Source organism: Gallinula chloropus, assembly GCF_964237585.1.
Source record: "Gallinula chloropus genome assembly, chromosome: 3".
In the NCBI taxonomy this organism is placed as follows: Eukaryota; Metazoa; Chordata; class Aves; order Gruiformes; family Rallidae; genus Gallinula; species Gallinula chloropus.
The window spans coordinates 796,158-852,565 of NC_140087.1; the positions used below are offsets into that span (position 1 = coordinate 796,158).

General features: G+C 41.9%; 1 protein-coding gene across 1 annotated transcript; it reads right to left on the bottom strand.

Moving 5' to 3' along the window:
• Positions 1–11,427: 11,427 nt before the first annotated feature.
• On the bottom strand, positions 11,428–51,244 carry ENPP3 (ectonucleotide pyrophosphatase/phosphodiesterase 3; the record flags this gene model as incomplete). The annotated part of the gene is made up of 25 exons (XM_084262336.1): positions 11,428–11,601; positions 13,121–13,277; positions 14,376–14,508; positions 15,897–15,974; positions 16,471–16,606; positions 21,599–21,753; positions 22,499–22,550; positions 22,658–22,827; positions 23,987–24,074; positions 25,277–25,343; positions 27,163–27,290; positions 29,593–29,624; positions 30,975–31,103; positions 31,250–31,358; positions 32,729–32,801; positions 33,610–33,675; positions 34,535–34,644; positions 35,872–35,991; positions 36,613–36,692; positions 39,242–39,339; positions 41,582–41,642; positions 43,011–43,136; positions 44,062–44,184; positions 47,101–47,179; positions 51,131–51,244. 25 exons carry the CDS (start codon positions 51,242–51,244, stop codon positions 11,428–11,430), a joined length of 2,658 nt encoding a protein of 885 aa, XP_084118462.1.
• Positions 51,245–56,408: the final 5,164 nt, after the last annotated feature.

A 56,408-nucleotide genomic window follows, 5' to 3' on the forward strand; every position in this document is an offset into this window, starting at 1 on the left:
ATACCAGGTTTAGCTCATGCATTGGCTCAAGCCAATTTCCCTCTGCTCTTCTTCCTGAAAGCCACTGGTGTTTATCTTAGACATTGTGTGTCCCTTAGGTAGTTGAACGGTGGCCAGAAAGGTAGAATATTTTTTTAAACTACTCTGGAAGTCAACACACAATAGAACAGGCAGTTCTTTCCCCTGCCCAGGTCCCCAGGATAATGGCTGAGCAGTCTTTTGTCACTAACAAAAGTGATACTGATGAATAATGATCAACAGCTGCATCCTGTGTCCAAAACAATAAGGAGGCAGGGATCCAGCTGTTACTATAATCACATAAAAGTCACTCAGTCAATCAGCCCTTACATCTAGATAATTTAGTATATTTAATTGCCTCTATTCTCCTGCATTTCTCCACCATCTTCTGACTGACTGCTCTCAGTGGATATAACTGGGAGTGCCCTGCAAGGCAGCTTCTCTGCAGTGAAAGTTTCTGAGCAGATCCAGCAGCTGTGACGTTCCCCGTTACGTGTCTGGGCTCCTTCAGCCAGGCTGCCTCACCCCCTTCCAACTAAAATTCACATATCTTTTTCTTAGGAGGAACTGGAATAGGATTTTGGCAAAGAAAACATGGACAACAGCATGAGTTGGACAACAGCATGAGTTTTGGATGTGCTAAAGACAAGAGTCATGGCTGAAGCACTGCTGGAAAAAATTCCCTGTTCCCGGGAAATTGTCAGGGCTTCAGTAACTCCTGCATTCTGCACCAGGGCACAGCCATCTTTTAGGGAGGGAGTCGAAAGAATGGCAGGCAGAGTGGCAACAAAAGAAGCAGCAGTTGGTTGTTAAGACATTCTCTCAAGCTGCACAAAACCCAGCGTCAAGCATGTGCCTGCAAGCTGCCCTGTGGGCTTTGTCAGCTCATCTGGCCGTGGAGCAATGCAGCTGTCAGAAGGGACTCGCTGAGCTCAGGTTGTCAGCTCAAGAGAAGCCTGGAAAAAAAAGTCATGGAGATGCTATGTTGGCATCTAACCCTGTTCTGGAAATGGTTTGGCTGTCAAGGTTGTGTTGGGACACCAGTGAAAGCAAATTCAGACTCTGCGAAACTATTTCATTTCAGTGAGCTGAGTAATTCATACCAGACTCTGCCCCCACCCCCCAAAAAAACCCAAAAAACCCCTAAATTTAATTTTTTTCTGACCAACTCAACCCATGCCCTTTATTCCTGAACCAGCCAGAGGCACTTTGTGCAGACATTTTCTGACTGAGCATGACACCTCCTGTCCTGGCATTCCAGAGAGGCTTTCTCTCGCACATCCTTGCAGATGCTGTGCAAAGCAGACAGTGAAGTCAATGCAGGAAGGAGGGATGGATGAGTTGCACTACAACTCCACCCTCAGAATAAAAGTTCCCTCCATCCCCACCCCTCCCCTTGCCTCCCACCTTTTCCTTCAGCCCTCCACACACATGCCTCCCAACACCTCAAATGCAGCTGGAAGTAAAGCAAGTAGGGAACAGTTTTCCTATTTAAGTGTTCAGGAAGATGATTCACAAGCAGTGAAAGCAAAGCAAGGAGCTTAGGACTGCTGAAAGGGCAGCAGGAGCAGTGCTCAAACACATCCTGGCAGCACAGGTGCTTTTTATTTAAGTTGCCGTAGGCCTGGGTATGTTTCTCAAGGTCCTGGCCATGAAGACTTTCTGTGCCAATCTCAATCAAACAGATCCTGCATTACCTTTCTGTGGTAAAAATGTCTTTTTGAAATAATTTGATTGTTATTCACTGAGGCAAAACCCACAAATCCATCTGAGTCACTGAGGCAGTTCCCTGTTATCGTGGACACTGTGTCATTCAGGCTGATTCACAAATTGACCCAGCTTTTTTTCAAAGTATTTTTGTTTATTCCTTTCAATCTCTCTTGACGAGTTGTTCCAGGAGCTTGCTGGTGAGAATCTGTCTTCCCGTTTCCAGCTGCTACAAATTTGTATATAGTGATAGTGATTTGATGCCAACACAGTCTGTACTACAGATAGCTGTGTTGGGGTTTTTTCTCTGCCGTTCATCACTACTATCGGTCCAGTTTATCTCCTCTCAGATTCTGGGTTCACTCTGGTAAACAAGACAAGTTTTTAAATCTCTTGTTTGAGAATTGATTAACATACACAAGAACATAGGGACTTTGTTTTTCATCATAGAACTATCCTGCTTTTACTCCTCCAAACTGAAACCACCTCTTCAGTGACTGGGATGACAATGTTCCCTTAAAGTTTGAAGTTCCCTTCACTTACTTAACAGCAACAAAAATGCATCATCAATATGAATTAGCCAGCCTTACACCAGCTCTAACTTCGTCTCTACCTAAACCTGCTACCTCTGGAGCCCCTGCAGACAGCTATCTGACAACTTGCTTAGCTACCAACAACCAGGAATCCAAGATGGGGTTGTGCCACCGGTGACAGTCACACCCTTTCTCACTTCAGAGCAAGTTTCCATTAGATAAGAGGCTGCTGCAGCTCTGGGGACTCTGGACAGGCCCCAGTATGACTAAAACTGTTTTCTGGGAAGCTTCACTGCCAGTGATGGGCATTCCTGGCCTACAACACAATCCATGTGTCATCTAGCCTGAACTGGCCAAACCTGTAGATACACGTGAAACCACTGGGAATTCATATCCAGAGAAGAGATTGCACAAGTCTCTGTTTCCTCTCTTCTGCTTGGCCACGGGGGCATCACTGCAGCTGTCACTTGGTGCAGCCAAGCCCGGGTGGCTGTATAAATGCCAATACACACGGCACATCTCATCTGAATTCAAAGTGATACACAGAAGCTTACAGCAGTTGGGAGATGACACTGGGAAGTTAACAGGGATATAGATTATTAGAGACCAGGAGGAAAGAATGTGTTCTTCAGTTGAACCTCAAACCTCAACTAACAATCCAAGATGTCACACAGGAAAATCCCGGAGTACAAACAGCATACACTGGTGTGTCATATCCCATATATCATCACCCCATGCTATACCTGTCCAGAATGCTGTGCAGCTTCGTTGGACAGGAGGAGTCTGTGGATTTGGTGATTCATAAAGCAGAAGCTTTAGCCAGAACATACAAAGTTTGTCTGTGCTATTTTCCTCTGCAGTTATTCTACATTAATCACAGTATAGAAACAGCATAGGAAATATAAAATCAATTCTGACAAAGAAATATAATCGTCCTTACAGGGGGTTTCATGAAGTTCCTGGGATATTCTAGAGATCAGTTAGACAGCTTCCCTTTTGGCTTTATGTCATTCATCAAGTCTGTGTTCCCAGAAACTGTTGGGGACTTTTTTCCATGAAGATGCTCAGAGGGCTGGAGCAGCTCCCCTACGGAGAGAGGCTGAGGGAGCTGGGCTGGGTCAGCCTGGAGAAGAGAAGGCTGAGGGGAGACCTCACTGCAGCCTTCCAGTCCCTGAAGGGAGCAGGGGAACAGGAGGGGAATGGGCTTGTTAATGGGCAGAGACTGGCAGGACAAGGGGGAATGGTCTAAAGCTGAGTTTAGAAGGGACGGTTCAGATTAGATATCAGGGGAAAGTTTTTTCCAGAGAGAGTGGTGAGGGGCTGGAAGGGGTTGCCCAGAGAGGGGGTGGGTGCCCCATCCCTGGGGGTGTTCAAGGCCAGGTTGGCTGGGGCCCTGGGCAGCCTTGTGTAGCTCCAGGCTGGAGGTTGGTGGCCCTGCCTGTGGCAGGGGGGGTGGAACTGTATGATCCTTGAGGTGCCTTCCAACCCAGACCTGTCTGTGATTCCAGCAATCAATCAGCAAATTGCTGATCAGTATTACAGCAACCTGCCCAAGGTGGCATTAAATTGCCCATGTCTAGAAAAGAGGGAGCTTTCCATACCTCAGGCAACAATCTCTGCCTGCTACTAACCTCTACACTACTTGTCTTTTTCCTAGTTCTATTTCCATTTCCAGAAAGCTTCCACAGTCCATTTATACATGTCTTTTACCACTAGGTAGCTTTGAATAATTAGAATATTTGCTAGTGCCCTGGCAATGGTTCTGCTGTATTATTTTTCTTAAAGATTTTGCTTGTGAGGAAGATATGAAAGGAAGACTGGATAAGCTCCTGTGACCCTTGCAGCTCTCCACCGTTCCTCACATACTGATGCTCACTCGTAAATTCTCCCCTGCAATTCCTGTAGAGCAGCCTCACAGGAGAGTTACAACAGACATGTTAGCACCAAATGCTGAAGTCTTATTGTTATTGACAATGCTTTTTTCTGGACGTCTCATAGCTCACCCTGTTCCTTTGGCAGGAGCAATATGACTTGAATGACTGAGTGCATCACTTCTGCACTATGCGTCCTGAAGGCCTGTGATGCAGAAGCTGCATTATGTCCAGCCTGGGAAAGGACAGCTGCCAGGGATCACCGTCCCAAAACCAGAGCAGGGAGCTAATCTAGATACTGATTTTATTCCAAATGAATTGTTTAAAGAATATGACTGGCACGTGAATGGTTAGGCCAAAGGCTCGGGGCCTACTTGGAGCAGGGAAACTCCTTTAACTGTATGTGGCAACAGCTGGAGGAGCCAAAGTTTGTGTTAAGCCAAAGGGGCAGGGGAGAAACGTCACCAGGGCTGGGAAGAGAAGAATACACATCATAGCAAGTAAGTGATAGGAAGCAGGATAAAACCATGGGGAAAGGAAGATGCTGGGAAGCAGATAGAGCCACACACTGCATAAAAAATAGAAACTGGTGTGGTTGCTTCTTACACCCAATGTTGTGGGTCAGCTACAAAGTGGAGTCACTGGCCAGTTCCTGTGGCCTCCACAGTCTACAGTCTCTAGGGAAATGTCTGGTTAGAAACATGCCTCACTGCCATCTCTTTTCTCATTCCTCTGCTTTCCCAACAGTGGTTGCTGTCACTTCATCTGACTGTGCCCTTAGGAACCAGGGTTATAGGGAATTATTTCATAAAATCCAGACTGGTTTGGGTTGGAAGGAACCTCAAATCCCATCTAGCTCTACCCCTCCTGCCATGGCAGGGACACTCTCCACTAGATCAGGCTGCCCAAAGCCCCATCCACCCTGTCCTTGGACACTGCCAGGGAGGGGGCAGCCACAGCTGCTCTGGGCAGCCTGTGCCAGGGCCTCACCAACCTCACAGGGAAGAGTTTCTTCCTTATATCTACTCTAAATCTACCCTGTGTTCCTCATCCCTTGTACACAGTCCCTCTTCATCTTTCTTGTTGGCCTCCATCAGACAGTGGAAGTTTGCTTCCCAACCACCAGAAGCATCTCTGACACACCAAAGAGAGCCTGAAAGTTGTTGGCAGTGTTCGTAAATAAAAATTTACTGAGACAAATACAAGATCAGATCATGTGTGTTTCCTGAGCCTATGCAGCTAAAGTGTTTCTAAAACTACGTACTAGTCATAAGATTGGGTTACATACCATATAAAATGTGAGCCAACTGAGGAACGGAAATGAGACAACATTTCTCATTCTGTGGAAAGGATTAAGGTAATCAACAGTTTGAACTCAACTTCCCCATGGGTCTGCAGTTATGTTTTTAAAAATTCCAAGGAGCAAACCTTGAATATTCTGGGGGTTTTTCTGCATTCAGACAGTGACTTTTTTCTACCCTTTCTCCTCCTTGGAGCTGAAGACTTGATCTGAAATGCTTCGTGTTAGGGAAATATCCAGCACCTGGACTGTGAACAAAAAATTCAGAATATAAACTGGTGACACGAAAAGATGTGGACAATGCCCCTTAGGGAAGGCTAGAAAGGGGGGCTGCAAACTAATCCCTTGGAATCTGCTGCTGGGTGAAATTGTGCTCCCAGATACAGAAAAGGCATCATTTTGCCTAAAATGGAGGAGAAATTCATAAGGAGAAATTAAAACCAACTACCATTTCTGAAGCAGATTTTGCATTCCTGGCTTTTGGGAATAGCCTTCAAATACTCTAGAGGTGATAAAAATAGTATTTACAGCTGTAGTTTTGGTAGTTGGACACAAATTTATCGTCTTTTCTCCTGAAAACAAATAGCAATGGGGAAAAAAGTCCAAACCAGAACTGCTGAACAGCTGGAAATAACATTCACTGGCTTGCCTGCAAAGCAAAAGGAGCATTGTTTTCAAAAATGCTTTTTCTAACCCATCCCCTGTCCATCTTCTTTCTTGCCCTGGAGACCTGGTTACTCCTGAGATTAGTGAGAAACTTCTGTGGCACGGCCTGCATATGATAATAAGAAGAGGACAGAGACATTGCCAGTTCCCATAGTTATGAAAACCAGCTCTCTGGGCAGCCTGTTCCAGGGCTCCGTCACCCTCACAGTGAAAAAGTTTTTCCTTATGTTCACATGGAACCTCCTACACTCCAGCTTGCACCCGCTGCCCTTGTCCTATCATTGGACATCACTGGGAAGAGCCTGGCTCCATCCTGCTGACACTCACCCTTTACATATTTATAGACATTTCTGAGGTCATCCCTCAGTCTCCTCCAGGCTAAAGAGACTTGGCTCACTCAGCCTTTCCTCATAAGGAAGATGTTCCAGTCCCTTAATCATCTTAGTGGCCTACACTGGACTCTTTCAAGTAGTTCCCTGATCTGCAAAATCATCTTAGAGAACTGCACTCCCTCCCCTGTGCAGCTTTAGTTACGTGGTACAAGGATGGGACATGCACCAAATCTGCCCCCTAGTCATCGTTCTATCAACTTCAACACTAGTTCTCCCAATCTCCAGTGCAGGCACTGGGCCGTGTACCTAGGGAAGCAAAAGCAAGAATACTCAGCCCACAGTTTCCCACCAAATCATTCAGAAGCACAGGCAGGTTTTAAAGTGACTGTGCTGCCTTAGGAGTCTTGGGGGAAAGTAAAATTCCCATGCTTGCTCCTGCAAGTAACAAAAAGCACAACAGGTTTAAGGAGGCCTGTGGAACCACAGCAGCAACTAACAGATGGATATTATGGCCTCTGGAGGGAAGGAGAGAGAGCACAATGCTGCCAGAAGCAGTTCATAGCAGAGGTCACGTCACAGGGCTGTGCGATGCTGCAGAGAGAAATGGCACTGAGGAAGCTGGAGGCTCTGCAACATGAAGAGAGTACCCAGGCATCAGTCCAAGAGCAGGAAAAAGGGTTAAAAGCCAAGTCTGCTACTCCCAGATGTTTTTCACTTAGTTATCCCTATGTGATTGCTGCCCTTTTATCTGTACATGACCTATTACACTTTTGAATGCTAAACATTGTGACAGCTGAATGAATAGTAAGGAATATAAACATGATTACAGCAAAAACCTCTTTGTATTTGTTTTCTTAGACTAGCTGCAACTTCACAGAATCACAGAATCACAGGGGTTGGAAGGGACCCAGACCATTCTATGATTCTATGATTCTATGACCTGGAGAGCTCATGGGGTCCACCCCCCCTGCCAAAGCAGCTCCCCAGCTCATATTGCACAGGGCGGCGTCCAGACGGGGCTGGAATCTCTCCAGAGATGGAGACTCCACACCCCCTGGGCAGCCTGTCCCAGGGCTCCCTCACCCTCACTGGGGAAAAGTTCTTCCCCATGTTGGTGTGGAACTCCCTGTGCTCCAACTTGCAGCCATTGCCCCTTGTCCTGTCCCCACAGACACTGAGAAGGGGCTGCCCATTCCCCCCTGCATCCCATCCTGAAGATATTTATAAACATTAATAAGATCCCCCCTTAGTCTTCTTTTCTCCAGGCTGAACAGCCCCAGTTCTTTCAGCCTTTCCTCACAGGGGAGATGCTCCAGTCCTTTAATCATCCCTGTAGCCCTTCACTGGACTCTCTTCAGGAGATCCCTGTCTGTTTGATCCCAGGGAGCCCAGAACTGGGCACAACACTCCACATGGGGCCTGACCAGGGCAGAACAGAGGGGGAAACCTTGGACTCTGTTTCCACAAAAGTCTGTGTAAACGTGAAAGATGTGTTAACACAAGATCCTCTTGTGCTAGATATGATAAAAATACCGAATGAGAAAGGCAGGTTTGTCAGCCTGATAGGCAGGGACCTTTGCATGGAAGGGACCAACTTTTATCAGCTTTTGCAGGGGATGCCAGACATTTCAATAAAGAAGAATAATAGAGAATCTTGTAAAGGAGGACAGCCAAGTAATTTTGCTGCTGTTTAAGTCTAGTACCTGTCATGTGTGACAGCATGGATGAAATTAATTTCCAGAAGTCAGGGTAATCCTCAAAGACATCATATTATCATGCAGGTACATAATTCAAACAGGAGTGCAACTGTTGGCAAAGGCGTTTCTGCACCAGAAAAGTGCTTCCATAATTGAACTAGAGCATTACCCTAAAGTTTGTATTGCTGCCATGCTTGGTGCTGCAGGGGTTAATTCAAATTTCAGTATATCTGGTCACAGTGACATCATGTCAGTCAAGCTTGTTCTACTTTAAATTGCTAATTTTGACTCCTTGAAAGAGCCCAGCACGGGGTCACTAAGATGATTAAGGGAGTGGAACACCTTCCTTATGAGGAAAGGCTGAGGGAGCTGGGCCTCTTTAGCTTGGAGAAGAGGACACTGAGGGGTGATCTCATTAATGTTTATAAATATGGAAAGGGCAAGAGCCAGGAGGACAGAGCCAGGCTCTGCTCAGTGATAGCCAGTGACAGGACAAGGGCAGCGGGTGCAGTTGGAGCAGAGGAAGTTCTATGTGAGTATAAGGAGGAACATTTTCACTGTGAGGGTGATGGAGCACTGCAACAGGCTGCCCAGAGAGGTTGTGAAGTCTCCTCTGCAGACATTCAAATCCCACCTGGGTATGTTCCTGTGCGATTCAGTCTGGGTGATCCTGCTCTGGCAGGGGGCTGGACTAGATGGCTCACAAGACGGTATCCTGCTTCCTCAGGTCCTGTTCTTGGTTGACACAACCTTGTCATCAGCCCATCCCTGCGTGTGTCAAGATGGGTATTTGTGACATTCACTTGTTATCAGAGCATTACAGAAGAGACCTCAAAGATCATTTAGTTGCAACCCCCCTGCCATGGGCAGGGACACCCTCCAGGCTGCCCAAAGCCCCATCCAGCCCGGCCTTGGACACTGCCAGGGAGGGGGCAGCCACAGCTGCTCTGGGCAGCCTGTGCCAGGGCCTCACCACCCTCACAGGGAAGGATTTATTCCTAATCTAAATCCACCCTCTTTCAGTTTAAACCCATCACCCCTGATAAAGAGTCCCCCTCCAGCTTTCCAGTAGGCCTTCTTCAGGTACTGCAAGGCTGCTGTAAGGTCTCCCTGGGGCCTTCTCTTCTCCAGGCTGAACAAACCCAACTCTCTCAGCCTGTCTTTATAGGAGAGGTGCTCCAGCCCTCTGATCTTTTTCATCACTCCTCCCGACTCACTCCAACAATTCCATTTCCTTCTTATATTGGGGACACCAGAGCTGGGTGCAGTACTCCAGGTGGGGTCTCACTGGAGTAGAGCAGGGGGACAGAATCTCCTCCCTCAACCTGCTGGTCACACTTCTTTTGATGCTGCCCAGGGTACAGTTGCCTTTCTGGGCTGTGAGCACACATTGCCAGCTCATGTTGAGCTTTACATCAGTCAGCACTCCCAAGTCTGTCTCCTCAGGGCTGCTCTCAGTCCATTCTCTGCCCAGCCTGTCATGCTTGGGATTGCCCCCACCCATATGCAGGACCTTGCACTTGGCCTGTTGAACTTCATGAGGTTCATGTGGACCCATGTCTCAAGCCTGGCAATGTCCCTCTGGATGTTATCCCATCCCTCCAGTGTGTCAACCACACCACACAGCTTGGTGTCATTGGCAAACTTGCTGAGGCCACACTCGATCTCACAGTCTCTCTCCAACAAAATCTTAAGCAGTGCTGGTTCCAGTGCTGACCCTGAGGAACACCACTCCTCACTGGGCTCCACTTGGACACTGAGCCACTGACCACTGCTCTTTGAGTGTGACCATCCAGCCAATTCCTTATCCACTGAGTGGTCCCTCTGCTGAATCCAACTCTCTTCAATCTAGAGACAAGAATGTCATGCTGGACAGTGTCAAATGCTTTGCAGAAGTCCAGGCAGAGTAAATCTGTTAATCTTCCCTTACCCACTAATGCTTTAACCCCATCATAGAAGGCCACCAAATTTGTCAGGCCTGATTTGCCCTTAGTGAAGCCATGTTGGCTGCTCCTAATCACCTCCTTATTTTCCATGTGCCTGAGCACAGTTTCCAGGAGGATCCACAGTTTCCAGGAGGAATATGGTCCATGGTCTTGCCAGGTACAGAGGTGAGGCAGACTGATCTGTAACTCCCCAGGTCCTTTTTCATTTTTTAGCAATGGGGGTTATGTTTCCCCTTTTCCAGTCAGTGTTTTTAAAAAGCCATATCTTCCTCACTCCACAATTAGTTACACCCTTTGCTATGTTTCTTGAAAACTGCCCTGCTGTGCCTACAAATCAGACAAATGGTCAATTGTCTGCTGTTATTCATACCTGCTTAGCAGCATTTTTAGTGGAGAAAATGAGCTCAACACTCAATTAACATGTGACATTTTTGCAATAGCAGAATCTGGGAGTTTCCACTGCCTTGTCTCACTTACCTGTCCTCAGCAGTAATTTGTGTACAACACAGCGCGGACCAAGAGAGTCTCTGTGTGTGAAGTCCCTGTGGAAAGGAACACTCTCTTCTTTTCGGATCTCACCACTAATTTTATGCTCTAATCTCAGGTTTAACTATTTAAAAAGAGACACAAACTTTTAGGTACACCCAGGCATTTGGAAATCGTTGCAAATACAGGTAAATATCCAGACAAATTTTTCCTGGCTGGAGCATTTATTTCACCACTCCATGTTCTGAATGCTCTGAGATTTCTGAGGGGTACAGGTTATAGTTCCTTTACCCTAACTTCTCCTCACTTGTAACCAGCACAATGAGTTAGTCAAGTGGAAAGTACCAGGGTGATCACAGAAGATGCTTGTACATAGAAGACACTACATACAAAGCTTTTGTGACTCTGAATATGTTCCCAAATACATAGCAGTTTCCAGGACATTTCAGGACATACTAGTATTAGACAACCATAACATCTCTGATAGACACAAGGAAAAGCCACCCACACTCTTCTCAAACTGTTCCACTTTACATTGTATAAATATTTTCAATGCAGTTTACAGTTCTGGGGTGCCTCTACTATGAAACACATTCCTTTTGCAGGTTTTTTTTTCAAAACACTGCTAATAGAATATCCTCTGTTTTGAAAGCCTGGCTCAACAATTGTTATTTCATTTACATTAGGAAATTTTTATTCAGTTGGTACAAAACAACTTGACTGAAGAACACAAATTTAAAAAAGAAATTAGCTCCTCTCCATGTGCTTTCACACAGAAGAACTGTAGTAATGTTTCCTACATAGCAAGGAACAAAAATTAACTCACTTCAATGTGCTTCCTTCCAAGCACTGGCGCTTTTTTAACAGATACTCAGTTTGTTTCTGTTTCAAATATTGGCAAAAATGTCTTTAGCTGTAAAATCTCAGAGATGGGTTCCTCTCTTTCCTGGTAAAAATCAAGCCCAGTCAGCAGCTCCACATCCCGGACACGTGCAGAATGAGCCTGAACTCTTTCTTCAACCCATTCAGAAAGTGTCTTGTTTTCCTGCCAAAACCAAGAAGAACAATGCTCAAACACATGAAAGGCACTCTCTTGTTTGGGGGTGGTGTTAGACAACAACCAGTGTTCAAACTGGTTGGCCAGACTAAAGGCCTCCAGTTGGTAAAACTTCATTCAGGGTTTCCTAGACATCCTTACAGCCTCAATACTTAGGGATCTCTTGAAAACACCATCAAATGGATATCCCCTCTCTCCACCTCCAGTGAAAGAGAGAAGCAAAATTAGGCTGAAATGGCAGGTGTGACTTTCAACTACAAAGTACAGCTGAGTCATGTTCTAACCACAGAAGTAAGGATCGTTTCAGCTGCAGCATAAATTAGCTCTGGTGCTCAAGCTCGTCAAACAGCAGACACCTGCAAATCTGAAAAGTCCTTACAGCAGCTCAGTCTTGGTTTTTGGATAGCAATAAAAATTGCTAGAGGGACAGGGAAATCAGTGGAAATGGAAGCACTAATCAATCCAAAGCTTTATTGTTCATGCCTTTAACACAAAGGTTTTCTATAAACAGGTAGTAACATCCTTTCCCACTACCAGGAGCTGCTTTTGCTACAAATGGCTCACTAACTTTACATCACTGCAAGGCACAATGAACAACAAGTACAATGATGTTTGGGGGTTGTTGCCAAATGTTAATTTCTAAAATATAAAGACTAATTCATGAAAATGATTTCTTTTGTAGACTGAGGCTGTTCTCTGCTACCAAAAGGGTCACGGGGCGGTTGTGGATTATCCACACCACAAATGAGGAGACGCCCAAGTTGTTCCTAAGCAGCAACAAGCTTTCACCCCCCTGGAGTTATGAGTTCAAAGTTATAACTAAACTAAACACGCACAATTGTATTGCTCTGAGGCTGTTCTGAGTCTGTGCAGCCACACTTGTGTGTGGGAAGACTCTGTAATACTCTCACTGAGCTTAGGTACCTTCTGCATCCCAGAGTTTATGGAACAGACACTCAGCTGGCTCAACAATACACATTACACCCAGCTAATTTATTTTGGTTGCTAGATTTACACTGTAAGTGGTAAGCACAGATTTTATTTAATTCAGGTATGAATTTCAACCACAGAACTGTCCATCCAAATGCCTTCTGTCTCATTTCTGATAAAGGTAGAGCAAAGGATGGAAGGCATTCTAGCTACACTGGAGTAACACTCAAAGTCCTCTGATACCTCTGGACTAAGTTTATCCTGCAATCTTCCATAAAGCTGTCCCTTCACCCTCTTGGCTGTGCTGCTGTCCTCAGCCCTTCTCACATGACAGCGTTTCCAAGTCCTCTCATCAAACCCTCCTTTATTCTTCTTCCTTGCTTTCCATCACCTTATCAGGTTCCAGATACCTCACCTGGAGCTTCTTGCTCTCCCAGTCAATGCTTACTCACACTCACATCACGGGGAATGAGTCAGTTGAACACTTGGACTTCTGAAGATTCTCCAGATGAGTAGAACCCACTGGGAATCAGTACACCAAGCTCACTGGCACACCTGAGCATGGAACTGTACTTACAGGGCAGCTTTCAGTGTTGTCAGGTCGATGAGGAATGATAAAAGACAAAGCATCCAAGGAGCCTGAACAGTTCAGTGGCGTGTAGGACTTGTTCTTGCAGCTAGTCAGAACCACAAAGTAATGGGTTGGGACGGGGATTTTTGTATTGTTTACATGCCTGCAAAAGAAACAGCCATTATCAGGACACCAAATCATTGATGCTGTTGGTAATTTATAGAACTTAGCACACATCTTTCACAACTCTATGTCTTTTTATTAATTTCATACTTGAAACAAATACCTGCTGGTTTAGACAGCCTGTTTCATGAACATGCATGGACTAGTCCTTTCACACCAAGCAGTCCCACTGAACCCAACAGCATTGCTTACATGGTCAGCACTCTACTTTGCCAGAGCCAGAGATCTCTACATCTGGAAAAGGCAGGATAGAGCATTGTATTTCCCTTCCTTACATTCAGAACTTCAACCACATGAAACTGAACCGAAGAAACACGACAAGAGAATTAACTCCTGGTTAAGAAATGCCCAAATGATGACTCATGGCTGTGTGCCATGGACACCCAACTGAATGTGCCTTTGCCTTCCTTTTCTGACTATTCCACTAACACAGTCGCTTTCATGTATAAACTTATGAGGACCTGAATCCTTCCCAAATCTGCTGTACGTCTTCAGAATTCCCCAGATCACTGTCCCTGAAATCAGTGACTGACTAACCCTGCTGAATGAGACGTGCTTACTCCAAACTGCAGGCAGCACGATGTGGTTGACTGGGTATGACAGCATTCTGCTTGGAAGGAAGTTCCAGTGTCTCCTCCCTTCCACCCTCCTACTCCGTGGTAGAGCAAACCATTTTTGACAGATGTGGTATTAAGTCTCGCCTTGAATAAAACATCTCCAGTGACAGTCTCAACTGTGCAGATTTCCCAGCACTTTTCTACTACATAAGTGTTCTTACTGTCAGAAAGCATTTGCCCTATATTTGGAACAAAGTTGTTTGTTCTTATTCTGGGTTTTCTTCCTTCTGTCCTCATTCACTAACATAAATAATTGGTCTTTATCTTTTATATTTCTCTTTTATATATATATTTTATGTAAGTCTTTTATTATTCCTGTTTCTATGCACAGATGAGTTTTAAAATGCATTTTGTTATGTTACCAGAGCTCACCCAAATGTGTCTAGAACTCTTCAGACCTCTAAGTGACTCACACAAGCCATAGCTATGCATGTTTGACTGCTGGTTTGCCATGTACTTACAGCTTAATTTCATCAAGAGTATCAAAATGGCCATCGTAATTGTAATCAAACACTGGTCCACTGACAACATTTACTCCATTTCTTTCTCTAGCATACTTCAGAAGCAGCACATCATGGAAATAGTCCCAAATAGCTGTCATTAAAAGAAAATATAAGCATTTTATTTACTTATTTAACATAAATTGGAAGTTATTTTGCCACTGAAGAAAAAGAGCATATTTCCTTTCTCACTGTAGATGAATAATAAGAAGTTCTGAACTCAACTGCCTGTAAAATCTACTCCTTTCACAAAATCTGGATTTTGTCAGAAGGGACATACTCCACTCTTCATTGAAAGAGTCATGGTTAATGTTGTAATAGCTCCTTGAGGTCCACTGCAGTACTGGAGATACTGCATTTGGTTCTAGAGCTGAGGTCACTCATTTCTGGCCTCTCTGCCAGCACCTGCAGCGATTCTGAATAGCAGCATTAGAGAATAGTTTTGTAAAAGGAACATTTGCCACCTAAGAGCTGGTCTAACTCTACAGAACTAAGGTCAAATAGAAGCTGGCAATTTGGCTTGCTTCACAGATGTTATTTGAAAACATAATATTGTAGAATATAAAGTAATCAGACTATTTGAGTATTTACAGCTCTGATGGCAAAGAACCAGCTGGGGTTGAGGAGTCGAGGGCACCCTGTATTGATTTACCTCCTGTGTATGGTCTAGCAGAGCTTCTTGCCAGTTTAAAGCTCTTGTAGTTTTCCTTGGAAAATTGGATTTTCATGTCATTCATTTCTTTGGAAGATTAAGGACACAGGTTTTCTGTATCTCTGGTTTTTATATGACATGAGTGAATGAATAAAGGAGATCTGAATGCATTAGAAAGGTAGTTACATCCTTGGTTTTCCTCCAGCTTTTTTCCTTGTGCAATTCTTTCTACCCTTTGTTAGAGGAAAACGAGCATAGACCTAAGAGTAAACCAGGACCATGTGCAGCTCTAGAGAATTTCCTTTCAGTCAGGCTGTATGGAAGGAGTTAATGTAGCTGCTTTCTGCACTTGTACAATAGGAACATCTGCCTGAAGTAAATACTCCAAGTTTAATATCATCTGGTTTGAGTTCCTGTTTGATGAAACAGGCACTGTGTCGCTATTGTTTCCAAACTTGGTCCTGTTTTCCACTGAGACCTTGCAAAAGGAAAGAACAAGTGCCATTTTTATTCACCTGGAGCGTTTCTCCAAGGGGATATTTCCAGGAGAGTTTCACAGTTAGCATTTCATGTAAGGACAGCACACAGGAGATGAATTAAAAAGTCAAAAGTGAAAAGGTAGAGATGAAAAGCAGAGGCCAGACAGGACTATGCACAGAAAAGAAAAAAAATGCCCCAACTTATAGAAATGCATTTTAAAATTTCACACTTCTACTTTTAAAAAGTTTTAAACATATTTGCTCAAGATCTGGACATACTGCAGGCCCTGCAGTCATGTTTCTAAGGCCCTGTCATGGCTTCATCAAATCCAGATGAACTTTGCAACCTACCTCTGAAAGCTATGTACATGGGAACAATATTGCTGGTGAGTAAGGCATCATACTGTTCAGATGAAGATGAACTGAAGTCTACACAAAAGAGCAAAGTACAAAATAGTAAAATACCATACAAAACCAAATTCAACACATCACTATCAGTTGCTGGTGCATGTAATTCAGTTGCCTTCTACAGGTGAGCACGAGTGTATGATCCTACTGCAAGCACATGTCCAAATTTATTAGTACAGTCTGTTCAATAAGGTAATTCTCAAATCTGACAACAGTAAACGAATATTCATATGGAGGATGAGGGATGGACCTTCACTCCACCTCTTCACATCTTTCCCATCAGTTTTCATCACATTCAAGTCATTCCATTTTTAAAAGAAACCTTCAGTGTTCTGAGCTGCAAACACCCTGACACAAGTCCTGCTTTTGGGCAGTCTGCCAGCGCTGCAAACCTTTTCTGCCCAACATGCTGATCCAAGGCAGTTTGTTTTGGTGTTTGGGTATATGTTTAAACATAAACCCACATCCAGCTGATTAAGACTTTCTAAGCTCTAGCTATAAAAAGAACCATGCTCACTGGGAGGATAGAGGAAACTGTGGTTGAAGGGCAGCTCTTCTGAGTAGTCGGAACAATTTTGGCTCTGAGCAGCAGGGATTCTAACATCAGCCCGCAGACAGTCTGAAACAGTGGGAGGAAGAGGAGATGTGTCTTCCTGTGAAAAGGGGATAAAAAAAACAGCATTACACCCACAGCTGTGGCTAACCCCAGGCTTTGTATGGTTTAACTTTCTAGAATGGACTTCACTGAATCTTCTCCTATTTTCACAGTGAATCAGGTCAATGCAAGTAACTGATGATTTCTGCCTAGTGTTTTTCCTCTGCTTCTGTTTTTTGCTAATTCAGGGAAACCCTTATGCAGCGTGTAAGACTGTCCTAGTGAAATGCAGCTACACCTTAGGCAAAAACAGGGCACAAGTTTGGCTCATTCGTCATTTTTACATATTTCTGGCAACACAAACTTGATGTCACATCCTCCTGGAAAGCAGCTGGTATATAAAGATGACACTGTCACCTCATCTTAGCACCTGAGGATGCAATCTCCATAATAAGAGTCTGTGTTGTATAAATTCATAGCAAAGCCACTGCATTTTCCTGGCTAGCTTCACTAACTTCAGCTGAGACACATAAACATGCATACTAGCTCACAGCTGGCCAGAAGTGGCTAGTAGGAGTATAATAATTTCTACAATCTTTACTTTTTTCTTACTACACCCTTTTCTGTAACCTTTATTGTCATTTTTCAATAGGATAAAGCATCAGAACATGCTTTTCTGTTTAACTGCACTTTCTTTCTCATGCAATTCATTTTCACTGTGGCAAGAATGGGCCATATTTATTTGCTTTACACCTTTCTAAACACTAGTTAAACACCTAAATTGATTTTCAGTCCATTGTTTGATTGGCTAGAACCAAGCAGAAATAAAGAACTGGACTGTTCTTGTTGTGCCTTCCTGGTGCCCAAAGCAACAAGGTTACCCAGGTCACCAAATAACCAACGTTTTAAGCTCAGTCATTGAGCTGGGATAGTCAACAATGGCTTCAACTTCTGCATGGTCTCTGAAAGGAACCACGAATCAAAGTAACAGATACCTGAGTAAACATGCCAAGGCCTGTCCTGAGGAGAATTGCACAGTGGTCACAGCTAATGTTACCCAGATACAACAGGGAATCTGCTTTTGACTTGTGTCATGAATCTGGGCTACTCACAGCAGTCACATTTTCTCCAGCTGACAGTGACAGACACCACTCGACTCTTCTCAGTTCTTTCACATTTCTTGGTGCTTACTAGATGAGCTATGGGCTCTAATCCAAGTGCCAAGGCAGGTGGATTAGAACTCCTATGTGATGGACACATATGCAATGCATTATATAACCTGTTGTAGCTTGACCTTGGCTGGAGGCCCACCAAAGCTGGTCTATCACTCCCCTCCTCAGCTGGACAGGGGAGAGAAAATACAACAAAAGGCTGTTGGATCAAGGTAAGGCCAGGAAGAGACCACTCACTGATGAACATCGTAGGGCAAAACAGACTCAACTTTGAAAAATATTAATCTATTACTCAGCAAAACAGAGTCATGGGAAATAAAACCAAATCTTAAAACACCTCTCCCCAACCCTTCCTTCTTCCTGGACTCAACTTTACCCCTGGTTTCTTCCCCTCCTCCCTTGCAGCTGCACAAGGAGACAGGGAAGGGAGTTACAGCCAGTTCATCTCATGTCTCTGCTGCTCCTTTCTCCTCAGAGGGAGGACTCCTCACACTCCTCCCCTAATCCAGTGTGGGGTCCCTCTCACAGGAGACAGTCCTTCACTGTGAGTCCTTCCCATGGGCTACAGTACTTCAGTAACTGCTCCAGTGTGGGTCTCTTCCACAGGGTGCCAACCTTCAGGAACAGCCTGCTCCTGCATGGGTCTCTCACAGGGTCACAAGTCCTGCCAGAAAACCTGCTCCAGCATGGGTCATCTCTCCATGGGTCCACAGAGCCTGCCAGGAGCTTGCTCCAGTGGGGGCTTCCCAATGGGCTGAAGGGGAATCTCCACTCCAGCACCTGGAGCACCTCCTGTCTCTCCTTCTTCACTGACCTTGGTGTCTGCAGAGCTTCTCATATTTCCTTATTCCTCTCTCTGGCTGAAAAAATATACCACTCTTTTTTTTTTTCCCCCTTTCTTAGATATGTTACCCCAGAGGTGCTACCACCATTGCTGCTGGGCTCAGCATTGGCCAGTGGTGGATTCATCTTGGAACGGGCTGGAATTGGCTCTGTTGGACCTGGGGGCAGAAGCCACCCCTATATCCCCCTGCACTGACAAACCCTTGCCACACAAACCCCAAACATCTGTATTTTCACAAGCAGTCCCATACATTTAGGAGGTGAAGGCTGCTCATGGCTATTTCCAGTGGATATCATGGGAGAAAATTCTCCAACTGAAGAAATGAGAGGTCACAATGAACCTCCAAACTCTCAAAATACTGAAAAAACAACCACTGAAGATCATCACAGCTTGTTTTTCAGGGATCTACAAGTCAGCAAGTAAACAATGTGAAAAGCTCCTGAGGGATGACAATGGCTGTGTCTGTGTCACCCTTTAATTGTATCAGCAGTTAATGTGACCCCAGATTGCAGGCTGTGTTGCTAATGCTCTGGGAATTAATACTCTCTGCTACTACCTCTCTTCATTTCTATTCCTCAAAATAGAGGAATAAGCTATTTTCAAACAGACAAATCTATAATAAGAATAGTGCAATTCCCAAAGAAGCTGTTGAAAGTGCTCATGTATTGAAAAATGGGATCTTGACAGTGACAGCCCCCACCTCAAAACTTCAGAATCAGAAAAAATCATCCAGCACCAATTCAACAGCTTTGGCCCTTTGGCTCCTTGTCTTTAAGGTCCAAGAACTATAACCTCTTCTGAAGAAAACAGTTACAACTGAAAAAGGGCTTTGCCTTCACACCATGATGCCTTTTGTGATGCACGTTATTGCCTTTTGACCAGCTAGCAATTAATGTCAGGAAGCACGAGTTACTGGCACTGTATGAAAGGGTTTTAAGCATCTGCTGTGGTCTCTCATATCAACTTCAGCCACCTTCAGGAATCTTTTCAGTAGTCAAGAACTAAAAATACTAAACCACAAAACCCCAAACTCCCACAATCCCCACTGCTCTGAGATTTAGTTCCAAAAATCCCAGTGATTTATACATGTTTCATTGGTTTTTTCACACCATTAGAGGACAGATCACATTGTGTTATGTTTTATTATATGTATTTTATAGTAAACTTCAGTGATTCTACACATCAAAACTATTGAAATTGCACAGGTGTTTGCAAGTAAGTGGAGGGACTCTCTTTGTGCAAGACAATCTGCCTTTCTGCCTGGAAGTTGAGTATAAAACCTGAAGAAAATAAATTTCCTTCAATCATAAATTTTCCTTTGCCTGAAAATACTAAGCAACCAAAACTCTACCCAACAGAATTTATTTAATATCTGTAACTACACATTATTCATAATATACCTGACTCTGGTATCACATCCAGGTGCACTAATACTGTGCAGACTTGATGGATCAGCCCAGTTTCAAAACTTCCAAATCACAAAAAACCAGCAAAATTCCAGTCTGCATCATCTACTTAATTGTTTAAGCCTTTCTCTATAGCTGCCTAATGTCAACAAACAAATGATGTAAATCACTGCACAGGCTTTATCCACAGTGTAAATAACTCAGGATGTAATAAAAAATTCTGCAGAAACAGCAATTTGCTGTGATTCCAAAGTATTGTAGCCAAAGCTTACAGTCACAGGCATCAGCCCTATCCCTCTGTCCTTCCACTACTTTTATAATGAATAAAGCTTTTTTCTCTTGATTAGCATATGTTGTAACAAAAAGATCACAGTGCCCGTTCACTGGGTAATCCAGCCAGTGAGTGAATCTCACTGTTGTACCTCTGAGAGTCTTAATCATTCACTGCTTCCCACAGTGTTGCATAAACCACTACAAGAGACCCACAAATACATATTTCTGTTGATTTTGATGTTATATTGGGCAAAAAAATTCTTTATATACTTCTTTTCCAAATGAGAAATTGGTTTTCAAGAAAGGAAAAGGACTTGTCAGTTAATCTCCTTCTTTTGAGCTTTTTGATGCTGGTGCTGAAATATTGCAAAGAACCCAGCCCTGGTGGGACTTCTTAACCTTCTTAAAGCAAAATCAGAAAAAAAATCTGCTCACAATTACCTGGTTTTCACTAGGGTAAGGCACTTTCATATTAAGCTATAACAGATCCCCAAATAAAACATCCTCTTTGTTGAAATGGATGTTTTGATTGAGTAGGCTCTAAGCCTTCTTAGGGTTGGATTTGGGATCCTTCACCCAAATTGTGAAAAATCAGTAGAAAGTGTGGAGTAAAACTTTTCTGACATCTTAACATTCCAGCAGCATATATTTGATTAAAATAATGTTTGTGCTGAGAAAGTCAGAAATCAGGTAGAGTGAATAACACTTCTCTCCTCAGGCAGAAAAAACAGTGTAAAAGTTATTTCCCCAGGGCAACTAAGAAAAAGGGTCAAATTACAGGGGGAAGGAAGCCTGTGAATATCCACTAGTTTACTGACCCTGAAAACTCAAACAGTTTATTCCAGAGCCACATGCCTTTGAACTCCTGGAGGTTCATTCAGTTATGATTATATTTTTCAGAAGTCATGTAATGTAATAGAGAGTAAATAAACTGAACATACAGAAATTTGCTTTAGTACAAAGTGTCTTGCAGAGTTGTACAAAGGTTTGTTAATTGGACAAATATCACAGTATTCATGGGAAAACTTAAAATCTGATTTTGGAAATTACAGCCTGCTTTTCCTCAGGAATTGACAGGCAAGTTACAGCCCTAACTTGACAGCTTAGCCCTTTTACAGAAGAGGCTTAGTGGAAGCTCTGTTCTACTGTACTTTTGAGCCCCTAACAGATGATATTCCCACCTTTTTAACCAATATTTTAAGCTACTTTAAACTTAAAAGATATCAAAGACACTGCTTCAGACGTAAGGGCCTTAGTCACATGGCATCCACCAGTCCTTAACCAGGATTTCTGATGAATGAGCTACATTTTCCATCAGTTATATTACAGATTTGTACAGTTATTTGATAACTTACAGGCTTATTCACAGTGTATGCAGACCACAGGGGCATCCAGATATCATGGCAGTATCCACTCACGTACTGATGATGTGAAAGGAGGCAGTAAACCTTGTTCTTCTGAAGAACTCTGGGTCTCCCATATGGCAAATGATAAGAATTTGCTTTCTTTACTAGAATAAAAACAATAACTACTGATTCAACCTGCTATAAAATTTTGGGTAGCACAAAGGTTTAAGAGAGCAGAGAAAAACATAAACTGAAACATTAATAAGTACAAATAAAATCAACAGCAGACATGGGCATGTGTTTCTTCAAGTTCTTAGCTTCTAGAGTGGAATAAAAATGCAGAAAATACTGTTCACGTGATGTTCAACATACACCAGCCAATGTAACATACCAGACTTGCAAATTCTTATTTCTCTGCAATTTCATACCAATAGAAATATTTTGAACTTATCTTGACAGTGAAGTGAAGTTTGTATCGTATTTGGCTAAGAAGCATTACAATGATTCCTAAAATTTCCAGAAGCCCCATTAAAAAAAAACACAGAGAAATATCTATGGGAAATTTTTATCAGAGAAAGGCAAAAGTATGGTTACAAGGTAGGGAACAAGAGCTATGGCATATAGTCTGCAAGCACTCAGCCTTTCTCCAAAGAACACTGAAAGCTGTGTGGATTTTTCCTAGATTGTAATGGTCCTCAGATCCAGTTCCTATGCATAAATGTTGCTACAACAGTATCAATCAGTACTTTTTTAAAGAAATGCAAAAAAAAAAAGGAAGAAAATGTTATGCTTGGCTTTCCTTTAAATTGCAATAACATTGCAAAAATTCCCAATGAAGCCAATAACATGAAATTTAGACCAGGCACAAATTTAAAACTTCTGCTGTCCTTTGAACTTCTTGCTACTTACTTTCTTCTGCAGTGAGATTTAATCTCCTGTTTATTTCTGAAACATCTGATATCTGCAAAATATAAAAGAATCATTCAGAATTCATCCATAGATTTTAAAAAAACTAAGAAAAGAAAACATGCTTGACAAAGATAATTAAAAGATCCCAGAAACCCCTACTTGACTGCATGTGCATCCCAAGTCATCTGTGGTAGTCAGATTGAGAACTGGACATGAAGCAGGAGATGAGATTTCTTTTTCATGTGAAGGATTGTAATAGGGTGTTTTTAAGAGGTGATTCAAGCTGCCATGTGTTCCATTGTTTGGTGCTGGTGTGATATGCAGCAAATCTGTTGAAACATTTGAAATTTGTAGATATGTTTTAAAGGTATTTTAAGACTAAACCATCATTTTAAAAAGTCATTATCTTTTCAATTCTATGCATTTCCTATGCCATCATTCTAAATATAGAAGAAATAGCTTATTCAGTTATTTAACTATTATGGCAACTACTACCATCTCCTTGCCATTTTCTAGGTATGAAGATTAACTGCTCTCTTCCACTGCATGCAGATCTGGTAGTTGAGTATTTGAGTACTACTGATACAGTTCTATACTTTGCCATGACACTCAGAAGATTAGATGGCTGAAAGCAGAGTGGAAATGTGATTGCAAATGGATCACAGAATCAAAGAATCACAGAGCTGTAGGGGTTGGAAGGGACCTCAAGAGCTCATTGGGTCCAACCCCCTGCCAGAGCAGGGTCCCTAGGACAGGTCACACAGGTCAGTGTCCAGAGGGGCTGGAATCTCTCCAGAGATGGAGACTCCACACCCCCTGGGCAGCCTGTCCCAGGGCTCCCTCACCCTCACTGGGGAAAAGTTCTTCCCCATGTTGGTGTGGAACTCCCTGTGCTCCAACTTGCAGCCATTGCCCCTTGTCCTGTCCCCACAGACACTGAGAAGGGGCTGCCCATTCCCCCGTGTCCCACACTTGAGATGTTTATAAACACTGGTAAGATCCCCTCTCAGTCTTCTCTGCAGGCTGAACAGCCCCGGTTCTTTCAGCCGGTCCCGCTGTGAAGTGCACCAGCCTGCTGCATTTTTGTGTGAAGCTTTAATTCATGTTTTCTGAGGCACATCCTTCCTAATTGCTCACAGCCAGGACCACAACGGTCCATTTACACTATGAGCAACTCTCTGAGATTCCTATCCCAAAATTTTCCACAGGCACAGTCTCGACAGCAAGGCCACGTGGCAGGAGAGTTTCTCTCTGATTCTTCAGAGGACTCCCTGTGCAATCAGAAACAAACCTCAAATTAAACTTGTTTCAGTTAATTCTTAAGACTGTACAGAAAGCAAAAGAGCATGACTTCAGTGCTTTGTGTGAAAACCTAGCTTCTGAATGAATTCACTGCAGGTTTAGTTCCTCTTCTCCTAGCTCTTACAACACTGGTATTTGAAAACACTGTTGGTTTGTTATCTAGAGTACTGAATTGTTTCTACTCACCACACAAAAGGTTGTAAACCTCAATGTTTTCAAAAGCTTCCACTTCTGTTTTGTCTTTAAAGCTTGGGCCATATGCTAAGAATATAGCCTAGATTGTAATAAAGCAAAAGTTGTTACCTAAAGGAATCAAAATTCAAAACCAATTCAGTTGCATTTTAGCAAAACAGGGACACTGGAACAAAATACAGGGTTTTTTGATAGCCATAAAAGTTAAAGTACAGGATTGTGGTGGTGAAGAAAGCAAATTTTGCCAATTGCATTTAATTTCAAGAAAAATGCAAAACAAATTCATGTCCCAGGGTACTTGAAACTACATAATGAAGGGGGGGAGGGTCAGTGTTGTTCTTTAATATTTTGATGCATACTTACAAACCTTTTTTTTGCTGTGTTTCCAATCCACACCTTTCTATGTTTCCCTTGTAACAGTAAGAATGCCATTTCAACTCACAGATCCTATCTAAAGACTGACATTGAGCCAGAAATGAGAGCACTGGGGTGTGGGGTCTGTTTGTTTGTCTGAATATATGCTGCATTCTCAGGAGTCTTTGGGTCACTTAAGACCCTATAGCCATAGCTAAAGCAGGCAGCAGGGAACCAGGAGGACGGGCCCCAAGCTCAGCAGAGTCCTGCATTAGTACCATCAATGGTATAGTAACATAGTGCTGGGCAGCACCTGCTGGGGTCTGCAAGCACTGTAGCAGACCACTGATACAGTCTCACATTAGTTTTTACTCTACAAGCCTCCTGAGCTGCCTGTGCTAACACACAGGAAACATGACTGAACAGGACAGTGATCTGTTCTCAAATAATACTCTGATGTTCCCATAGTAGAGAAGGAACTCTTAATTTGTTTTAAAAAGACAGTATTACAATATTTTGTTCCTTTATAAAAAAAAAAATATATCCTCAGTCATTGTGCCAAAAGCTTAAGGTTATTTATGATTAAGGTTTCCTTGTGAACCAGAATTTGCCTTTTCTTTCCATACAAACATTCAGCACCATTCTGATCAGTAAACTGACATATTTAACACAGTTGTGAAGATCTGGAAGAATCTGATCCATACACAGAAAATATGGGACTAGGAGTAGCATGCTGGACCCTACTTAAAAGGCTCCCATCACAGAACGTCCATGAAAAACCAACAGCTCCAGACCTCAAAATACACACACCTGGGTGACGTGGTAGAACAAGCACACTGCAAAAACTGCCATGTGTCCTGTGCACTGGCAGGTCACCTGGCACACCGTGGGTTTCTATGGAAGATGTAAGGCATGAGTAGGTCATCTTACCTCCATGCTTTTAAACTCGTTGTTATAGCCATGGTTACCCCTGTCACAGTAGGTGTAAGTTCCATCCCTGAGGAGAAACCATCATGTCGTGTAAACAGAGATGCCACAAGCAGAACCACTCTATGACAGTCATCCTGAATCACTGGTCTCTGGATCATGTCCTAAGAACTGACTCTGGCATAACACTGCAGCACTTTTTGCTCATCCAGTGTTCACTTCTCTGAAGATCTCTTTCTGCTGTAACAGAGCTTGCTATGAAAAGAAATAAATCACTCTAGGTAGCTACTGTGTGTACAGTGAATGGCTGTTTTCAAGATAAATTGAGAAAATGGGTATTCTTGAACTGGGGCCTCCACCTAGCTAGAATTTTCAGAACAAGTGTAGTCCATGTAGGAAGAATTCCTCAGTTATATTCTGCAGTATCTGCATTTTAATTAAAAAATTATAATCTGAGAACTCTGCTGTTGTCCCCTGTGGAACAATATCAATATGTCTGCATGGGATTTTACCCTCCAACACAGTGCATTTTCATCATGGATTCTAAAGGGTGAAGGAGAGATGTGGATGTGTGGATGTGTTATAGGATTAGTAACATCAGAATACTCTGACTTATAATGACTAACACTTGTTTTAATGTACCTGTTGCTGAGATACAGGGAAAGATAAAGTCATCTCATAATGATTCCATGCACAGCTGTTAAGGACATGTATCCTGTTTTCAGAGGCACAAGAATATTTGAGCACAGTTAAACACATGATGAATGTGAGATTTTTTCAGTGACAAGGGTTTTTTTATATGTCCAGGACATTTATAAGGTTCCACCAAAACTAACAATTAAGTCATATACTGATTGAGTATCTTCTACTATTCAAATAGTCTTGAAATTACAAGTTGGCTCATGCTTCTCTGATGTGCAACACTAGCTCAGTAACTACAGTATTGCTATTAACACCACAGATTTGTGTTGAGTTTCCAAAGCCTCAGGACTAAGGCTTGTCTGAACTCCTCCTGACCTGCTGAGAGCTGGTTTTTTATTGTTTAGCTCTTACAGCAATTGTTTTTAATGCAAGGTTGTTATGATGGGATTTTTATCAGATTGTCTTTGCAAGGCAAAGACAGAGTTTTTCTGTAGATAGCAGTAACAGTGACTCTGTGTAGGATGGAGAGCTCAAGGCTGGATGTCACTGATGGTCAATTAAAGAAAAGCAGAGCTAGAACTGAGCAAAACCAGGTTTAGAGGTAACAAAGAGAATAAAGGACAAATATCTAACATATGTAGAATGCACCATATTTAGCAACCAGAGTTTTAATGTCAACTTGCAGGCCAGTGAAGAGTGAGCAAGCTGTAGTGTTAGTTTACACATATGAAAGACACCATTTGGATCACAGTGAGGATGAAGAAACACTGACATGATATTCCTCCTGATGAAGGATTCATAATGCTGATTACTGGCTGTATCCACACATGCACCAGGATGAAGCCATCAGCCTTAGGATCCAGATGGGCAGTGGAGGGGTGAAAGTAACACCAGGAAAAGGGCTAGATGCTAGGAAGGCTTTGTATAACAATTTAAACTACAGAATTTTTGAGACTTTTTCTGTGTAGCTGTATTCATTTCCTTATTTTTTTTTCTTCCTTTTTTTCCTGGAAAAAATTGATCTGGAGTAATGATAATTCTTTTATTAGACTGCTAAGATGTAAGTTGTACTAATACATTCTTGGCTTTTGTGTATAAGGAGTGGTTCCTTTTCACACATAGTTTTAAATGTAACAAACAAAGAAATGTAATAATTCTAAAGCAAAACAGGAAATGAGGCATCTGTAAAGGAAATTAAAAGGTTGGCAATAGGATGAGAAAGATAACAGTCACAAAAATGGTGTTACCTCACAGCCAGCCACTGCTGATCCACCAAAAGATGAACTTTATCAATACGAATGTTGTTAGCGTAGTGGAATCGTTTGGGCAAGTCAGGTGTCAGATAAGGCTTGAAGTGCTGGGGGGACCTTTTGCACTGTGCAAGAAGAAAAATCCCAGTCACAAGTTTTGCTCAGCATCAAAAATAAACCCATCATTCAAAATTATCAAATCCAGTGACAGGAAGGCCAGTACAAAGCTCATTATCTACAGATAGCTTCTCAGATAACCTGTAGATCTCATTTTTGGCCCAAGAAGCAGTGGCAGAAAATGTAGCCTTCTCAGAACTGTTAGAAAATATACTGCTATAACATGCAGAGCAAGTTCACAATGATCATGGTAAAAATACTCCTAAGAGTGAAAGACATTTAGCAGTAATCTTTAGTCCACATGTCTATACTAATGTCACTGGCATCCAGTGTGTAAGATTACACTCTACAAAAGAAAGGTCCCTGACAGTTTATTTCTACCATCTTCTATTATTTAACCATTCAGTAAATCGTATAATCCAGACTGGTTTGGGTTGGAAGGGACCTCAAAGCCCATCTAGTTCCACCCCCCTGCCATGGGCAGGGACACCCTCCACTAGACCAGGCTGCCCAAAGCCCCATCCAGCCTGGCCTTGAGCACTGCCAGGGAGGGGGCAGCCACAGCTGCTCTGGGCAGCCTGTGCCAGGGCCTCACCACCCTCACAGGGAAGAATTTCTGTCTAATATCTAATCTGAATCTACTTTCCTTCAGCTTAAGATCATTGTCCCTTCTCCTATCATTACAGTCACTAAATATGAACAACAAATAAAACCAAGTATAAATAACAGTACAGTCTAGAGGTTTCGTTGCAAGACTGAACTCTCATGCCATGTAGATCTCCAGTTCTCAGCTGTTAGCTAAAGGCCTTCACTTTTACATCCTGTTGTGTTAACAGGCATGAATGAGTTTGGCACTGAGAGCCTAATGAGAACCATATGACACCCTGCAAAGTCATGACTCCGTGTGGCCATCAGAAGCCGTTGCAGCTGGCTGCAAGCATCATGGCAATGTTTCAGAAGTGTTGCTCATGATCAGGAATCCAGCACTGGGACAACACAGGGCATCTAAAATGTTGTGAGAATAGCTGCTAGAAAGCTGGGTAAGACAGAGAAGTGGACCCATTTTACCTTACAGGCAGTACAGACATGGAGCCTGACCTGACTTCTTCACCTCTAAGTGCTAGAATTACATACTCTGCACAGAGTGGCATTTACAGGTGAAATGAGAGTCAGTGTGCTGGATAGTCATCAAAGCAGCACAGTAGAATCCAGGAACATGAAAAACAAGGATTCAGTGGGTTTGTCAGGCCAGGAGAGGAGGTCATTCTTCAAAGGGCAGCATAATTAGAGGTAAAAATAGAGGAAATCAACAAATAATATGACTTAATGTTTACTAATCAGCAATTAGTATACAACACACAACTGCCTTCCCTACCCAAAGCCTTTGTTCTAGGAACTTGAAAGGGACAAGATACTCAAGCTCTACCTATGAGTCCTGATAGCAGGTTATTCCTGTAAGGCAGAGATGTCACATCTCCATAAATATTAGCAGTTGCAATTTCAGCTGGGGTTGAGAACATGCAGAGTGTGCTGTTCCCCTCACACGGATGGTTTTTGATATGATACACTCCATATCATACAATTATGTAACCCTGGAGAAAATCCTTCTGCTATTCCCAGCCATTGACTTCTTGCTCCCATGTCTGCTTTGGATGCTGGGGAATAACGGGCTTGTCCTTAGGTATTCATAATCAAGAACAATTAAAATAGGAATGTTTGTTGCCCTTTGGACTTCAGTGGCCAGCAGAAGCTAATGTAGTATTGCACAACTGAGTTCAACAGGTTACAGGAAGACCTCTAGTGGTGATTTATCTTTGCTCTAGGCTTCAGTGACTCCTAAAGTCAGAGGTTGGTTGTGGGTGGTGTTTAATAGCACTTACAGGCCTGTCATGCTTCCAGCCTCTACAATACCCTGTGGCAATGTGCTCTACAATGTCATTACCTGCTACATGGAAAAGTTTCTTTAGCCTAGTCTGGGCTCAGCATTTCTGGTCCAGAGCTGAGATGCCTATTATCTAAAGCATCTGTGCTGCATGCTGTTCTATAATGAAGACACACACTGCTTTCTCCATGTGAAGTCAGACACTTCTTCTCTTTTAAAGTGAAGTACATGAAAACTTTTTTGCTCTGAATGGAGCCAGATGGCAAAACTTTGTGCACCATCCTTGAACAACTTCCAGAACTGCCTTCTGTAGTGCACTGGAGTCAGTCCAGTATTTAAACTGCAGCCTCACTTTTTCAGTCTGTGCTTTTTGATCTGCTTCCTATTAAGAGGAACCATGAGGAAAATTTAGGAAAATATTTACTCACTGTGAGGTTTTTAACAATTCCATCAGAGTCAACTGTTAAAAAGAAAAGATGAATTAATATACATTCAAACAGCTAAAAGTCCAAAGCCTTATGAGAAAAATGTCAACATGCTTTTTTCTGTAGAACTGAATGGCCCTATTAGCTTCTGAACTTTACAGTAACTATGACCTTCCACAGGTTAGCAATGTTATGTTTCTAAGGGTCACTGACTGTAGGTATGGTAGCTTGTGGAAGCACCTAGCACTTTGGGTACATCAAGACAGACTGTAGGAAACTGCCATGGTGATGACTCCCTACATCTAAAGCTGATCATCAGAACAAAATTTCCTTCTCCCACCTAACTTCTGAAGAATAACCTTTTGTACACTGAACTAGAGCTGGGGCACTTGTATTCCACTTCCAGCTGTAGTCACAGAGGAAAAATCCAGTCTATCTTGGCACTTTCACCTTCCACATTTTCAAAGACCTTAACCTTTTGACATTAACATTCTACAAAATCAATCTGAACACTTTACAGAAGGAAAATTCCTTCAGAAAAAGTAAGAACCTCAGAGGAAATGAGTTACAATGACATTGAGATTAATACACATAAACCCCATCATTATTCTCTCCTCTGCTTATTAATCGTCTCCTTTCTGACTTGGACTGTCTTCTACTTAAACCAAAGACAGTCTGGTTTATGTTGTATAAATATTGTGCCTATAAGTATAAATAGATTAGAAAATATAAATAAAAAGTAAACCAGAGATCTTAAAGCACTATGCCTTTTAGAATACTAAATGAATTCTATAAGCTCACTAATTAGAGCACTTGATGGTTTTACATCTCTGCATTCTTTTCTGATACAGAATATTTTGGGATTAGTTTTTCAGTCTGGAAGCATGGTATCTATTTCAAGTCAGAGTCAGCTCACACAGTTTCAGTGTGGGGTTTTTTTTTTGTGATACTAAAGGGCTCAACCAAGGCTTAGATCTCACTGTGCTGATTCAGATTGTTAGAAATAGTCACTGTTAGAAGCAGTCACTGGCTGCCAGTGCTGCACAAGGAATCTGTGATGAGCAATGCATTTACAAAAGGCTTAAAGTTCCAATTCAAAACAGTAAGGTTTTTACTTCATCTTTCCACATGCCAAGAAAAAAGAAATCAGAGTCTGCACCAAGCTTTTCTAAACTTCAGCTTCATCTAAAGGGGTCGTTGTTTCCAAACCCTACAAACAACTTCCATGGATGCTTAAACCAGGTTAAGTGAAACAGAAAGCAGTTCACTCTGCTGACTACTACTGATTGCCCATTTTATCTATTGATTTATCTATGTATGTATCTACCTGGCTATTTATTTGTTGTCATACTGATTGCACAACCCCAAGAGCAGTCCACACTTACAGGTAAAATAGTCCTTCGGAACATCTGCTGCCCGAATGCGCGCTGCAGGCCCAGCATAGATGTAGAAATCAACCTCTTTGAAGTAATCAGTCATGAATTCTAACTGCTTGCAGTAGGTCATGTCCATCCCTAAAGGACAGCATATAAACTGTTATTTTTTATATACAATAAATGGCAAGGAAGCACACATAAAGCTAGTAAGCACACAAATTACACAGAGGAAGAAAACAATGCCTCCTTAAAATTTAGATTGAAAAAGGAACTATGTACATTACCGTGGTCAGCTAAAACAATGAGGTTTACACAGTTGTGCAGGTTTCTTTGTTTAAGTCCATCCATTAGCATCCCCAGTGTTTCATCTGCTAGCTGTAAGGCTTTGATTACCTGTGAGATAAATCATCTTGATTAGAATTTTTCTTTCTGATTTCAAGCTCTCACTTAAATGTAATCATCAAAGTCCAAAAAAAAAGGAGATTTTCTGTCAATTTTCAGGTTCTTAATATTCCTTATTATTTTCTTTTTCCATCAGCACTGGAGCATAGATGCTCAGAATTCTGTTACTCTACCACGGAATACACAACTTGAAAAATACTTCATGATTAATTTTTTCTATTATCTTAGAAAAATAGAGCTTTAAAATTTATTTATTGAAAGAAAAAGATACATTCAGATAAAATTTGTTTCTCACTCCCAAATGTATATAAAATACCAGCTTTATAGCATTAAATACAATTTTTGTTGCAGTGTGAACATGATATTGTATTAATGATAAGCAGCATTTAAAAATACGTGCACACACGTATCATCTGTAAGACCGGTTCAGGATCCACGAAGGCATGGATGCAGTCCCCTGCTTAAACTTCCTACAGAAAGACACTGACCACTACTGAAGTAATATGGGAGAAATCCAGCACAATCCACCCTGCAGCCATTCACCCTCCTGGGCACAGCTGACTTAAGAGTCTTCCTCTGAGTCCTACAGGAAGGATGATACTGATACTGATGGAGTCTGAGGTACTGATAGTGGTACAGAGTCTGAGCATTTGCACCTTTCTTGTTTCCCTAACTGCTGCACTGCCTTGAACGTCGTTGTGCGTGGACAGTGTACACAATTACCCACACATTAATGGGTCTGTAAGGCCTTTCTGTACAAAGAGAAATGGGGTTCCCTCCCTTTCCAATTATGGACCTTAAAACTCTTCTGTAAAGGTCAGGGTTTTTCTGTCCTTGTCCACTACAACAATGCTTTTTGCTGAAGACCATTTTCAAAGCTATTAAACAAGACCATTCCAGGAAGGAGCTGATATGATAAATCATAAACTCCTTGAAGACTGAACTTTTTGCCTCTTCAAAACTAAAAATGTAGTATTTTTGGGTTACAAATTCACAAATGCTGACGTACAATGCTAGGAATAAAAACCCAAGGCAATTCTGAGTATTTCCTGGCTGCATGATCCAAAATGTCACTTGGCAATAACATTAAAGTTCAGTCTAAATATAACCATTAATTTTATTTGTAATGGTATGATGTGAAATTATTTTCTGTCTGTTTGGTTCACAGCTCTTTTGATTCACACTCAGTGTTGGTGATGTAAGAATGGGCTCAACCACAAGCAAGAGTTCTTAATAAAACCTCATAAAACACAATATTTTTTATCTACTGTCCTTTCCAATTTTATAAGTTGATTCTGTTCATTGTACAGCACAAATATTTTAGTGCAATTTTGTCAATGAAAACCACAGAAACTACTTACACCACCACTAACTGGTCCATATGAATGTCCTGAAGAATCTGGTTCTTCAATATATAAAGTGTAGAAATCAGGCCTTGGGTTAGAAATAAGAATGGATGATTAGATTCTGAAGAGAGCATATTGAAAAGAACAGTTTAATTTTTAAAAATATTCAAAGAAACAAAACAGAACTACAAAAAACATATTTAAACCTTAAAAAAGTCCATACACCAAATATAATTGTTCAACTTCCTCTGAATTTTGTAATCAGTCAACATGAACTATTTGAAATGACAGCTTCAGAAACAGTATCCAGTGTCCTTAGTAGGTATCCAGAAATCACTCTGACAAACTGCAAGATCTCAGACCACAGAGCAAGCTGTTTGTTTTCAAGATGTAGCATCTCCTATCTGCATATATATTTTATGAATTTGTTAACAATTATCTTATAAAAGATTTCACTTTTTTACATATCACAAAATTTAGCACCACAATTAGCACTGACAGCTACTTTGCATCCTGAATCGTCTGCAATTACTTTCAGATATTTAATCCCCTTGTGCAATATGTTTCATATAAAATCTTTCATCCATACACTTAGACTAGAAACTGATTGTTCTGAGTTTCCTCTAGGCTATGCACTAAGAAAAACACCAATACAAGTAAATTTATACAGCAGTACTTCCCATTTGGCTATAGGCACACTTTATCATCTTTTGTATTTATAATCTTATCTGGAAAATTATTAGCTCTACTTATAGAACAGGCTTGAGTGCAGCAAATTATCATTTCACATGGTGAAGAAGATTCCATGTTTCCCAAAAAAGAATAGAAATTTAAATTGCTAATCATTAAAACCTTTCTGTAGTCTCACAAACCAGATAGATATTACTGAGGGTTACCTCTCAGATTTGCTATAATCAAGCCACTTCAGTATTCCTGAAATTCTTTGTTCATATGTAACTGAACTGGGGAGGAAAAAAAAAAAGATAAGGTTAACAAGGCTTTTCTGATAAAAAAATCTAATTTCAAAATACAGAGAAAGTGTCCACCCTCTAGTCATATAGTAAAGCCACAGATTTTATTTTCAAGAATGATACATCTTAACTAGGTACCAGCAATCAGGTTTATTCTCATTTTTTGATTCAATGTGACTAAATTTTAATGATAAATTAGACAGATCCTGATTTTGCAAACACAAACATGTGGAGTTGGTGGGGGTATTCATGTATTTATAATTAAATACATTCCATTAAATACATTAAATACTTCAAGTTCAGAACATAAGTCACAATAAGTTTTATTCTTTCCAGCATGTATAAACAGTGGACTGTCATACTGTAAAAGTAAGCAATGTCCCCTGCAAAATCTTACTGAGGTCATGCTCTGTTTCCTGTGAAAGAATTCACTCATCAAAAGCTTTGCCTTCCCCCAAAGTCATGTACAAGCTTTATGTTAGTTACCCACAGCACTACTATATGGAAATATGGCAATCATTGCTATAGCTTAACAGGGGCTACTAATCAATTGCAGGATGCTTTCATAGTGGGAGATCAATGGTTTGTAGTTGGCTGAAACTTTGAAAACTGTCTAGGTGAGCAGGATATACAGCACCCTTTGACCTTCTCCTTGTGAATCCCCTAAGTGGTTTTGAAAATTTCAACTGGTAGTGGTAGTTCCATGGCAAAACCAGGTTGATATGACACAGTATAATCTCTCAAACTATTGTTTAAAAATCTTTTATTTCATTTCCTTCAACTGTCACATGGCAATGTGGAGTTTTGATGTAATTGTCAGGAATTTACTACAAGCTCTATAAAAACTTGCCTGTTGAACACATGGTACAAGGTGGGGTAAGTTCCATTAATTGGCACGTCAGAGCCTGGCCAAAAGAAGGTGCCTGATTTCAAGTTTTGATACATGGCTGTCAGCCAGACCTGTGGGTAAAGATACAAACAAATTATTTTATGGCACTTACACCACAGGAAGACCTCAGGTCAGCAAAGTACAAAGACATAATTGGATTAGAAATACAGGCAGCAAGCATGCCTTACTCTTCTTTCACACATCACACAGCTGCCTAATGGCCATATCTAATTTGAAGTCTGTTTGTTTTCTACATACACATTCTGAAGAAAAACCTACTCCATGGGAGGCAGGATGTTACCATTTCTTGGGTATTCTCAGCACAGAAAAATAACCAGGTAGGTATTTCTGTACCTGGCAACACGGACTGATCCTTTTCCTGTGGCAAGTGCCAGTGGAAAGGATCAGGGAGATGGAAGAATGGCTCAAAGCTGCATCAGGGCTGTTCAGACTTAACATTAGAAAACATTTCCTTACCAAGAGGGTGATCAAACAAATGCTAGAAAATGCTTCCTGGAGTGGTGGTCAATGCTCCCAGGCTATCAGTACTTGAGGCCTTTGGACAATGCCCTAAATAACATGCTTCAAACTTCTGTCAGCCCTGAAGTGGTCTGGTGGACTCCACAAACTCACACATATATGTATATGTATAATCACATGTAAATAAACATATAAATGTATATTAAGTACATATACTTTTTACTACATGGGTATTCTTTTATATTTTTGTACCGTCATTACAGCTTGGTATTTTTAGTAAGTTTAATAATATCAACCATAACCATAGGTACAGTAAGGGTTGGGGGGTTATGACATATACCATATGTTATATATAGGTATTCATTTTGCTGAAAATTAATCTCTCTGCTATTTCCTTCCTTTCTTTTGTATGCCTGTACTTTGTAAGTGTGTTTGTAACTGCATATACATTTGGAAGTAGATGTTCAGATTCTGTTTTGTAGCTATTCCAAAAGATAGAGGAAAAAAATACCCAACAATAAAACCTTATCAAAAAATTAATGTGGCTTCCTCTGGCAAGAGATCCAGTCTAATACCAGCCAAAATATTTAAGTCTTTTTTACTAACTGCCAAATATGGATGTGTAAGAGTTCTTGTACTTTCATAAAAAGTGGACTGCTTTGCAGGCAGACTATAATATGAAGCCTACAGGATATTTAGCATGTACTGCAAATATATCACACAGCTCTGCATGTGATTCTTCTTTTGTTGTCTTTCATAATATGGCCCACGAGCCACTCTAAGCATGAAGGAAATACCATGATGAGAAATAAACCTACTGGCTGCCCCTTCCACCATGAAGGTTCGAATTTCTCTGTCCCCGAAAGCGAGAAATGCTTGTTCAAGTTCACATCATACATGCTGTTATCAATAATGCCATGAGATTCTGGGTACAACCCCTGCAAGATGAAAATAAACAAATTAAAAACACCCAACCCTGCTCAGGCTTGACATCAAATGGAGCATTAAATGTTGCAGCTCACACTACTGTTGTGACTCAATTAATTGTAGGGCTGTTTTTCACAGGAACAGCCTGCTTTTCTAACTCCTCAGGTCATCAGATTCCCACCAGCTTATGCAGCTTGCCTGCCAAGTTCCCTTGAATTTCCCCGTTTTCTCCCCAGCCCAATTAAAACCCGATGAGCTATTGATTATGTGCCATATATCTCATGTGACCATGTATCAGCTGCCAAAGCCACACTAACACACACTCTCATCAAATGGCTGTGTCCTGGCCCATACTCACCCATACCCAGACTGACAATGAGCAGGAACAACCAGTTCACAGGCCAGAATCAGACAGCACATGTATGTGGCCACATCAATCACGCCTGCATGTACAAACTTCACTCCTAGAGCTTGAATTCCCATGTCCCACAAAAAATCACAGAATCACACAGAATCACTAGTTTGGAAAAGACCTTTGAGATGATCAAGTCCAACTATAAAAGATTGGAAACACAAAATCCTGCCTATGTTTGCCAGAAAACAGAAAGGAAAAATAGCAAATTCTCACTTACTGTGACAATAGTGTAGTGGTTTGGAAAGGTTTTTGTGGGGTAAACAGCTCTCATGTATTTTGAATGTGTGCCACATGTTTCTGTAACAGATCATGGAATTAATATACACTTCATTATGTGGGGTTTTTTTTTAATCAGCAGTCTTACAAGCAAACTAACAACATTCAGTTGCTGTGATACCTGAGGGGAAACGTGACTCCAAATTAAGGCACATACATTTTGGTGTCTCCTTCTGGGCAAGGCCTACTGTCTCATTGCAGCCAACGGACCCTGGGCACTCAATTCAACTCCCAAAAGCCTAGAGACTTAGGGTCATTTGAGACATCTTTAAAGATCCTGCCTGGCCTTCAGATGTTGCCCCTACATTCTGTCTTCCAGCCCAAATGAATGTCTCAGATACTTCTGAGATCCAAAATGGCACTAGACATGCATGTCTATGCAAGGAGCCTGAAGCCTCAGGTCAGCCTCTGCTGATATGCAAATATGCAGATATGCAGATACTCTGCAGAGCTCTTTGCTAACCAGATGCATGGGAAGGGCTCAGTTGAGATATCCAAAAAATCTGTATGGAAGTTGGCAGGTTTGATACGGACCAGCAGGAGATCTGTGTCCTCCTGACACCGCTGCTGAAGGGCACATGGAACACCCCACAGCTCTGCAGCGTCCTAGAAACACAGGGTAAGGCAACACTCTGTCCTGTGGCACCCTCTGCCTCTTGGTTGAGCTGAATTGCTCTCTAGCCTCTTCAGCTGCACTGTACAGACTGCACTACCCATAAATACACTGACTACAACCAGCATTTAAACCTCTCACACACAGACACCTCCAAGAACATGCCTCAGTGTAGGCAGCCTGCTCTGGAGTGAATCCCAGCCCAGGTGTCCTACCTTTATTGGCAAACACTGCTTCACTTTTCAGCGATCAAAGGCACTACCTGAACATCTGCAATATCTAAATCCATCAGAGTGCCCAACTTATTTACTCACAAAATAAATGCATGAAGACTGGAAGATGCCTTAATGCCATTTTTTAATCTAACTTGTGGAGAAACAGTTCTGTATTAAGCTGTAGTCAGATGATTAATGGAGTCAAACTCAAACACCCTTCATTATATGATATACAGTGTTTCAGTCAAAGAACTAAAAACAATTTTAACTAAACAACCTCAACTAAGTGATCAAAGTCTGGAATTATTCAACAAAACTGTTCCAATGTGGTGCAGGAAAAAAAGTCCTTAAAAGTGTTTAAAGAAAGGCTGAATAATTGACAAATACCTGAGAAAATCAGCATCATTTTATGGGTTTCTCTTGAACAGCAAAGGACCCACATTCATAGTATACATACTCTATAACAACTAGCTTGATCAGCTCTACTAAAAATCCCAGGTTAATAGAGTTGATAGAGACAAAATACTTTATTCTACAAATCAGCATTATGTTTTTTTCTTTTGCAAATAATTTTTTCCACTCTAGTTTTCTGAGCAGTCTAAGTGTGAATGTGGTTAAAACTGACAACAAATCTGAGTAATGCTGAATTACATCTGTTCTTGTTTGAAAGGATTTCTTGGCAACATACAGGTAGTATGGTTTTCACACCTATTGTCAACTTGGTATTTCCTTTTCACCTGTTAGAAAAGATTGGAACTGAACACTGATTTCTGCATGCATGATTTCTTCACTGATTCGTGTTCCTTGAATCAAAATGACATCAAAGAATAAAATATTTGCACAAGAGGTCAGGTATGCACACTGCTTCAAGTTCAGGCTTCTGGATAATCTCAATTATGAATAATGAGGCTGTTAACTATTCAGTAAAATGTAGTACATAGTAACATCCATGTGAAGTTTTCAAATAAGCACAGTAGAAACAGAATATGATGTATACATAAAAGATCTGAACACTGTTAAATTAGCCTATTGTTGCTGAGAAAAAATGAGTAAATATGCAGATATTTTGTCCAGGTACAAAGTTATCTTGAGAGCTGAGCTCTAAATTATTCAGGAAATTTTAACCAAGTGTGTACTGATGGGTCTCACATGTTAGCCCCCTCTACAGCACAAGTTAAAGATCTTCAACTTACTCTTTCTCACAGTATTAAGAAATACTGGGAAACAGTTTTTTGAACCTTAATGAAACCACATCAATATATTAAATTATAAAAATATGCAAATAACAGTGCATTTAAGTGTAATATAACAATATCTACTGACATACTTTTAAATATACAGTTGTTCTTTACTATACTAGGATACATTATTTTTAAAAGTGCATCTTTGAGGAAAATCACCAAATAGCTCAATACATTTTGTCTTCATATTAGACTAGAATTTTTCAATGCAGTCCAGAAAATGCAGGAAACCTTCTGTGGAACCTTTTTCCAGTCTTAAACTGTATTTGAATGTATATTTCTACTTATTCATTTACTAGGGGCCTTGTTAAAAAAAAAAATCATGTTTGCTGAGCACTCAAGTACAAGAATTAATGTAGAACACAGAATAATGAAAATACAGAAGTGATGAGGGAGACCTGGTCTGTGATATTCTTTTTTGCTGTGACAAGAACAAAGCGAACTGGAGAGGCTGCATGCAGACTTTTAAAGAACATAGTCAAAGCAGTGTTGGTAACTTACTGAGTTTTTCAATATTTGGCATCAGAGAACTCCAGGTTTGCAAGTATTCTGCTCTAAATCCATCCATTGAAAACAGGATAACTGGTGGCAGATCAAACCTGCCAGAAAATATGAGCCTGTCATCATTGAGGAATTTGGAGAGTTGGTGACCTGTTAAGATCTTTAACAATATAAATTCTACTCTTAAAAGCAGGATCTGGAATTCCCAAATACTTCCTAGAATTAATATCACAGTGTGAGATAAACAAATAGTTCAACACACAATCCTCCTGGAACAAATAACAAAACACTAGAGGAATAAAATACAAGCTGCTGGGTGTATATGGAGCCTGGAAAGAGAAATCGGGTTCATTAATATTTTAATTATAAATATTTAATTACAAATACATACAAATGCTGCAGACCAGCATCCAAATACACACAACCAAAGTACCACTGTACATAGTACTGGGCTGAATTCTGTCTCCTGGCCCTTAACCCATCTTAAAAAACCCATCAGGGCAGCAGCACCAGGGCTGGAAAAGTGGCGGAGTCAGGTCAGCTGGCTGCGTGCTGAGGGAGTGAGCTCTGTGCTAGCGCCTTGCTCTACCGCCTGTCCTTTGAGAAGACATCACCAAGCAGTTCCTGTTCCCTGTGAATGGTATCTTTCAACTTCCCAGGTCTCAAGGAGCTGGGAAACGCTTCTTTGCCTCAAGGCCCCTGTCAAACTGAACTCAAAGCTGCAAAAGGAATGCGGCAGCTGCTGATGTGCTTGGTGTAAGGCTTTGTGCAAAGAAACCAGGGTAATAGACTCTGATATGGGTTTATACAGGGGGTGTGATAAAACAGGGAGAAACTGCAGAACCATATTTAAATTCCTGTAATAAAAATTCTAACTAGAAAGTTCTAGTTGTGAATATAAACTTCAGTTACTACACATGCTTCCTCTCAACCCACTTGAAAGGACACCTAAAGAAAAGGGCAATGGCAATTACAAAGTGCTGGTGCTGTAGCACCTGTATTCCCACCACCAACTGATCAGTTCTAGTTCTGCAAATCCAGTCTTTTTGTTAACATCATATATTCCACATGCTCTTTAGAAGCATATAAAAACCCACAAACACTGTAAAATACAATTACATTAAAAATATAGCTTTTAAAAAGATACAATTATTTGTAATTTATAGTGTGAATATATATGTTCACTACATAAGCCTGGAAAATACTGTGGGAGAAAATGATTAATCAAATGCAGTTAACAGCAACTGACTTCAAACCATTTTTTTGAGTAATATTTTGAGTGATGAATATTTAAAAAGTTATACATTCACATCAGGAAGTAATCACCATCCCAGCCTGTTTCTTATTCACAGTGGTCTTTCCAAAGCACAGAACTGCACTGGCACCAGCAGCTTCTATAAAAACAGTTTGTGTAGAACAGCCTCCTGATCTGGATCAGAATTAAATGGAGCTTTATGTATCAGTGCTGTTTACAGCCCTTAAATAAGCTCTCCTCCACTAGTTTCCAAGCTTAGCCTATGAAACTGTGGTGACTCAGCAAGTTATTTGTTAACCTAAAAAGTCTATTTTTATACCTATGCTGGGAGGCACGTGCAGGAATGCATGAACAGGCCACAATACTAAAGATACTGTTACAACTGAACTAAATGGGCAGTAAAATAGATAATACTGGATGACATTACAGATACCAAGAAAAGAATCCTTCCATTTTCCTTTGAAAATAACTTTTAAACTGTGTTTGTGCCTAGCCTCCAGCTTGATTCTGCAATACTGCAAAATACCCACAGGTGGACATCAGAATTACCACTTTTCAGCATTTGCAGATAGATGGCTACTCTCACTGCTTGCTTTTTAACACACCTTTCTTCCCACAGATAAGTAAAAAAACCCCTGTTAGATTGTAATCACAAAGATTCTAAGGGTTATTACAGCATGCTGTAATCACAATGACTCTAAGAGTTACTACAGCTTGCACAAGGTGATTTATCCTAATTATCACAGAAACCATATGGTAAGATAAAATGGACTATGAACAATTTGTGACACGTGAACCTTGAGATTACTCTAACAATTTTTCCAGGTCTTTGCAAAATGACTTTTAGTCATTTCAGTACCAGTTTGAACTCCTGTACTCTGCTCTAAACAGTAAAGATAAATTCACATTAAAAAAATAACAAAGGTTTTTAAAATAAAAACATTGCTAGACACAAACCACTCTACAGAATATCCCTCAGGGCAGCAGCCTAATTCTATGTAGACAGGAAAACCTCAGGCCACTGGAGTATTTCTGACCATCACAATGACTTTATTTGCAAAGATAACAAAATTATTTTATCCTACCCAGCTGGACACTGAGGAGTTTCAAGTGATACACATGGCTCTTCCACCCAACGTAATTCACCTAAAAGGACAAAAGCAAATACTGAGTCAGCCACGAGCAACCAAGGTAGAAGTTTCTTGGTTGGTATTTTTAGGAGTCTTCCTAGTATTTTTTCTGCTTCAATACTAAATTCTAGATACACAGGGCTGAAAATACCTTTAGAAATCATTCAGTGAAACCTAAAGGCCCTCAAACCTTGAAATGGATAATGCTTACAATTCTAAGTGAAAAACCAAACACATTTACTGCACAGACAAGCAAACACAATGGAGAAGAAATCGCTATGAAAGGTTAACCTGTTTTATCTTGTTTTTAATGGGAAACAGTTAAACTGTATCTCCTCCACAAGGGATTACTGCTTTCTTTTTTGTAAAGATATCACTCATACACCTAGAGATGATTGCCAGGGCTGCCTTTAGCCTTCTTTTGTCTGTGAAGAGCCCAAACTCTTTCCTTCTTGGCCATGGCTTTCAAATTTCAAGCTATTGTTTCTGTTCTCCTTTGTATATTTGCCACCTGCTTTACAGCTATACTAATTTCTGATAACGTTTGCCCATCTCTTTGGAAGAAATGAGAGGTCAATAAGAGAAGAAAGAAGGCAAGCATCCACAAAAGGAAAAAATACAATGAAAAGAGAAGAGACAGTGGCTGTTGTAGTTAAGTTCTCAGTTCACCACATAAAGCTGCTTTTTCCAGTAAGCAGCCAAAATTAGGGATGTTTAATGACCCAAACTACGTCAGATCAATCAACAGTTAGTCAAACTCCTGACTGCTTTTTGCTTTAATTTGCATTTAGGTGACAAATACAATTTTGCAGGATGCCTTAAATCTCTGCCACCTTACAATACAAAGGAATTCTGGTAACAGATACCATGGTTTATGTCACTGGTATACTCCTCTGGTATCAGTCCTATAGTCAGACTTTACCAGTGCTACTCTTCATGGGTTTTGGCCAGAGTCTGTATGAAACAATCAGCTATGAACAAATATATTTAGCATAAGTAAAACATAAGAAACCCAATCTGAAAAATAATTTCTAATAAAAAGAATAGGAGATTTTAAATTAGGGATGATTACTACAATATGTACTTCGGAATGCACACAGTCCGAAGCAAAAAACCTCCACATTTCATATCCTGCTGCAATATTCAAAAGACTGCCTTTCTTATGAATGACACACATAGACACTGTTCTCTAAAAACAGTCTTTTTTTCCTGTCAAAATACAAAAAACTTCACCTGAAAACATCTTCAAAATCTTTCCAAAATATCACTGTAAACCTCTAATCTTGAGAAACAAATAAATTTACCTTTATAATTGCCACGTTTGCCCATCTCTTTATTTCAAAGGGCAATTTATATATAAATCTTTCTGATTTTTTTTATTTACCTTTGCAAACACTGTTGTAGTTTACACAGCAGTCTTTTCTCTGCAAGCAGTCATCAGAACAAGAGCAGTAACTTCCAGGTATCCGTGTCTCACCACAACGGAAATTGGTGCACCTCCAAGAGCGAGCTGAAAATTGGAAGAAAAAGATTCTGATTCAGTTCAAAGAACCTTATGTAAATTCCTTTTGATGGAAATACCACAAACAGGTAAAGATGTTTTTGTTAAACTATAATTTACACATCCTGCTTGAGTTGCTTTTGAACTTTCATCTGAAAGGAAAACACTATTTTGTTGAACACATAAAGCCTATTTCTGTAGCCACTGAATGGTAACAGACACAGAGTAATTTATTGCCCTCTTCAATGCCTTCCACCCTTCCAGGAAGATCTTAAAAAGTCAAACCACTATGTCTTCTACAGAAGAGAAAGAGAAGGAAATGGATCTTTCTCCTGCTCTCCATGTGATTCCCAGCAGACAGTAACAAGAGATGTAAGGCAGAAAGAGTGATGAGGACAGACAAACAACTGAGCAGTTGCTGTGAGAGCAGAGAGAGTAACTGGAGAGCAGTGTAGCTTCAATGCAGGGCAAGGCCAGTCCCCAGGAAGACCAGTGCACCCCTCTAATCCCAGGCCCTCACCGAGTGCTGCATGAGGCTGGAAAGTGCAGCTGGCCAGAGCACCCACTTCAAAAGTGCAAGAGATGCTGGCACAGCAGCATCATTTCAGGGCCCACGCTCATCCACAGCTTTATCTGGGGCAGGAAATAGGCAGTACAAATGCTTTGGTTATCCAGAGGGGACAAAAATAGAGGCATCTGATTTAAGAAAGGCCAGAATGACCACGTCTTGCCAGGTCACCAAGTTATGGCCCTCTAGCCATCTGAAAGCAGAAGCAGCTCAACACTACCACGTCCTTCCCTCTGTGAGGGAATGTGACATAACTTCTGTGTATCTGCATTAGTATGGGAATGTATCCTTTCCTTGTTACTATTGGGGAAAAACCAAACCGAAATAAAATGGAAACCAGTGAGCACTGCCTGTAGGGAAACATACTTGGCTCCACGCAGGCGTCCTCGTAGTCCCAGCAGCAGTCCTGACGCTCCTTGCAGCCACTGTCGCACTGGCAGCCGGACACCTCTTTCCTGTGTTGCTCACTGCACTTGTGTCTGCAGCTGACTGTAAGGAGAAGGCAGGGAGTCTTGAGTGCTTGGGTGACCCTGTCACAGACAGGTCAGTTAAACCGATCACTGTGCAGCGAGAAATACACTGAATAATTTCCCAAATCCGTTTCCTGAGTCTTTTTCCAATGCTGTCACTAGCTCATCAATGAGGCAAAATGAAAACTGTAGGAAGTCCCCTGGATGTTGCAGTTCCTGGCCATGCTGTCCTGGAGCCCGAGGCAGGGCTGTTTCTGCAGCAGGTTTTCCAAGAACCAGCTGGCACAGGGTCCTTCCTTCCTTCCCAGCATGTGCAGGACGAAACTATTGTCTCTCCTGCTCATTTCTGGGTCCAGGATGTGAAAGAAACAGTGACTCCTGTGTTGGATGTTCTCTAACATACTGCCAGGGAGATGCATGGGATGGGAGCTCCCTCAGGGCTTGGCACCCAGAGCCATGGGGGCTCCAAGGGGTGGCTGGGCAGGGCCTGGCAGCCAGGGCCTATCCCATCACCCCAGCTAGGTGCAGGACAGCCAGGGAGGCACCAGGGTGGTCCCATCCCGGATGCTGGGCACTTTCCTGGGGACAGGGATAGCCCAAGGTAAGGTTGTTGGGCTGTGGGTGGGCCTGGCTCAGCAGGACCCACCCACGGCTGCGCAGGGCAGGGCTGTGGGGACCTGCAGAGCAACCCTGCTTCAGCACGGCTGGGGCAGGGTCTGATGGCCCTGGGGAGGGAGGTGGTGGGGTTGCTGAAATAGGGCCCTGAGATGTGGGCAGGCTGGGCAGCCCTGGGGGCTGGGCAGGGCCCATAAGGCTCATGACAGCACTCAGGACTCTGACCATACCTCTCCCTCTTGATTACTGCAATGTCCCTAAAAATTTTGCAGGTTTGCTTCTTTTGACCAGAAGAAAGAAGAGGGCCCAAGTGAGGGGCCTCATGCCAGAAATGGAGACATGCACTTCATCACCACAGCTCTGACACCTTTATTGGGGGAGAAGGGAGAGTTCTGAGTCTCTTGAGGGCACCTGAGGACTATTCCAACTCTCCAAACATCACCTGCAGCTCCACACTGGGCAGGACAAGCCTTGTGTCTGCATTTTCTGTACTGTGGAAATATTATTTGAACCGCTCTGAGCACCTACACCTCCAGAATTCCTGTCCACTCATACTGTTAGTCAGAAATAGGTGTAACTACTCAGATTTCTTGGTGCAAATCTATTATAGTTGCCAAAAGAGTCATGCTTTTTTCAGGGTGTGCTGCCTAAAATCTTCATGCTTTAATATCCACTGTACAAAAACCATGTAGAGCTAAAATTGTTTTTTTCAAGCTAGCCAGCTTAATTCACATATATAAAACTCTCATGTTGTACCCTGAGCTTTAAGTGCTTACATTAATAACTATGGTTCAGTGCAAGCAAGCTTTGCAAATAATTAGAAAGACAAACAATATATGCAATGAGCACACACGGGTCTGCCAGAAGTACAGATGGAATGAAGTAATTGAAGGTCAGTGTTTTATGACTGGAGTCTGTTCTATCAAGAGTGAACTATGATTTTTCACAAATGTAAACAAACATATGCAAACAGTTGTTCTGTGCTTCTTTTTCATAACTACATGAGGTTAGGAATTTAGTATTTCATTAACTTTTATTGGCAATAGTCACTATAACTACAGAAGTTGTAAGAAAAGTTACTTTGAGTATGTAAACAGAATCAGTTGCTCTAGCACCAAATGCAAACTCTCATAATTTTTAAGTGTACTGAATGAGAGGTCCTCCTGACTCCTTCCCAGGCTCTTTCTGCTGAGAGCACAAGCCTCCAGAACCTGTCTCAACCAGGACTGCCTTTCCTCCTGAGCAGCAACACTATTAACCCACTGCCCTCATCACAAATGCAACTGCACAAAAGTGTGTGTCGCTCAGGCTTCCCCTCCCACTCTGCAGTGTGATGCCACATGTTGCTAATTCATCTTTCCCAGGTAGGTCTGGTTATGAAAGTATAAAATAGGGCTAGTCAGTCCCAGTTCAGCATTGTTCTGTAACACCTGCAGCCACAGGCACCAAAAATGCTGATTTGGTGCCATCTTTCACTTGGTATGAGCAAGCTCCTCAGGTAAAGATGAGTGAAGACTAATGCTGTAGGTATCTACAAATTTTACACAGAAAATTGTAAGACAACATACACATCATGCAAAAGCAATTGCAGTTCCATCTCACCCTGTTTGCTAGGGCCATAGTATTTAAAGACCTCAGAAGAAGCTAAGACTTTATGAATAAGGAGGTAAACAAGTTCAATACATGTTGATTAGGAATGAGAAAGAGACTGTGCTTCCTTGACTCCTCCAGTATGAGGTCATTATTGTTTTATTCTAAAGGAAGTGTTTTATTGAATCCATCTTGTGGTGTTTGTCAGCTTGACCTCCTGGCATCAAAATGTTTTTTGTTTTTCTAACTAAAATATAACACTCCACCAAATCAAAGCCTTATCCCCTTTTTACCACAGCTGTATGGAGATTTAAGTTTTCCAAAAAATTCAGAATCGGTTTAAATGTTAGCCACCTGACCTATGCCAACTGTACCCAAAGATGGTCCAAAACATAATGCTTTAATAACTGCAAGGCATTGTGTGTAATAACTCCTATCTCAAATTTTCTAAAAGTATTATTATGGTAAAATTTCTTAACCTGTTGTGATCTGGGTGTGACATTTCTGGAAAGAGAAACAAGGCTCCCAGTGGTTAGGGATAGGTTTTACAAGTATAGATTGTGAGCATACAGTTTTTATGCAATCCAACCTGAAAACCACAAGAACTCTATTTTCACAGGTGGTAAGTTTTCACAGAGTATTTAGTTTACACTATAAAAGAGCCTCTGCTGAAGGCCCTTCACCAGATCTAGCTTCAGCGGCAATTATGCTGGAAGTATCAGAAACATACCTTGCTCCTGGACTCCACGGTTCAGTCCTAGTCCTAAACCTAGTCCCAGGGTTACAGCCACCAAAGCAAACAGCAGAACCTGTCACACAGGAAAATTGAAGTTCATCATTGTAGCAAAATGTTACGTGTATTAGAGGTTAACTTCATGGTTATTATTTCTCTGAATGTATGATTTCTTATGAACTAATCATTTCTTTGAACTTGTTAAGCAAAAAATTTGAGGCATTCTGAGCCTGAAGATAGGAGAGGCACAAGAACGTTAACCCTGTAAACTGCTTACAAGCCAACACCTTCATACTGCACTTTTAACCTACGGCCAGTCCTACCTCGTGGTCATGTAGTCTTTGCTGAGGCTGAGGAAAGATTGCAGGAAGTAAGCATATACCTGCTTCACAAATTCATTATCTCTGTGAGGAAAAGCTAATTCCTCTCATTTAGCTTCCGTATCTTCCTGCCATGCTTACAGGGATTTCATAAGAGACTCAGCTGGATTAAGCCTGTGAATGCCTAATTTTCATCCCCATGCCACCTTCTCACAGTAAGTCACCCTGTTAGTGACGTAAGAGGAAATTGGAAAGAGACAAACAGCCCAAGGAAACCCCATCACAGAAAGCAGCATAATATTTCAGAGATTGAGAAAGAGCCCAGGAGGCCTTTATCAGCTAAAGAGCCTCTCAGGGTATGAACAGCAAGGTATGCTGGCTGGCAGGCAGAGTGAAAAGTGACAACCCCCTCAGAGCGTTTCGTAGTGCATACACTTTCCTCCTCACTAAGATAACCATGAGAAAGAAAATATGTACCACAGAAAATCACCATAAATCAGCCTAGCTTACTGCCCTTTGTTGCCTCAGAGACTTCTTTAGTCTCTTGCCATTTCCAGGAACCACCAGGTACTAGCAAATACTATGATTCAAAATAAAGTAGAAACAGGAGATGCTTGCCCCCCCCCCCACTCAGTATTTCTGTAATATAGCATCGTGCCTGAAACTACAGCAATTGTAAGGAGCTCAGAAAAACTGTACGTGTGGGTAGTATAAAACCAAGGGCCACACATGCTGCCCTGTTACTTTTTGCCCATACCTGCTCACAAAAACACCCTACACTGTTTGTTACTGCCTGTCCTGCCTTGAAGGTGCTGGGCAGAAGTGTGACAGCAGGAAGGGCTGTTAAGGTCTCAAGCACAGGTGTACGATTTGGCCACAGAGCAGCTGCACACTGGGACAGTGTAAGAGCACGTTATTCCTGCCCATTGACCAGGAGGATCCAGGCACGCAAGGCAGAAAGTCAGGCACGTGGCACATTCCAACTAACCCAAACAAGGACAATCAGGAGCCTTAATTGTGGGTCTGGCATGGTATGTACCTCTTCCTCTGGACAGATACAGTTGGAGTGACTCCTTCCAGACCCAGCAATTTCTTCCCCTGCTGCTATGCTCCCTGGGATGATGCTCAGAATTTCCTGTTTCTCCCTAGCTGCCCACCCTCTCCAGACTCATTTCATTTTTTTCACAGTAACACCATGCACCACCAGCACCAGAGATACTTCCTTCACACCTTCTCCCTTCCACCTTCACCTTCATCCCACTCCTCACTCCTTGGCTTTTGTATGGGAGAAATAACCCAAAAGTAGGAATGGAAATGGAATTGGTGAGAGAACTGGGTAAGAGAGACAGATGGGATAAGTGTGTTTGGAAAAATTGCTCAAAGCAGCAGAAATGCTGAAGTCTCTTGAAAAGAGAGAGCCCAGGCAGGAAGGCAGAGGTTGAATCCTGCATCCAGTCAGCAAGGGCTGAGAATCAGGGTGTGCGTTTGGGCTAGGACAGAGGTCACTCTTGCTGGGCAGGGAGGGTAACACTGACAGGGTGACCTAACAGGTCCTGTTTCCCTCAGCAGAGATCAGCACAGGGCATGCACTCTTCACCTTAACCTTCACTATGCTTTTGCCTCCCATTTTCATTAAAACTCACATTTGTGATTGAAATAAACAGCTATTGCAGTAGCAAACATTCCCACTGCTGCTAGCAATGAGAGAGCTGAAGTAAAAACCCAAAACTCATAGCAGGTGTGCAGATGAGACGCTGCTTTTACGTGTTTTTGCCCCAGCCAGCAGCTGAGCACCATGCAGCTGCTCTTGTAAGGGAGGGGGAGAAAGAAAAAAACAAAAACCAAAGGCAAACCTCGTGGGCTGGGATAAGGACAGTTTGCTGGGACAGCAGAGAGAGAGAGAGAGATTAACAGTAACAGGACTTCATGGCAGAATACACAGCCTGGTGATACACACCGCACTTTCTCACCAAACCACACAGCTCAGAGCTGCCCCAAAGCTGGACCGTCCCCAAACCTGCATCCTGGAGCTGTGCTCTCCTGCCCCCAACCTCCCCCTTTATGCTGAGCATGATGTCATTGGTATGGAGTAGCCCCTTTGGCCAGTTTGGGTCAGCTGTCCTGGCTGTGTCCCCTCCCAGCTTCCTGGGTGCCCCCCCCCCCCCCCCGCCCTTCTCATCAGCAGGGAAATACAAACAACTGGAAAGTGCTTGAGTGCTCAGCAACAGCTGGTAACACCCGTGTGTGATCACCACTGTTCTCATCCTGACTCCCAAACACAGCACTGCACCCGCTGCTAGGAAGAAAATTAACTCTGTCCTAGCTGAACTCAAGTCAATTTACTACAGGATTTACACTAAGACTCTTGATTTTTGGACATTTATCCTTAAGGGGAAACACCATTGGTAGCACCTATTCAAATCCTCACTTTCCACAGCTAACTTCTGTCTATATTCAGGACTACAGCTACTCACTCATAAAAATGTTCCTAATGCTCTGTTCTCTGGAGGACTTACTGGAGAATGTGACTACTATTTGTGAGTACACAGTTCTCTGCCAGGAAGGTGTTGCCAGGGAAGTAGTTCCTGAACAGACTTTATCGAAAACGTAGATAAACAGTGTAGAGTATTAACAGTTTACACCTCCAATATTTAAATTTGGGTTTTTGAAAGAAGGAATATGGTTCAGGATCCTTAAAATTCTCACTTTACTCTTCTAAGCACCTCTTGAAAGTATAATTTACTTTCAATGTTAGGTATTTTTCCCACATAGTTTTTCATTATGCATTTATTTGAACTAAAGACTCAAAGAAAATATGTCTGTTATTTTATCTTCTCTTTTTTTCTCAATTGCCAGCATTTCCTTCCTTTTATATGCAACCCTTGCACAGTGAAGCATTGAATACGAAATTGTACTATCTGAATTGTTCTGATAACATAGAGCTGAAGAGTATCATAACTTGAATCTCTTTTTCATGCTACTGTTTTCAAAATCAAGTGTTGAGTCCTTCCAAAAGCAGTACCTGCCGTTTTATCTAAATTCCAATTTACAGATGCTAAACCTTCGGCGAACATATACAGGTACAGATACACACACACACATTTCATGGCCTTTTGGTCACAAACAGAAGCTTAAAACTGTGTATTGACTGCAACAAATGATTTAAAAACCAGAACATAACCCCGACACATTATTATCTACAAGGCAGCTGCCAAACTCCTAAAGCCCTGAGGAAGAGGGAAAAAAATGACAGGTTATTTGAGCTGTGGGAGAGACAATAGTGTACGGAAGGGTTCATTAGTCCTTTCCCATGCCTTGCTTCCTGAGTGTGTTTCACCAGCGCCTTGCCCACATGCTCTGTTTTGTTAATGACAAACGAAGAGGAATGGTGGCTGCTTTTACTACAAACACATCTGCTTTAAACACATGTATGAAATAAAGTGCTGAAGCAATAACTCTGCAGTACAAAAGAACTGTCAGGTTACTGTAGTAAAACAAAAAGCGCAGGTAACTGCCAGGAAAAACACTTGATAAGCACCAGAAGAACTTTAGAAATCTGCCAGGGAAGCTAGTGCATTCCTGCTGCAAAACCTGAAGCACCAGTTCCCAAGCTATCCCGAATTATCCTATCAATAATGGAACTTCTAACAATCCTGCAGATGTGAGAACTGTTAAGCCAGCAGCCCTGAAGGACAGCACCTACTTACAGCACAGATGACTTTGTATTTCAGGAGGGTTTTTTCTTTCCTGCGGTGGTCTGCTGATGAAGACGTTTCATGCAAATATCTGCTCTGACTGGTGGCATCATCCTGAAGCTCCATTTGTGCCGGGATCTGCCTCTCGGCTGCGCGTATGCTGCGTTCCTCAGTCTCCCCAGCTGGGTTAGCAGCAGCTAAGAAGCCACTGCTCCAAGTGTGTATGCACTTTGTTCATAGGTTGTTTTTTTTAATGAGAACCCAGCTCTAGCACCAGTGATAGGTTTGCAGGATGCCAAAGTAAGCAGGAAAAGTGCTCAGAAAGGTCGAAGGCTGAAAAGCATTATCAGTGTCCAGAGAACCCGGCTGTCACATTTCCAGATAAGGATGGATTAGGTAAACTCTTAACTTGAGATTAGGAGTAATGTGTTGCTAAGCAATAAAATGCAAAAATGATACGAATTCAAGTACCCAACCGTTTGGTTAAAAGCTTGTTATTCAGAGTATTTGTTATCTTAAAAGAAAGTGTTGAATATATTAAACAAAACCAACATGAAAGTAGATGGTTTCTTAACTCCTGCTCTGTACCACGCCTGTGTTTTCAGATCGCTTCCCTTATTTAGCACCAGAGGATTCCTCCCATTTAGTTTCAATCCATCTTTGTCACACACTCCTTTCAGCTCGTTACCTGTTTTTTTCAGTAGCGATAGATACAGTCACTAAAAACAAACGGTACACTGCCAAATCAAATTCAATAAAAAGGTTTGCTTAATTTGAAATCTATTTGTGTTTCAATTTGGTGGTTAATGGAAAGGTTGTTTGTTATGAAAATGTACCTTCAGAGCATATTAAGGGTATGCAAGTGTCACTATTCAAATTTTGATCTGATTCTGAAGTTTGGCACTGCATGAGCTCTAATTTATAATAAATAAATTGGGAATATTTATAAATATTTTTAAAATCCCAAACATACTACTAGATGAGCTGGTATGAAGAAAATTAAATCTGTCACAGCCCAAACCAGTACAATCTCTGCCCCTTATTCTATACCATCTGTGCCATGCTCAGGTCCCGTATTATCCGATACATCCCCATTAATCACTCCCTTTCTCCCCTGACCATCCTTTGATACACAGATGGGTATCATTCCTTTAATCTACGGGCCACCCCTGTAAATGTGAATAAAATACCCACTGAGTTTATCTCTTCAATGACCTGGGTTCCAACTGTTACTTGTTCAGGAGAGAGGCAGTGTGTTGTGTGGAGTTACTCACTGCCCAAAACTATGCAGGTTGGGTCACACTTGCAGGGCTTGTTGTGAGGCTTGTCCTCTACTCAGGTGTTTTCTGCTACAGTACTTCCTAGAACACGTGAATCAAACAACAGGTTACAACAATTTGGAGTTATATCCATGCTAATCTCCTTCAAATCAAGCCATAAGGTTTAATACTGCAAGTAACTCCTCCCCTTGCCCATGCCCATGGTCTGGCATAGGCTTATCCACAGGCTGCGGTCGCTACAGGTGAGTACCTGCTCCAGCCACAGACGGTTTGGGCTGTATCTGCTCCAGCACGGAGCATGAACCTGGAGTTCAGACTGTAGCTGCAGCATGCCTATCACAGCCGTGCAGAAACAGCGACAGTGCCTGGGCCATATGCCAGCCCAGGCACGTGGCCAGTGCTGTTATCGAAATGTTCTCAGGCACAGCAAAGCAAGATGATAAGCAGTGCAGCCAATATCAGCCACTGGCAATCACTGGAGTCTAATATACAGCCGAGCTGCACGTGCAAGCAAAGCAAAATCAAAGCCCATTCCCCCCTCCCGTGGGCAGGCAGGTGTTCAGCCATCCCCAGCAAAGCAGGTCTCCAGGACACATAACAGTTACTTGGGAAGGCCAACGCCATCCCTCCGACTGTCTCCCCTTCCTCCTTTTCCACCCTCCAAGGTTTCATTGCTGAGCACGCACATCATACGGTGTGGCACATCCCTTTGGTCAGCTGGGGTCAGCTGTCACGGCTGTGCCCCCTCAGAACCTCTTGCACACCCCCAGCCTGCTGGCAGAGAAGGCCTTGAGGCTGTGCAAACACTGCTCAGCAACAGCTAAACCGGGGAGGTGTTACCAACACTGTTTTCAGCACAAATCCAAAACACAGGACTGCTAGAGTGATAAAGAAAGTGATCTCTCTTCCAGCTAAAACCAGTACATAAATTTACAGAAGTAGCAGATTTTTCCTTTGGGAGTGTAAATGATCAGCACAGGCACCCAGGGTGGATTTCTGCTCCTACTGACATCAAATAAAATAGTTTAGCAACTGGAACATTATGGGATCTTATCTCTTTTTTTTCTTATCTATTGCTTTTGCTAATTTTACCTAATCATTGTACTAATCTCACAAACATTACTGACCACATAATGAATATCTATGAAATTTCTGATAAAATAAGAGTATAAAACTTCATGAACATTAACCAAGAAACATTGACTTTTCTGTTTAAAGATCAAGGCCCTCTCTTTTTTTCATCCCTATCAAAAGACAGCTGTCCTATAAAAGCAATCCATATGATTAATACTTAAGAGTAAAGAAAACAACAGGGAAGAAGGAAATAATTATCAGTTATCCTTTCCCTTTTCTGTAACCAAATTGCAAATTTAAATGACCACTCTGTGTATAGCCTGACACTATACAAATGCAGGGCTATGGTGTAGAAAAACTCACTCCCCTCCAGCCAAATTGCAGTCCTCAGTTTGTCTGGCACTTCCAGAAATGGAAAGACAGTTTTGAAGAATGCAGGCAGGGCATCTTTGCCATATACATGATAAAACAAGCACCTTGGGGGAATAAGGAGAGACATTTCTGGACAGCACTGTGTTGAGCCACTTTTAATTTTCACTACAATTCCTGTCATTTTAGGCTACTAGTACAAAGCAGCTGGAAGTCCCCTAAAGCCATCAAGAACTAGACAGGGCTTACATATCATCAGTTAAAAGACACCTTTATACTCATTTGTCATGCATGCTCTAAAATGAACGGCACTCACTTAGGGAAACCCCCCCCAAAGCTTAGCCATTTCTCTCACAAATGTTTTCACCCCTAAACAAGTGGTCATTTTGATCAACATGACACTTTCGGTCATTTTGAAAAGTGCTTCTCCTGTTCTGTCTCTGATGAAGAGGGCCATTTCTTCCTGATGCAAATGCTGCTTTTTCCTGTTGTTTGGTGAGGCTTGAGGCTCTGTTACTCAACACAGAGTCTGGTGGAGATTCCTGCCTTGTCAGAGACACCTGGGTGCAGTCTCAGTGTGTAAGATCTGTACTCTTCCTCCACTGTGTAAGACCTTCCTCCATATGGCCATCTGGTTCCTTTAGGCAAAGCTTAGGCCTGACCTGCTGTGGCAGTTCTACTCCATGTTCTCAGTCAAAAGTATGGTCATAGGTAGTTCAGTTTTGTTAAAATGAGACCTTGTTAGATAAAGGGTTAATTTAGGAGATAAATCCCGTTTGGGACCCCTCAGGGGGTGTTGTGTGAAGGGTAAGGATATGCCCAATTAGTCATTACACCTCTGGTCGCATTCCATGCACTGAACGATTCACACATAACAAAATACCCCATCAACCCAGTCACATTCCTTGAAGCACCACAGCCACCTCAAAGGAGTTGGGTCACTCTCAAGGAGAACTAACATGACAGTCTCAAATGAACGAGTATTTTATTCAAGCAGCAGACACAGATTCTTTGGATTGTTGGCGACAAATTCAGTCTGCAAAACATTAGTAAATACTAAAGACCTTAACCACTGACATGTTAAAAGATGTACAGTAACTCTATAGAGATTTCTAAGTTTCCCAGGGGAGGCACTGGGCGAGACCAAGTGTTCAGATCTTACCCAAGGGTGTCCTGATGGGGGTGAAGAGAGGCTCACAGCGTCGGCTGGTCCCTGGGATCAGGGTGAGGAGCAAGGGTGTCTTCCCTGACACAGTGGTATCTTTCCTAACACAGCTCGGATTTTGGGCTATTTTTATGTCATTTCTTATCTTTAAGGTGGCGCTCGAGGGACTCCAGTCATACACACCTTTATTGGGATTGGTGTAAGGTTCTCTCGCCTGGTGTTTAAAGGTACAGATTAATGGAATTTAGAGCGCATGCTCAGGGGGGGTGGTTGCAGCTTGGAGGTGTGTTTGGGTATTATGATGACATTATAATGAGCATAATTCACCAAAAGGACAGCATTTTGTCAAATTCATGACAGGTTGTGGGACAGGGACAGCAGGGATGCAACTTATCAGTTCCATCTTAACCCTCAAGTTCCATGTTATCCCAGAGTTTGGCTGTGACGTCTCCACTTTGCTCCATCCTCTGTGTAGCTGTCTCAGGGACAGTATGTCAAGCTCCCCTGATGTTATTAACCTTCACGATTGCCTTGGAACTTGTTACAAAGGAGGATGTTTAAGAACATTATGACTGAGTGGGTGCCTGGCATTTCAGCTGCTTATCACCCTGCAATGTTTTGTAAATGTTGAGCCTTTCAAAATAGGGTTTAGCTTTTAAGTTACCATTTCCTCCAGTCATCATCCCACAGCGGGTTCAAGACTATAATGTGGTCCAGTTTTAAAATTCAAAATTGGGTGTAGGATTTGGGTGGAGATGTGGACCAGGACTCTGGCTGCGGTTAGATCAAGTGTGTCTAACGAAGATAACCAGTTAGATTTGGGTTGGCATGATAAGTACAGTTTAGAATGAAGGTTGGTCACTGACCTGAAATCAAGATAAAATTGTATTAGGCACAAAGCTGTGGAGAGATTGCGGATTGGTACATATTAAAGTTGGATCAAGATCTGGAGCCCAAGGCACAGTTAGGAATGGATGTTGCCCATGAGTGTGACTGAGCACTAAAGCAGATAAAAATGAGAATAGTAGACTGGTCCTCAAAATAAAGATAAGACACAATGGCGAGTAAACCAACGTATTTTGGGCTCCATTGCCAGTCCTGTTATTGGTCACTATGAGAACGGATTAAACACTTCGCACAGAATTAGAATAGAAACCCATCCTGGGCATTGCCATTTTGATAAAATGAGCCAGTCTGCCCATGATGGACAAGTCCTGACACTAGATGTTGATGGGACATCCAAGGGCAGGTCAGATCGTACAGCAACACACATCAAATAAACACACAGTGAGGATTATAATGAATATTTCTTACAGAATGACGAGCTTTGTCTTAAAACTTAGGACAACTCAATCTTCAGAGCAACACAAGCACGTACAAACAGCCCTTCAATCATATCCTG